Source organism: Numida meleagris, chromosome 4, assembly GCF_002078875.1.
Source record: "Numida meleagris isolate 19003 breed g44 Domestic line chromosome 4, NumMel1.0, whole genome shotgun sequence".
In the NCBI taxonomy this organism is placed as follows: domain Eukaryota; kingdom Metazoa; phylum Chordata; class Aves; order Galliformes; family Numididae; genus Numida; species Numida meleagris.
The window spans coordinates 16,822,312-16,893,966 of NC_034412.1; the positions used below are offsets into that span (position 1 = coordinate 16,822,312).

Sequence of the window (71,655 nt, forward strand, 5' to 3'; positions counted from 1 at the left end):
AAATTTGGTCTCCTGCAAATCTTAGGCCTCTTAAGGTAAATGTATAGGGAAACAAATTCTTAAAAGTATTAACTGCACATACAAGGTATTTGTTGTTTCTGATTTGTTATACATATTCTCACATACTCAGCTTTCATTTCTCAGAAATGCTCATGTCTTGGAAATATCAGAAGAGATAAGAGGTACATCGTGCAGTGTTTTGAAGAACACACGTATGATTCACTAGCTGGTAACACAAACATTTTCTAGCAATGCAGATCATGGTATGTGGATGTCCTCATTTATCTGCTGTTAAGAAAGCATGGTTGTATTCTTCCTCACACATGAATTGTCTGCCTTAATCTTAATCCTCCTAATCCTTAGACCTTTCCTGTGTCAGGAGAGGATGAGTTCTTCATGTGTTCTCAGGTATTACTGACCTATTTTCCTGAAACCCAAACCACCCTATATCTGAACTTGGAGTGCTGTATCACTTTAATCATTAAGAGATCAATCTGTCTTCCATTATTTATGCCTTCTCAGATTTACTTCAGAGTAATGCCAAGATGTAGGATTATAAAATCATATTTTCATTATTGCACCTTCCAGTGTAAATTCTTGAATAAGACTTTTATCTTAAATCCTCCTGCTACTCTCTGAATATTTTCTTTTTTTTTTTTATATATCTTTTGATTTTATATATGTACATTCTGATTTTACTTGTTACTGCGAGCACTCGGTTCTGTATTAGTAGCTTTTTAATATGCTTTTACAATATAGTTAGAATGCTGATGTGTAAGTATCAGCATTGATTTAGAGTTTATTAACAGTGATCCCCTTCCACTACTGCAGACAAATGACCTTAAATTTTATTGAAGTTTGTAATTACTTTTTATTAGGCACAGAAAATCTATCTGCTAGTGAAGTTCTATTTCATTGTCTGCTGTCTCTGATACCAGATTTTCAATCACTAAGTAATCACTATGAAGTAAAGGAGTACATATATCGGTCAAAACTTCAATAAATCTCCTGGTATCATTACTGAGGAGTAACCTGAAGAGCAAAGGTTCCCTTAAGCAGTAGATTGAATCTTTTCTCTGAGGCAGTCAGTAGGGAGCTCTGTAAATGTAGAATTGAGCAGATCTGACATTCTGCTCAGTGCTGCCCAGAAGAACCTATGGACACGTAAGTCCCTGAATAATCACTGTTTTTACACATGTGCAACTGACATAAATTAGGTTATAAGGGAAGAGCTAACTGTTTTTCTCTCATCGCTACCAGCACGTCTCAGGTCTCCTACTCTGCTGCTGTGTAGCTCCAGCTCCCCTCCAGCTTCCAGAACTGCACACCTCTGCTGTAGCCCTGACTTAGGGTAGGATTTGCTAGTCGAGCTTAGTCAAATCAGTGCGATAACTTACATTCCTTCACTCTGGAAGGGGGAGGGTGGCTGCTCCCTCCTGCACTCAGCTTGCTGAAAGCCAGTCTTTTGAAGTTTCACAGCTTTATTGAAGCAGTGCTGCCCTTCACTACAAAGGAAATCCAAGTGTGTTCAATGACCTAATTTTTTGCAGACTAAATTTCATGGGTATTAAAATGATTGATTTGTTATGCCAAAGTGAAATCAGATGCATGTGTTAGAATTCAAACAACTCCAGATTCAAAATCATTTTCATACACAAATACGTAACGCGGTTTGAATAATCAGACCCTGTATGTATTGATCAACAGCACTTCATTGTCTGTGAGTCACCAAACACTTGAGTTTTACAGACCAGACCTGGCACTCTCTGCAATAGCTTTTCCATTTAAAAGAAACTTTTGTTTCTTACACATTGCAAGTGAGAGCAACGGCCTGTTTTTATGGAAGTCCTTGTTTTTCCAGGAAGAATTCCCCTGTAATTAGATGGTCCTGATGAACTCACACTGCATGAATCCATTGCTTGAATGATTTTGCAGCTTTCTTTATACTTCAGGCAGAACTCTAAATCCTTTCAGTTCTACTTTTATAATTCTGTATTAATTTCCAGCATAACCAAGTTCACCATCAGGTAACTTACTGCTATTACACTTAGTCACAAGATTGTGTGTGAAATTTGCTGTGCTCCATCCAAAGCATCTCTGTTACTTACCTTCACCTAATGTACCAGAGAAAGAAAAGTATTCATTCATGTTTTGCTTTTCAGGTTTGAATTTTTCTTGTTGGTAAGGATTCTCTCATTTACATGCTTGAAGTAATGTTGTATAAATACAGTGGGGTAGCAGTGACTTCTGTCATGAAATTGTTACACAGACTTAGAAAAGAAGTACACTGCAAATGTGGTGGGAAGGTTACACTAGGGATTCTGTTTGCACAGAAGACATAAGAAGTAGGGGATGTTTTCCCCAATCACATCTTGGGCTACCAATTAAGTTACAGTGTTTCCCAAATCGTGAAGTTCTCCTCATTTAGTTTTCTCAAATAACACAAAATATTTGACTTGCACAGGAGTTTGAATTTAAGCTCCTGTTTTGCAAATTCTTGGGCACTTTTATTTCCTGGTTGAAATCTTGCACTGTAAAATGTTTTTGCTTTATGAAAACATTGCACAGTAGTTGACTAAAGAAAATCCACTAAACGAAGGCAAAATTTTAGAAGCCTTTGTAGCATTCATTTGCTACAGTGGGAAGGCACGCTTCAATTGTTTGGGCCACTTGCTGTCTCATTGCAAACCATTTATCATCAACTCCATCTGTAACACTGCTTCACTACTGTGCTTATTCATTCAGAACTGTGGAAGTCCTGGGAACTGCATTTTCTCCCTCTTCCTTCTTCAATCTCAGGTGGCCACGGGGTCATCTGGACAAATCTGGTGAGTGTCATTATGGCAGTTTAACAACCCAGATTTCCCAGACCTGGGCAGGCTGGTGGTCACTGCTGCACAGGGTAATGCGGGATGCTGCAGCACCCGGTGCTGCCTTACTTGTACTGCCAGCAGCACTGCAGCCTTAAACTTGTGGCATGCCTGGGAGAGCCAAGGCTGCATCAGGCTGTGGCATGCCTAGAGCACCCATGCCCATGGAATTCAGCTGGGGCGTGTGGTGGGTGCCAGCTGTCTGTGTGCGAACGGTGCATGGCTGAGCTCCAACATGGGCCATGGGCTCCAACCTGGGCTTGACTGGTCAGTTCAATGGTTGCTGTCTTTGGAGCTTGTAAGGATCACCTTTTTTCCTGCAGGCTGGAGTCACTGTTCATTGTTAGATGCTTGCGATTCCTCTTGGCTGCCTTTGGTGCCGTCAGCTCAGCCGTAAAGTTTCATTGGCCTAGAAAATGACAGGAGGCTTTTGAGCAAGAAAATTGAAGAGCAGAAATAAAATCTATTTTTAATCCTGCTTCTGATTTTCCGTGGGCGACACAATTTCTCACAGCATGGCAGTTCCAGCACGTGGCGTTACAGAGCGCTCCTTGCGGGCTGTTGTACAGATTTACATGCTTTCCCCCAGCCGGAAATTTCAGTCTGGAGGAGGTTATTGTACTGTTAATACTTACATGGCACTCTGATTTATGGCTGTAGGTTGGCAATATATATGTAGTAATAGAAAATATAAGAGAGGCATTTAAAGAAGTACTCAAGCATTAACAAAGCTGAACTGTGTCAAGTGATGATGAATTTTACACTATACCCTTGATCACCCTATTATTAATGTCATCAATCTCTCTCTGTGAAAAGTGGCAGTACTTATTAGCTCTGGCTACAACTACAATACCAAATGTTCTACTAAATAATTTATCATTTGAGGTATGATGCCACAGTTTGCCTCTTTCCAATTTAAGCGTAGCAACTTACTCATTTGTTCCTTTATTTGGAAACAAAAGGCTTCACAGATAAAAATGAGTCAAATGTACTGATATGTAAGCGCAGACTATTCAGCACAGAAATCTCATGCTGTTTCTTCTAGGAAAAAAATGACCACACATCTTTTAAAACAACAGCCCAAAATTAATAGTTCTGGGAATGATAACCTTAGGAACACGAGCTGTCCTTGGTGCCAGAACCCCATCCCAGCTGGCTTCCCCTGCCTCTGCACCATTAGTTCAATCCTCTCCCTGTTTTAAGAGGGCATCTGGAATGCCACACTACCAGGATGTCTTTAGAGACAGAACGTTGCAATGCCAATTTGATTGTTTAATTAAAAAATTCAGGGGGTAAGTGCCCCTTTGTTAAACTGGTTATTGTTTGTAGCTAAAACAAAATAGGTTCCAAGCAAACAGCTTAAAAACATTATCTTCTTTTCAGTTAGAGTCCATTTAATTTAGAGTAATGGTATATTAATTTGTAGTGCTCAATTACATAGTGAGTCATGGAGAAAGATTACTAATTATAGAGACATTTATTTTTCACAAGTTTGAAGGCATACAAAAGAAACATATTCTATCCAGACCAAGAGGTTTGTCCTACCCAAGTCCTTCTTTAATTGTCCCTGTTGTTTCACATAAGAAGTCAGTTTGGTTTTAGTTTAAACATACGTATCTTCTTGAAGTGCTTAATTTTGTTAGTGTCCCTCCAGGGAATTTTAGTTAAAAGCTCTCACATCTGTTCTATCTGTGACACTGTTTTTTTTCCCCTCTGGCTTCTTCCTGAGTATCAGTACACAGCAGTCTGCTCATCAAAGATTAATGCCAACCTTCCACATGCATTTACCCATTCACAGACTTTCCTCTTTCAGTGTAGCTCTTTGTTTTTATTAATTCCCACTGGAGACTAGTTAGAATTGGCCATATTTAATAAGATAACACTGGTTTTCTGTTCTCTTTCCCGATGAGTCAGTTGACTGCATTTCCTAATCAGTATTTTCATAACCTCAGCTGTAATCTCCCCTGCTAGTTACTACTTGCTATTCATCCTCTGTTGTTGATCAAAACATATGGCAGTGTTCCTTTCCCCTTGACTGGATGCCTGGAACTTTTAAAAGTGAGAATAGCTAATGAGTTTTGCTGACTGGAAATTAAAAATAATAAACAAGCATTTGTGAATACATCAGTGCAATTTGTAGCAGCCATTAATGATTTTGCAGGTACTCCTTAACTGCCTGAATGCTCTAGGGTGACACAAAAACTTTTAAATCACCTTTAATTGTTCTATTGTGCCTTTTATTTTTAATATAAATCAGGTAATACTTTCACTTGGCAGTTCTTATCATTGTACATAGTTTATATACGAGAGATCACAACCTCCCACAGTCACCAGTGCCTTATACATTTTGTGTCTTTTACAGTGTCTTCTATAGTTTGAATTTCCAATTAGAAACATGGGTTATCAATCATTCTGTGTAATCGTTGAGTTACTATAAATCTCCAACTTCTTGTGTTTTCCTATGGGATATTCAGCATAGAGTTGAACAAGAAAAGTGTTACAGTGTAAAATGTAGGTATCCTCCAAACTGTCCACATCTTTACTACTCTGCACCAAACTGTTTTAGGTAAAAGGTATGATAATATCAGTGAAATCAATAAAAACTTTGCCTGTGCTAGATGTTAAACATCAGGAATCTATAAAGAGGCTCAAGCGAATGCTGAAAACATGTAGGAATCTGTTTAAATCAATATGCTGTCACGTATACAAATATATATGCGTATACGTGTATTTAAACCTTAGGTGTCTCTAACTCTGAAGTTGCTTAATCAGCAGGGACTGCAGATAATCTTTCACCTCTGATGCTGAACTGTGAATGAGGAACTGCAGGGTGTGCAGGATCCAAGTTATCTACCTTGGACTTCTGCCTCCAGCAGCCATCAGCACTGAGCAGTACAGAGGGCAGTTTAAGGGATGTTGCTGTAGACTAATGGAATTTTGTTCATGAGGGTGGATAGCAATAGGACAAGGGGGAATGGTTTTAAACTGAGACAGGGGAGATGTAGGTTAGATATTAGGAGGAGGCTTTTCACACAGAGAGTGGTGACGTATTGGAACAGGTTGCCCAGGGAGGTTGTAGATGCCTCATGCCTGGAGGTGTTCAAGGCCAGGCTGGACATGGCTCTGGGCAGCCTGGTCTAGTGGTTGGCAACCCTGCACTCAGCAGGGGGGTTAAGACTAAATGATCTTTGAGGTCCTTTTCAACCCAGGCCATTCTATGATTCTATAATTCTATGAATTGGACACAGTTTAGCCTTTTTAATCAGTACTCCTTAAAAATTGGTTTGAATGCTAGTGATCGAAAGCTTCAGAACCTGTCAAGATCTCCCAGTTCTTTCTAAGCGGTTTTTTTTTGTTATTTGAATGGCTGAGTCCTATCTAAATAATCTTAAGATATGGTGTACACTGGACAGATTTTGGGGATGTAAAAATGCTCCGTGATGGATGTCTGATGTGCAGCCCTGCACATAGGACATCCAGGTGGGGTTTGACAGTTGGTATTTCCAGGGCAATGGAAGTACTTCAGTTGTTTTGGTTTCCGTAACAACTTAGTGAGAGAGTCAGTTATAGGCACAGAGTAATTGGGTAACGTAGCTGTTATCTCACTGAATACGTTAATAGTGTTCAGATCTAGCAGTTTAATAAGGGTCATGTTTAATTTCAAGTTGTACATTCCATGCATTTCTGAAAGAGTTTTTGCCTAGGCACTGTAGTGCTTGCGCACTGGTAGTTGCCCAGGAGCAAACACAAGAACAGAGGATTCGAACTTAGATTCAATGCTGAGCAGATGAGCTCTGCCCCATTATCCAGTGTTACACCTCCCATCTTCCATTATGTAAAATAGCTTTTGTAGTGTTATCCTGAAAATTCTTTGCCTTGAATGAAACGTCAAAGATTACATGGCAGGATGTAGGACTGCTTTCAATGTATTAATACTCACATCATATTCATTAAGTTTACTTTGTCTCTACCGATGTAAGTGAAACCGTTGGCAGAAATCCATGTGAATTCTCTCCTGTGGCAGAAAGGCCCACGTTCTTCATCTTTGAAAAACAGTTTCTTCTGCTTTCAAAAGTACTTAGCCTTTTTCTTTCTTTTTTTTCTTCCAGCGATTATGAAGCTTTTAAATATAACCTTTCTGTGCTCCTAACCCTATTTCAGCTATTTCAGCTAGCATCTTTTTTGGTTGCGTAGTTCATAAGCTTTGTAGCTGAGTTATTTCCTCTGGAAAATGTTTTCCACTTCTTAGGAGTCAGTGGTCTTCTCTTGTGTTTCAGTTCTAAATACTTGGAAGCATTTTTACCAGTAACCGAGGTGACTTCTGTTGGTCTATGGATTAGAAGTCTGTACTCTGTTAATTAACTTTCAGAAAGACTCAGTATGTTCCTGCCACTCAAAGAGCTCCACACACAACCAGGGATGTAAACAGTGCTTTTTCCTTTGAAATACGCAGTGTTTGTGAGGGGGAAGGAGGAAGGACTTTGTGGGACATGTTCCTTGTGTTGCTGTGAGCTGCATGGTGTGTTACAGGTACAAGGTGACTTGCTGCCAGGTAACCTGTGTCAGGTTGAGTTCAGACTCTTGCTCCTACCCATTTGAAACCACCCATCAAACCAATCCCATGAAGTTTCAACACGTAGCTTATTTTGGGCTCAGAAGCAGATATACTTCTAAAATAAGGGATCACATATTTTGAACAGTAAGTCAGTTTCCCATTGTATACTCTTGATAACATGGCAAAAACTTAAAAATATGGCTATACATGGAGAATAATAAACATGTGCTTAGGACACTTACCCCAATTCCATTAAACTGGAGTTATTCTAAACAAGCTACTCAACGAAGTTTTTTGGGAAGGATAATTTTACTATCACGATTTGTTTAAACAGTCATAAAGCAAATCATACAAAAATCCTAGCAGCCAAAAACATTAAAATTCTTGTAACAAATTTAACAACTTCTGTTTCTGAGCTGCTAAGGGAAAAGAACAAGTTGACTGGGTGTAAGATGCCCTGAGGTAGTTGTCACATTGCTTGACGCTGGTTATTGGTTGCAGTATAACTGCACCAAGCAGATCCACAGCCCGGTTGCCTCCGTAAGCCCTCTCTGTAGAAGTGACTCGGCTTTTGTTGCTAACGGCACCGGTTCCCACCGATCCTGTTCGAGGGGGGTGGTGTCTTGGCCTGTGACGCTGGCGAGTGTATTCTCTATCGCCTTTTGTTGTGCAGATTCTCTCCAAAAGCCCATCCACATCGTGTACTGGGTACTTGTCAAAGTCAATGGTGCCAAGGTCCTGCAATCACGAGGACAAAGAGTGTAACTTTTCAAAACAGAGCCTAACAGATTACTGCTACAGGTGGAGCAGAGCCCGAATCCCCCTCCCGCTCTGCCTCTTTGCGGATCACACCCGGATCGGAGGGGTACAAATCTGGTTCCTCCTTCGGACTCACTGGTCCGGGCTCTAAAGGGTCACTGTCCTTATAATAGAGTCCAACAGATTCATCGCAGCCGTTTGCAGCGGTCCCCTCCACAGGAGGAGCGCTGGGCTCTATGAGCGCGGTGGATTCCGCATGTTTTTTCAGCGACTCAAAAACCGACCTCCAGGGCCCCAAAAGGTCTTCAGCCACAGGGTCAGCGCGTAGCTGCGTCCCACAGCCTCACTCCCGCTTTGTCCCACGTCTCTGTGTCGTAGATCATAGCCTCATCTGCTCCTACGTTACGAGAGACCCACACCAAAAGTCTCCTTAAATCAAAACCTTCCACTGTAGCGCGGCGCTTCTGCAAAATCGCTTCCATTATTTTGCAAACAGCCTCCCGTTCCTTTGTTACATTTGATCCCATTTGTTCCCCGTTGCTCACCTCCGTCCTGCAGAAGTGACTGCGGCTGTGCAGCCTGGTCCCGCTTCCTTTCAGCAGGTTTTGGGTCCCGCTTCCTTCCAGCGGCCCTGATTCCCGCTTCCTTTCAGCAGTTTCTGGGTTCTGCTTCCTTCCAGCAGTCCCGATTGCCGCCGTTCAGCATGACAGCCGATTCTCTCCCGAGGCTGACCCTGACACAGGGTCCCTGTTCAGCCGCCATTTGTGGCAACTGAGGCACGGAGCCGTTCCTAGTGCAGGACGAAGACCCTTCATTGTACGTGCTTACAACCTTTTATACCCGCGTAACAGCCCCTTGGTCACGTGTCCCAAGGTGTTTTGTTAGTCGAGGTGGCGGGTCAGTCTTTGTTTTTCCACATACACCTCTCTTCTGTGCTTTGGAACCTTCTTCCTATCTGTTACTTTTCCTTTACTCCTCCCTGGCTGGCGCTGTCTGTACTGTATTAAGCTGATTGAACTAAAACCTTTTATTACGAGGGGCCATTTGCAGGATCTGGATGTGTCAGTATGGGCAGGTCTTCAGGAACGGCTGAAGAGGAACCGAGCCCTGAGCAGCGCTGACCAAAGCCTGCTCTGCTGGTCACAGCTGCGGTGACAGCCGATGCCAAACCGTCTCCTTCTGTCAGCAGCAGTCCACGTCATAACTGCCTGGTGCTAATGAGCCCTTTACGTAAAATCCCTAGCTCCACAGCTCTTGTAAAAGCCCGCAATTTAAAGAAACGGCCCAAGCAGCAGAGGAGGCCGAGATAGTCCCTCACCCCAGCCGGGCTGCCCAGGGCTCCGAGGACGGGAGCGGTGCAGTAGCGCAGCCTGGATGCAGGCCTCGAGCCAGCAACCGCAACAGCGGCTCGGAGTGACCCTTCAGAAAGCGTTTACGTAACACGAGGCGCTGACACGTCCATCCACACCGCCGCGCCTGGCAGCTAACGCCGACTACGCGCAATCCCCGCAACGCATCGGCTTCTCACAGCCGCGGGACAACGGCGCGGCGCAGGCGCGGAGCGCAGACCCCGCCCCTCCCGGTGCCCGGCCCCGCACCCAACTCCTCCCGGTGCCCGGCCCCGCACCCAACTCCTCCCGGTGCCCGGCCCCGCACCCAACTCCTCCCGGTGCCCGGCCCCGCCTCTCGGCCCCGCCCAGCGCCGCGCCGCGGCTGACCTGTAGTAACCCCGCTCCGCCTCGCCCCCCACCCCCCGCCGCCATTCCCGCAGAGCCCGGCCCCGCGCGCCACCGCCCGGCGGCCAATCGGGAGGCGCCCAGCTGCGTACGGGATGAGCGCGCCCGGCGGCGGGCGGCCGAGCCGGGGCTGAGCCGAGGGGCGCGCCGGGACCCTCCGCCTGCGGGCAGCGGACCGGTGAGTGTCCGGCGGCCGCGCGTCCTCGTAGTGCCGAGCGAAGCGGGCGGCGCCCACCGGGCCTGCCGCAGCCCCCGGCGTAGCGGCCATTCGAGCCGGAGTGGGGTTGAAGCTGCTGGGGCCGCGCGGTGGAGCGATGGGCCGGGGCGGCGTGCGGTGTGCTTTGTGCGGGGCGCCCCGAGCGGCAGCGGGGTCGGGCCGGGGCAGGTGCCGGTTCGGGGCCGGCTGTGCCAGCGTGGCGGGCGCCGGGCTGTGGCTGCGGCGGCCCCGGGCCGGAGCTGCCCGCTGGGAGCGCGTCGCGCGCGGGCTGCGTTGTGCGGTCCGGAACGCGCCGCCCGCGGGAGCCCGGCGGCTGAGGGCGGTGCTTTGCGCGCTGCCGCCCCGCGCTGCCGTGCTGCGTGTTCGTTCCGAAGAGCTACGTGCTGCCGAGGTGTGTGCCGCGGTCAGCCCGCTGGGCGCTGCCTTCGTTCGAGGTGTGCGGGCAGGAGCGCGTGGCGGGGCCGCGGCCGTCGCCGTGAGCAGCGCCGGGCTCGGGCCGTGCGACCTGGGCGCAGCGTTTGTAAAGTCAGGAAACAGAAACCGCCGGGAAAGTTAAAACCGTGGGCTGCGTGAAGACAGCTGGAAGCATTGCTGGATTGTCCTCTGAGCTTCTTAAAGCAATACCCACCACCCAAAAAAAGCCCCCCCACCATGTAACTTATGTGTAAGGGTATGGAACAGCTAGGATGTGTAAAAAAACAAAACAAAAACCAATACTGCGGTTTGTTTGAAAGTACTAGATTCTCAAATATATCTTCTGGCCTATAGATTAGATTTGCTAGCACCAAACATGAAGTTCTTGTGTATAAATTTGCATGGTCGTTAACTTTTAAAAAGCGTTATCAATCCAGAATTTGTGTAAAAAGGACAGTTTGGGGGTAAAAAGTAGCAGTCAGAAATGGTGGGTGCTTAATGAGGTCTTGATGGGTCCTGAAGTGAAGATGATAATCTGGGTGAACCCGTAAGACTTGATGTCCGTTACCAACTGCACCGCGGTGAGATGTGAGCAGCGTTGTGTTCGCATGTCCTGCGTGCCCTGAGAAGTTGAAGAAAGGCATTGTTGCTCCTGGTGATTACTTCATCACGTGCATGTGTGCCTCAGGGGTGACTGAAGCTGAACGCTGTGACCCAAAGGCTTGCTTCCCGCTGCGTGTTTGTGGTTGTGAGTCCCCAGAAAAAAGAGGTAGAGCCAGATCTGATGCTGTGTTTGATTTTGATGGCTGTCTGACAGGAGTAAATCTAGTGGCTCTGCTGTTCCCTGTGCTCAAGATAGCTGAAAGGCATTGTGCACTGTGGTACGGCTCTGCTCCTGGTGGCTGCTCAGAGCAGCTGGCTTCTTAGTAATGGAAACGATGCCACTGGAAGAGAAGCAAACCTGCTGGATTTGTTGTAAAATAGTCTGTTTGATCCACAACAAGCTGTCACTTGTTTCAGAAAGCTATGCTGTCTCCAGGCATCCCGTTTTGTTCAGAGTACTTGTGAAAAGGATGAACCCTCAGCCTCAACAAACATTGACATCAGCAGATACAGGATATTTCACAATTGTGCATCTTGCTGGTGTACTGTGATGTTTTCAGAGAGCTGGCTTTGGGCTGGGGTAGGATCTGTGCCTGGTGGCTGTGCACAGGCCTCAGGCAGTGGGGTGAGCTGCCAGGGCTGCCTGCAGGTCCTGGTTCCTCTTCTGAGAAGTGTGAGGGGGGCTTCCGTCTCCTTACTCCATCTCTCTTGTGTGGAGGATCCTAATTACATAAAACTGCTTGAGCAGAGCGTCTTGGGATGAGTGTGCTGGTACATGTAACTTCTCAATTTAGAGTGCTTTTATAAAACCATAATACTTATTTTTGTTGTTTAAGACACTTATCAAATGAAGAGATCTGGCTCAGCTGGAGTCCTTAGAAATACCAGGAGGGTTATTTCTGGAAAACTGATAGCCTTTGAAGAACTGGATATGGTGTCTTTGTGCTCTCTTATTTCAGCCACGATCTCAGCCCATGTTTAGTGCTGGTCTGGGGCTTTTACTTTTCATTTCAGCAGACCAGTGAATAGTTTGAGCTATAATCATATTGAAGACCAAATCTTTATCGAAGAATCGTCAAGACATCAGGAACAAAGCAGCGCATGTGGCTCAGGGTGAAATGTGAGAGAACTGGGTGGAGCATCCACATTCAAGGAGACCCACGTTAGGGAGTTGTGTTCCAGAGGGAGGCACGAAGAATTGGGTCCTGAATTGTTAGAAATCTGCATTTTGTTTAAAAGTATGTTTTTTCCAGTGGAAGAGTAACAAAATCAAAACTTACCTTGATGAACAGACTGCTGCTTCCTGCCACAGTGAGGAGGCCAAAGGAGTAATGCAGCCTCGTGTGGTGGTGCTGCTAGGCCTTACAGCCTGGGTTCAGGTGGCTGCAATTGCACTGAAACCACTTTTCTCAGACCACGGAGAAATCCAGTTGTTTTTGGAGAGCAATTCATAGAATTTATGTAAGATCCTGAATGGGGAGCTGAGTGAAAGCCAGCTAATAAGAAATAGGAGGCAGAAGGATTTATGTGGAATTTAGGCCATCTGAATATGGCCCTAAGATGCGACTTAGTACTACTAAGTAAGGTGTATTAACACTAAGAAGACTTGGCTTTGATTTCTATCCATTTCGCGTGCTGCTGGTTACTAAGCAAACTCACCCTTTGCAGGGCTGTTCTGGTGGGGTGCAGCCCTTCAGCCATGCCACTGGGCCTCTCCTGATGGCCATGGTGTGCCCTGTGGCAGCAAATCATCCCCTTCCTCTCGGGGCTTGCCAGGCTGCCTCTGGAGTGTTGCTGCCCAGAGAGGCTGTTCCATCTCCTTCCTTGGAGTCTTCGAGATGTAATTGGACAAAGCCCTCAGAAGGAGGTCTCATCTCCTAGGCGACCCTGCTTTGAGCTGAGGGTGGAACTGGGGAGCCCCACAGTCCTTTCCCCTCGGAGTCACCCTGTGTCTCCAGGTAGCTGCTGCCCACATGGTGGAAGTTTCTGAGCCAGCTTATTGAGAGCTGGGTGCCGTCTGGCAGCACAGGTTTATCTCTTGTACTTGGAGGAATATTGCAAGCTCTTAAAGCAATCTTACGAAGCTCTCAAATGGCAAGGTTTTTTTTGTTTAATTTTGTAGTTAGAATTGAAAGAACTCTCCATCCTGAGATCCTGATCTACGTGGTGGTTTGCAGTGTAGTGAGGCCTGAAGGGCCCTTGAAGATTTCAGTACTCTGCTTCAAGGTACAATTTTGAAGATGTGGAAGGAAAAGACCTGGACAGGCCATATCCCAGTTGCACCTCCTGAATGACCGTTATTAAATCCAGGGCTACAGGTGAAACAAAAGTTGAAATCTCTGAAGAAATCTCAAATCTCATTCTGCATTAGCTTCTAAATCAGCTAGGGAAGTACTGTTCAAAACTCGTGAGTTGTTTTTCAACAGTCTTCCTTGATTCTCGGGAAGGAATTGCCCTCACAGGTGTCTCCTTGTCCTTTAAGTGAGTCCCCATCTCATGGGAAGTCGTAGTGCTGCTTGGTGTTTGTAATCCCGCAGGAGGAGGTGGCAATTTGTCAGCACACATGCTTTGGGAAGTCGAGTTTCAGTGTTTGTGATTGTTGTCAATTACCAAGCCCTGTTAGCTTGTTACAACATCCGATGTGGGACAGACTGGCTTCTCAGTTTCATTGGTTTCCTGAAAAGCAGGGAAGGAAATGCAAAGCTTATCAAAAGCTACTGAATAGCAGATTTTCGCAGTCAAAAGCAGCAGTAACAAAGTGCAAGCCTTTCCCTGTTTCACTTAAAAATTGGAAACGTGGTACTCTGTTACTGGCTGAGTACTGTGTAAACATCATCCTTACTCTGAATGCTTGTATCTGCTAGATGGAAGCAGTGTAAGTCCTGGAAGGGGAGAAGAGATGATGAAGAGCAGAGGTGACTTTATGCTGGTTAAGCAGTGAAATAGCAGTAGTACTGCAAATCTCAGATCCAGTCCCACATATGTTTGCTGCTTTACATTTCTGTCTCTGAAAAACACTTCTCCTGCGAGAAACTCAAAGGATACTGTGAATGGAAAGCAGAAATACTATCTACCAACAGCTTGTCTGCATCTTTAGAGAGAAAAGTATTCTTCCTTTCTCCTTCTCTCCAGAGCAGGGTATAGAACTTGCTGTGTTTTGTGCAGGTTGACGATTAAGGGACGTGTGGAAACCTCAGTCTCCATGGGGAGGCTTTGCTTGGTTTCCTTACTTCTTGAGCAGACTTAGAGCAACTAGTGCAGTGACATGTGTGTGATGACATAGGTTTATCAGACCAAGCCTGTGGTGTGATTTCTGCAAACCAAAGTTTTAAGGCAGAGTATATTCTTTGAAACAGCAGAACATGCTCTGCAGTTGTTGCACCAAACTTACTGAAATAAAGATGTATGGGCTTGTTCTCTGAGAACTTAAAAAAAAGAAAAAGTCAAAGTAGAACATGTATGATGAGTTGTCAACAGTTTGATATGTGTGTAATTTGTGTTTGATAAAGAGGCTGTCTATTATCTATGTTAAATATGTTAGTGTATGTGAAAGGTAGAAGGGAGCAGGGAAGAAACCAGAGGTTGAGAAGGCTTTATGGAAGGGTTGGAGTGGTTGTACGTGAAGTTCTACAGTGCTTCTGCTTTCTTTGTCTCCAGACTGCATAAGGATTTGTGGTGAGCATTGAGGAGGAGAGGGGGAGAGTAAGGCAGCAGGCATAGGAAGAAGCCAGCAGACCCAGCAGTGCTGGGGCAGGGAGCTTGCTTGCATGTGTGGGAGGATGCAAGTTGCGTCTGTTCTGCTGTCATGAAGTTCACAAATGACTTGGGAAGTTCTGTCACCAGGGCTTGTCATGCATTTATAGCTGTGTGTTTAATGGTTCTGATGAATTATAGAATGGCTTGGGTTGGAAGAGTCCTCAAGGATCATCATGTTCCACACCCCCCCTCTGCCACAGGCAGGGTTGCCAACCTCTACATCAAGTACTAGATGAGATTGCCCAGGGCCCCATCCCACCAGACCTTTACTACATCCAAGGATGGGGCATCCACCTTCTCTGGGTAATGTGTTCCAGCACCACACCACTCTTTCAGTAGAAAACGTCCCCTGACATCTGGTCTAAATCTCTGCCTCTTTAGTTTAAAACATTCCCCCTTGTCCTATCACTATCTACCCTTGTACAAAGTTGACTTCTCTCATGTTTATAAACTCCCTTAAAATATAGGAAGGCTGCAATGAGATCTCCTTGCAGCCTTCTCTTTTCCAAGCTGAACAAGCCCAGTTTCTTCAGCCTGTCATAATAGGGGAGGCGCTCCAGCCCTCTGATTATCTTCAGGGCCCTCCTCTGGACCTTCTCCATAAGCTCCATATCTTTCCTGTGTTGGGAGCCACAGACTCAGATGCAGAACTCCAGCTTGGGCCTCATGAGAGCAGAGTAGAGGGGGACAATCCCATCCCTTGCCTTGCTGCCATCCCTCTTCTGATGTAGACCAGGATACTGTTGGTCTTCTGTGCTGCAAGCACACACAGCTGGGTCACGTTAAGCTTCTCATCAACCAGGACCCTTAAGTCCTTCTCAGCAGGGCTGCTCTCAAGGAGTTCTTCTCCCAGTCTGTGTACATATCTGGGATTACCTCAACCCAGGCACAAAACTTTGCACTTTACTTTGTTGAACCTCATTAGGTTCACAAGGGCCCACTTCTCAAGTTTATCAAGGTCCCTCTGGATGGCTTCCCTTCCTTCTGCTGTAACAACTGCATCACTCAGCTTGGTGTCATCAGCGAACTTGCTGAGAGTGCACTCAATCCCATCATCTATGTCATTGATCAAGTTGTTAAGGAGTACTGGTTCTAAGATGGACCTCTGGGGGTGATGCTGTTCATTACTGGTCTCCACCTGTACGTAGAGCCATTGGCCGCAACCCTCTGGCTGTGGTCTTCCAACTAATTCCTTATCCGCTGAATAGTCCACTCTTCATATCTCTCCAATTTAGAGATAAGGATGTGGTGGGTGATCGTATCAAAGGCCTTGCAGAAGTCCAGGTAGATGATATCAGTTGTCTTCCCTATGTCTAGCAATGAAGTCACTCTATGATAGAAGCCCACCAGATTGATCAGGCACGACCTTCCCTTGGTGAAGCCATGCTAGCTGTCTCAGATCACTTGCTCATCCCTCACGTGCTTTAACGTGTCCTTTAGGAGGATCTGTTCCGTGATTTTCTCAGGCACAGAAGTGAGGCTCCCTGGGTCAGCCTTCTTTTTCTTGTAGATGGGAGTAATGTTTCCCTCTATCCAGTCTCTGGGGACTTTACCAGACAGCCACAACTCTTCAAATACGATGGAGTGTGGCTTGGCAGCCCCATCAGCCAGCTCCCTTAGGACACTGGGATACGTGTCATCTGGCCCCACAGGCTTGTACACATTCAGTCTCATGAGTGGGTGTTGGACTTGCTCTGCCCTTATGGTGGGAGGGAGTTTGCTCCTTCTTAGTGTTTTAAGGAAACTGCAAAGGGGGAAACTATTTTTCTAATGGACAGCTCTGTAGATTTTTTTTCTTGTATAGAGATATGCTTATGGAGATTTTTGTCTGGTTTTCTTACAATCCACATAACTAGCTTAGCCTAATAATGTCCAAAACTTTCAAGAACAAGGTACAAATCCCAACCAAGTGCAGCAGGGCTACGGACTGCCATGTGAGCCTCCTAGCATGGAGGTTTGTCCCAACCAAGGCTGGTGGTGAGTGATGGAATGTGGCCTTAGGGCCTTTCATCAGCAGCTTAAGAGGACGTTCATAGGGACATGTGACAGCTTCTATTCCCAAACATCGTAATTTACCAATAAAAGTAAGCTTTAATACAAAGGAAAAAAAAAAATCCTGTCCACATGCTATGTTACGCATTTACTGTGTTGTAGCCAGGTCCAGGGTATGAAAGAATGGAGAGATCTTCCAGCCTGGTGTAGATGTTTCTGTATCTAAAGTACGAGTTTAAGAGTATAATGGTTGAAATTGTATGAATTTTATTTACATTATTAGCTTCATTGTTCATGATACTTTAGGGGATTTTTTTCTTTAGTGAAAAACGTAATTCGTTTTTTTTTAATGTTTTAGCTCATGAAATAGATAAAATACTTGATTTCTGTTCTTAGATTCGATGGATATTTAATAGCTTATTCTGGACTTCCAGTTGTCAGCATGTATTAATCTAATCTGACCATCTGTATAACACAGACAAAATAAATTTGGCTGAGAATATACACAACATTCCTTCAAGTGCAATTAGTACAGTGGCACTTTTCTTTCTTAAAAAGGTCAGTGTTCTTTTTTTAAAAACTTGCGGTGGAGACTACCCAAAACAGGTACTTGAACATTTCGATCTTGTTTATGTAATTGGGGTCTGAGGGTGAGTTTGTTTTCCTAGATTAGAAAAACAGAATTCCCTTCTGCTGGAGACTCTTCACCTATGTAATATTTGTATACTGATTCTAAGGACTTGAATTATCCTCTGTGAGTGGTTAATTACCTCCTCCTCAGCTTTATCCCTTCCAGCCCCCAGCAGTCCTTTGACTTTCAACACTTGCGTTTGTAAATATATTTTTCAAAGGTGACAAACAAGGAGCTGAAACTGAGGATCATGCTCTTAATGCTTCTTGGTGCTCTTAGGATAAAATGTCATTTAATTTAATGAATCCCTTTTTTGCCTTTGTTTTGTGTTCTGGGATTGTCAGGCATGCTTATTGCTGGTTCTGCCTGCCTTTGCTTACAAGAATGAGAGGGGATTATAAAAAGAGAGAAAGGGTATTTGCTCTGCTGCAGCTAAGGAAAAAGGTAGTCCTCACGTCCTCTTACCTCTAGGGTTAGGAAATAAGGTGATATTTTAAGTGAGAATGTTAGGCATCCTCATATCTTACTTAAATACATTTCAGGTTCTCTCCACTCCCCCTAGAGAATCAGAGCATCCAAGGGCTGCACCAAAGCAGCCTGCTTGTCTGTATTTTAAGCTTATGTGCAACAGCCCCGTGTCACCTCTGCATGCTTCCTGTGTGCATAGAGTGCTGTCTGCTGCAGAGATACTTGGAAACAGGGCGTGGGGGGATGGAGGGCAGGACAGAGCAGCTGAGGCTGCCTGCTATGGAGCCCTGCCTGGGCTTCAGGACGTGCTTAGGTCAGGAGGCTTTTTAGCCAGCTGAGATGTTGCTGAGAACAGGGTGGTGAGTCTGTGACAAAGCCAAGAGTTCCTAGCTGGCTGCCAGGTGACATTCCTGCTTGGCAGCTTGGTGTTTGTAGTGTCATGCTTCTGCACATGAGAAATGTTACTTGCACGAGTGCCGGCTGAACTGTGTGTGCAGCATTCCAGTCTTTGATAAGTTACGGTTTGGCTTAGTTTGAGCCTGCTTGAAAACTGGAGTTAAATAAGCCACGTAATATTTTAATATTAGGTTCTTAGGAGAAAAGCAGTGTCTGTACATTGTTGTACAAGTGGAGTATATGTTCAAATGTAACTTAGAGTATTTCTGAAAAATTGCAGCTTGGGAGTGAAGGGCGGTCATCTGTAAAGTTCTGTTTGGAGATGGGATTTCACAGGTATTAATGTAAGCAGTCTAATGAACAGAGAACTATGTTTTTGAAAATAGATTTATACCTTGTGGGAAAATGTACAATTTTGAGGGAACTGGGGTTGTTCAGTCTGAAGAAGAGGAGGCTCAGAGGAGACCTCATCGCTCTCTCTAACTCCCTGAAAGGAGGTGGTGGCAAAGTGGGAGTCGGCCTCTGCTCCCTTGTAACAGTGATAGGACAAGAGGGAATGGCTTCAAGTTGTGCCAGGGGAGGTTCAGGTTGGGTGTTAGGGAGAATTTCTTCTCAGAAAAAGCGGTAAGACTCTGGCACAGGCTGCCCAGGGAGGTGGTGGTGTCACCGTCCTTGGCAGTGTTCAAGGAAAGGGCAGAGGTGTACTTGGGACATGGCTCAGCAGGCATGGTGGTGGTAGGTGAATGGTTGGACTAGATGATCTTAGAGGTCCTTTCCAACCTTAATGATTCTTTGATTACAAAAAGTGTACTTGAATATTTCACATTCACAGAACTCAGGATTTACACATTGTCCTTCTCACTTGTGCTCAGGAAAATCTCCATGCGTTATGCTCTGCATTTATATGATCGCTGGAGTGGAGTACTCCTCCTCATATGTCTTGCTTAGCCCTTGTGAGAGGCTCACTTCAGGAGATACCAAATACACAGAGACTCCTGTGCAAGTGTTGTCCTGCGGCAGCGCTTCCTGCATCGGTGACTTTCCAGTTTGTGTGATAGGAGCGTTGCGGTTGCTCTCCTGCTGAGTGGCTTGGGGGTATCTCTTCCTTGCACTGAGTGACACTTACAAAATGCAGACTGAAACATGCAGGTGGGCTTTGGAGCAGAAATCCTTCACTGAAATGTGATGGTTCCCTCTGGGAACCTCACAGCAACTCCATCTGCCAGAGGAGGGGGCTTCCCCTGGTCTGGAGGTGCAGTCACTGCTGCAGAAAGTGGGGGGAGAAGAGCTGATGTTCCTGGGGAGCTTATCCCTTTAAAATGGGTTCTAAAATTCCTCTTGAAAGTGTAGTTCATCTGGCTGATACTTTTCTTGTGAGGAACTTCTTTAAAGACTTGGATTAAATCCTTTGTTTTTTCTTCAGAAGCCTGTAATATTGTTTTGGTCTCTTGGTGTTATTTTTTTGATTGACTTTAGTGTATTTGTCTGCTGCTTGCTCTTTCAATGGGTTCTGGATTAAGGTTATCCCTAGGAAAAGCCCATAAAGTCAAAAAGAAATGTTAAGGAAGACAAAGACATAAAAATACAGGGCCTTACCTGACTTTGGAGCTCGGCACCTTTTTTTTTTTTTTGAAGGGAATATAGGATAATGAATAATGTGTCCTGTCACATTATAGGAAAGCAATTCATCTGAAAGTAAATGAGAACATCTCTGTGCCTGTTAGAATTTCTGGTTTTACATTAGATTTTTGTTCTTATCTGATAAATATGACTATAATGCAACACATGGCCAGGCTGAGTGGACAGGAACAGAGCACTGATTGCTATTTTGATTGTTTTTCATTTCTTTTTTAATCAACCCCCCCAAAACAAGCCGGTTTCACACCTCAGTATTTCAGTATTCTGAGAAATAAGAGAAGTGAACTCAGGCTGTATTTTGTAGCTGAAAATGCATATCACACCATTCTGCTCGTTCCTTTCCATTCATACTGAAAGCAGAGTCTGCCTCCCAGTGGACGTACTTAGCAGGATTGTCTTCAATGATTGGAAAATGGTAGTTGAAATTTGGAGAAGGATAAACTGGCAGCGATGTCTGGGCTGTTACTCCACTTCTCCAGTAGCTAGAGTTAGGGATAATTTTGAAACTTCCATTTAGTTCTTATGCGGAGTTCTTACATGCTGTATGTGTAGCAGTGTTGGTGTCCTTGTTGAACTGCTCTTTGATGTATAATTTGTCGATGTGGTTTACAAACGTAATAGTATACTTGGGAAATTGGTGTTTATCTCTTTTTGACAGTTAATATGCAGATACCGAAGTTACTCTGAGATCTTCAGCTGTAGTAAGGTGCTTTGTCCATTTAATTTGCTACCTTGGACTTCATTTTAATTACTCTTATTAGTAGAAAATTGATTTGCCAATCCATGAGATATTTAACCAGTTTTAAATAAGTTAAAAGCTTAAGGAAAGTAAGTTTTAAAATATTCCGAGTAGTAACATTGCTAAGATCAGAATTACAGTGAGGCTGTTTTTTCAGCTGAATTTAGTGTCTTCAAAGGATGTCTATGTGCCATAGGTAGCAGTAGGTTCAGGAGTGCCTGTTTAGGTGTCTGTAGCATTGCTATTCTGTTGATTTAGGTTTCTGCAGTGATACCCTAGGCTCCAGTAAGCGCCAGAGTTGATACAAAGGGAAATCCACACTTCTGGCCTGTCAAGAAGGTTTAAAGTGGATCAGCGAGCTAATCTGACTTGTTCCTAGCCACCCAGGCACTAAAGTAGCGGGACAATGGAAGGGAAGAGCTGGATTTTGCAAACAAATGCTCTGTTTTTATTAGCAGCCCAGCATTAAATGTGCTTGAGCCGTGTGGGAGCTACTGCTGTGGCTGCCCAGCGCTCTGTCACGCACCCGTCCTGCAGCTGCCCTGCTCCTGGTCACCGCTGGTGCCTCTCCCTGGTGACTGTGTGCCCAGATGCGCCTTGTGCGCAGAAGGGCCCGAGCTGCCAACAGGTCTGGGACTCGAGGAGGTGCTCTTAGCACCGGCACTGCTCTCAGGTCACATTGTCTGCTGGGCTGTCGGGCAATGTGGGGTTCCTGTCTGCTCTGTTTCTTTATAAGCAATGTGGGAAAACACTTCTGCTGTAGCTGTGAGGAATGTCTGTTTTCAGATAAAACCATGACAAACTTATCTTGGAGAACAGCTCTTCCACTTAGAAGTCTAAATATATGACAATCTGTTCCTCAAAGTGTTCATCACCTCAGCTTGTATCTCACATCGTATTCAAGGGAATTTCCTTGTGAAATAGAAGCTGCTAGCTACTTTGGTGTGTTTGACTTTTCTTTCCCATTTTTATACAGGGAAATGCATGAGTGTTTAAAAATAAGTAACAGCAACTTCTTTTAGAACTCTTCTTTTTGTAAAAATAAGTAGCTCACTTGCTGAATATCAGCAAAGAAACATTTGAAGTCCATATGTAAACTAGCGTAGGCTAGTTATGCAAAGTTCTGTATAATGTGTTTTGCTATGTTGTCTTGAGTTAATTTTCTAAATCAATGTATCAGAATATCTGAGCTTATTGTCTGGTATTTTGTCCAATAAATCAAACCTATTTAAAAACTCTTGTCAACCTTTCTGTGAATATTAACAAATCGATTTGTTTGCAAGATGTGCTGGTGTGAGAAATTTACTCAACAATTTAAAGTTGCAGGTACACACATCTCAATGTTTTTGAGTGGATGTTCTGGACTCCTTTGGTTTCAGTTCGGTCATGTTTAGTTGTGTGTGTGACATTGTGGCAGAAGTTGGATGGGAGCACCTTAATACTTAACCTCCAGTGGGGCCAGCCACTGAAACTCTCTTCTGGAAGAGATAATCTGCCTACGAAGTGAATAGCTTTGTAAATAGTAATGTTTGTAGTTGGGGAAATAGGTGGGAAGCAGTTACACCTGCTGCATATTTTAAATGCAAGTTGCTGGTATGCGTTTTAAGTGTGACTTGTTTCCCCAAAGGGTGATAAATAAAGCCTTTGTCTATAGTAGATTAAAGTCGATGTATGTGATGATTACTATTTTATGTAGTAGTTTAAATCCAGGAATATTTATTGTGCTGGAATCTATTCCATGCATAGGTAGGTACATAAGGCCGGGTATATATATTTTTTTCCACCCCAAATGGTAGAACCAGTGGCACGAGCTGCTGAGTCTGACTGTTGCAGCACTTTGGTTGTGCTGTGCTTGGCAATGAACCAGAACCGTCCTGCTGTGTGTTGTAACAGGCTTTGTTTTAGCTTAGTATCATGGGCCTGACTCTCCAAGATGATAGATACAGTGGAGTGGTAGGTGAGCAAAAGGGTTTGTTTGTTTATTTATGTGGATATGACAAAACACAAGTGAAGGAGCAGGGAATATCTTTTGTAATTGACAGATGTGACTGGGATTTTCCGCTTTTAGATCTTGCAGTTGCCTGTGACAGCTCCTGTTGAGTAAACTGAGACAGGAACAACTCGTATCAGCTGTTGTACCTGTACCTGCCGCAATGAAAAGTTGCATAAGGTTTCTTTTTCTCATTAATTTATGCTTTTATTGTAGTGCAATTGCTATAAGCAGATCAATTAGTAAACACATTCCTGTAAGGATTTTATTTCTCATTGAACAAAAGCTTGCTGTCACACCCTTTTGGTTTAGAAGCATTAGTATAAGAAGTGTATCAGGCCCAATCACTGATTATGCATTAAGCAGGATCAGTGCTGAGCACTGCCGGTGTGCTGCCCCAAACCTGGCAGTGTGTGTGCTGGTTGCCCCATGCTCTTTCTCTTCGCTGCTTGATGGCTGTTTCGTGAAATAGCTTTACATATAAATGGAACGACTGTTGTGTGTGTGCAGAAATGTTTGCTTCCACACTTTTTCTGTAGAAATGATTTACTGTAAATTAAAAGCTCTCTCCTCCAGAACTTAGTTTAATCTGCCAAACCGTCTTGCATATTTGGTCAGGGTTTGAACACCCCAGCTGTGTGAGGTGAAACCAGAATGCGTGTGTGTTACCTGAGAGCCTGAATGCTTACAGCTCATCTGCCAAGTGGGCTGCTGACTTAAAGATGTTTCTCATACTTAATATATTTTCATTTGTCAGTGACAAAGTAGAAGTTACTTAAGAACAATATGTGGCTATTGTAAAGTCAGTGAGCACTCTCACAGTGTAGTAGTCCAACCAGTATTTACTGAACCTACTTAGGATCCCGTTCACTCCTGTCTGCTTTCCATTCCCTGCCCCAAAACGTTGAGTTTACTTAACTTCTTGTGATCCAGAGTAGCTCTATTAAGGGGATGACCATAAACCGTCATTTCAAGGACAACTTCAAACAAACCGTACAGGATTTCAAAGAGAAGAAATGAGTCTCAATTGATCGGTAGACAAGACAAAGTATTTGGAAAATGTTTGATTTTTTTAATCTATAAAAAAGTTGCATTTAAAGCAGAAAAACTACATTGTTGTAAATGTTAATTTTTAAAAGAATCTGTTTGAAATAATTCCTTATACCATTTATTGCGATGAAGCCTTAACACAATTAATGATTTGCAGTTCAAAGAAATCAATTCCACATGTAGGGTTTTATGTGAGGGTTTGGATAAGCCGCAAAAAAGAGCTTAAGATCAGACCTTGGTGCATTTATTTATTTTTTTCCCAGAGAAAGTGGAAAAGGTTCCTTTCTCATTCTGAGATGGGAATAAAGCTGTTTGAATATCAGCAAAATCAAAGGGAAAGCTGCTGTTCTGGAAGGTCTCAGTGCTTTCCTAACCAAAGAGCTATGAAACCTACAGTGAATGTTTTTGGACAGCATGCTTGTTTTTCTGACAGGGACTTTGTTTGGAGAAAAATTTTCCAAAAGGTATGGAGTCAGTTGTCTTCATTTCTTGCTTGTCACAGAGTTTGGTTAAATTCTTTTTCTACTGTGTAGACACAAATAACTTCTGCTTTATAAGGAAAAAAGTATTCTCCCCTCTGCCCTGAGCTGGGCCAGACGCAATTCCTGTAGTGTGTTACTTTCTGAAAAATGGGAGAGCTTCCGCCTGCTGAACTCTGAATTTAGCTTGAAAACATCACGTTCTGTGCTGCTATCGACAGCAACATAATTTTTCTGGACAACAGCAGCTTATTGTCTGGCACGTGATTATTTCCATGCAAGTATCCTTCAGTGACAACCTAAGAACATAAGTCTCTTCAAACGATTACTGAATTTGCCCTTTAGCCTACTTAAGATTTTTTTTTTGGTCATCACTTGTTTTGCCTTTGATCTTAAAAATAATATATATGCACTGTTCCATTTTTGGTTTTAAGCTCCTTTCCCCCTCTGCTGCTTGCTCCAGTAATTATTTACAAGGAAGGACTCCTGTGCTTTAGTGAAATACAGGTCTCAGGGTGCTTTGCAGAAATGCTTTTCCTTGGAGTTCTAAGAAAGTGAATGTTTTGGAGAAAGATGGAATTAATCTCATCCCACACACTTAGGTTAGTGGATGGATTGCAAAAGAATGTACAAATCTAAGACTCATGATGAAGCGGTTTCTTTCCATTACTAGGGAAAGTTTTATCTTTCATGATATAAGCTTTTTTTTCTGCTAACATTTCTTTCTATTAGGGTTTTTGAAGTCTGTGAATGTTGTAAGAGATCAGCAAAACTGATATGGGATTGGCATTGTAGTCTGTGAATGAAAACTTAGTTCATTTAGTAAGAATGATCAAATTTGTGCTTCTTACGCACACATCAGTATTTTCTGATTTTTGTTATTGCTCTTCATGTAGTCATATCAACACACTTGAAGAGTTAACTGAATCGAATGTAATTATAGTTAGACTGTTTTGTTTTTATGGGCAAAACTATTTTGGTAACAAGTAGTTCATTAATTGTTGCAGAAATTCATCTTCAACCACTATGACAATTGTCTTTGACTTGCCATAATCATTTTTATTAATTTTCTTGATTGCGTGGCTCTTTTGGATAGGCAGAGTAATTTATTTGCTCTGCTGTAGAGGACATTAGGACATTAGGACATTGCATCGTTCTATTCATTAGTTAACATAAACTATGCTTAAAAAACCAAAGTAAATGTAGTATACTGATCTTGTAAGAAGAAGTTGCACAATTTCTAGTACTGTTGCTTGGATTTGGGGTGATCAGTGGTTGGGTGACCCGTGATAAGGTTTCCCTCATACAGAATGGTCGCATGACTTGTTTTCTTAGGTTTTGTATGGGGGTCAATCGTTTGCAGTTGAAGGATGTGCAGATTTCTAGTTCAGATATACATGCAGGTGTTCTGATGTGATCAGAGAGAATCTTTTGAAACTGTGAATGGGTTGTGTTTGTCCCGAAATGTGGTGTGATTATATGTGTAATCTAATGAAAAACCCAGGTCCTGAATTCCTTAACAATTGTGTTTGTACTGTTTAACATCCAAAGAAATGCAAATACCGATGAGCGCTGCAGCCTGTTAAATGCAGCCAAAGAGTGTTTCCTGGTGGATCGGTGGCTTGTGCTATTTGTGTTGGGATTAAGGCTTCTGGCCTGATTTCTGTGTAGAGAGGCCTACTTCTGATATGTATTGTAAGGCGTGTTTGAAAATGTTCTCTCTCAAATATAGCTTACTGTTAACTTTTCTTTTTTTCCAGATCTTTTTGGATCCCTGTCTGATTGATCCATGGTCTCAAGCCCTGCCCTGTAACTGTCGCAAGGAGCCAAAATGAAGTTGAAGCATAACATCAACCCCGTTCTCCTGCAGTTTATAAATTTTATTATCTTGGTGTACACGGTTGTAACGTATATTCCTTGGTACATATTTTCAGGCTCAAGGCAGGCTATAGCAAAATCCAAGCAGGTTAAAGCTAGACCTGTGAATAACAGGCCTGGGAGTGCATACAGGTCTGTTAACAGTCTGCACTGCTTAGCTTCAGTTCTATATCCTGGGTGTGATACACTTGACAAAGTTTTTAAGTATGCTAAAACGAAATATAAGGACAAAAAGCTCTTGGGAACACGTGAAATCCTGAAGGAGGAAGATGAAATCCAGCCATCAGGAAAAGTTTTCAAAAAGGTAAGTGTTTTTGCAGTCTGCCTTTTTAGAGCTTTTTATTCCCTGTATTTGCTTTCTTGCAACGTTTCTAGTCCAGCAAAGCAAGTTGGGGGGAGGAAGAGAAAGCTGCTACATTTTATTTACTTACTTATTCTAAGTATTTGGCTGGTGTAGGTGGCTTAAAGTTTTTATTTTAGACGAGCAGAAGATATTTCCCTTTGTCTTATTCTAAATTATAATTAAATGTAATACAGAGAAGTAGTAGGTGCTTATACTCAGATGTGCCTTTTCAGTGAAATTAACTGTAAATTAAGGGTTTACAGTTTTGCCCTGCATATTCAGGCCCTGCATGGAATTTTTGCTTAGAAAAGGTTTGCACAGACTTTAATTGGAAGACTTCTATTCTTTCAGTCTCTTTTAAGATGATGTACTTCTCTGATAATCTATAATCGCAGCGCAGAGAGGAAGGTTTAATTTCAGTATAAAACTGCTGTTTCACGAGACTGAGTTCTTATAGTCTCTAAAGTTCAGGGCCTGTGTTAGATGCTGATTTGTGTTTGGTTAGGGGCATTTAAAAATGTAGTTTTGCCTGAAGAAGTGAGTCAAGCTATCAGAACCAGGATACACATATGTGCAAAGAGGGGTTTGAGTTCTTTGCTTGTTAGATGTTATTAATTGCATGCACTTGGGACTATTTTTGTTTAAGATTGGTTTTCCTGCAGAAGAAAAAGTTCTCTTTGTGTAATAAAGGAGTCATTAAGCAATGCTAATTTTAATTCTGATATAGGAGCAAATTGGTTAATAACACAGTACTTGGCAAAATCTAATTGTGTTGAAGTATTTACAGAAGATTTGTTAGTGAAACTTCCTCCCAGTCATTAATTTTTCGCTGTGAGTTAAATGCTGTTCAGAAATGCCTGTTTTGGAGAGAAAAGGGTATATAGAATCTTCTTTGATTCATGTTTTGTTGCTTCAGTGCCCAGTAAAGAAACAGAAAGGAGTTGGTGTTGTACACAGTAAAGGTTTCTGAGCACAGATCAGGATTTTGGCTGCGTGTGATCAGTGCTCTGTTCTTCAAATATGATTGGTAGCATAAGGCTTAAGATCTTACAAGTTTTAGCCTTTCCTATTATGCAAAGAGCATACTTTGAATATTGGAAAGTTGAAAAATGTTGATGTTGACCTACTTAAATTACTTATTTTTCAGTCTCTAGACTTAGACAGAATTACCTAGCTTAGGTAATTTCTAAGCTTGACACAGCAGCTCATTATGATGGTTGATTGCCATGTTTGCCCTGATGCTATTCTGTTCCAAGTTATGGAATTATCAAGTAGCTTTACCTTTTTTTTTTCTCCGTTAGGAATACAGTATTTCTTATTACCTCATAGCACGTTTTAGCAAGTGACTAAATGTGAAAATTGCACAAGGTGCCTTAGATTCTGAACGTCAGGGTTCTTTTCCTTTGCTTCTGGTCTTTCATAGTGTGCATCTCTTCACTGCCCAGGTCCTCTTAGTGAAGGTAAAGGCTGAAGTTTATTTGGTACAGCTCTTTGAAAAGGCACATGGCAGTTCTGAGATCTTATGTGTAGTGCATGTAATTCCCGTACCTTATGGGAGTTGCAAAACTTGTTGATGATTTTTTCCATTTCAGAAATTGAATAGAGTGGTGGGAATGATTTACGCATTTATCTGAGGTCTTCTGTATGTCAGTAGCAAATCTGAATGTACATCATGGATCTGTGTACTGAATTGCATTACCTGTTAGAAGGTGGCTTGCTGATGTGCAAATTGCAATGGGCTAGATTAGCCTAATTAATTAATTGAGTAAGTATATATCCCCCCCCAAATTATAATAGAGCTTCCGATTCTTAACAGGACTAAGTGTTCATCCACTTTTAGCTAAAATTAGTTAAAGCTAGGTATTTTACATCTGTAAGATCACATACTATCTAAATTTAGAGAGCAACGATATCTGAGATGATCTGTAATTCTTTGAAACTTTATATTTTATACTGTTGTTTGACAGATCTATTCCTGTGTAGTGGCTAAAGAAGCAGAAATTCATAGACAGGAAAAAACATGAATTTAGATATTGGGTTATTATGGTGACAGGAGTTTGATAATACAGAAGTTGTGCTCCTCAGCACTTTGTAAGAAAAAAAAAAATGAGGCAAGGGAGATGAGCAGCGAGGTACAAGAGCCTTCCCTTGCAGCAGGCGAGTGCTGCAGTGCCCAGGGTGGCTGGTGCAGAAACCCACTGGGGGCTGCAGGAGGGTTCTGGCCACGATGAGCAGTACAAGGGTAGCTTATGATGACAAAAAAAACCATAGGTGCTCCTAGGTAAATGGTGTTTTAGGGGGTGTGTGGTTCTTTATTTTTGTTGTTGTTTCCGGAAGTGTTGAGCTTCAAATTGCAGTAGAGATTCTTTGAGGCTTCTGAGCTACTTGTTGGCAGATGGCGAATGGTCAGTGAGGTTGGGCAGTTCTATGACTTTACATGTGCACATTGTTCCTTTCAGAACGTTTTTTGGCACCTTCATGCTAAAAATATATACATATTGAGTACAGCTGCCCTACAGTGCAGGTTAAAAAAATGTTCACCGGGCAGCAAATACTTATTCTTTAGTAATTTGATAGATTTCCCAATATTAATGCAGTACTGGTATTAAATATTTTCCAGGGCATTAAAGGATGAGACAAATATTTTAATAACTTAAACTGCAAGTGTGTTTAAAAACTGATGCACTAGAGGGCAGTGTCTTTCTACTCACGCGCTATTTCTGAGTAAACATAGAGAGGTGCCCTCCCTTCTGATTTAATGTTTGGTTTTATGTGTCTGTTTAATCAGTTATGAATAGTCTTGGCTCCTTGGTCCTTCTCTTGCAAACTCTCAGACAGTTTCTTTCTTGGCACGTGTCCGTAGTGAGAGCAGGGAGAGATTCTGAAGGCTGCAAAGTAAAGCGTGTGGGTGAATGTTCAAAAGATTATGGCACTTACCAGAGGCCATAACAGCTATTTACAGTAGAAACTTTATGCAAAAAGAGCCGAGAAGGGAGGTGTGTTTGAAGGTGGGTACTGAAACATCAGGAAGGGCGTGCAAAACTGTAACCTGCACTGCGTCCTGCAAAGGAAGCGTGCAGGGAAGTGCAGAAGAAAGGAACGTGTACGGAAGAGAAGTGGTGTGTTAATGATGGAGAGAGAGGATAGGAAAGGGACAGTGGGTGTGGGGAGGGAATGATCATGGGAATTTAAATACGTGGAAGGCAGTAGCAAACGTAAAACCCAACATAGCCTGGTTGAGAAAAGTCTTACTGACTCGCCCACACCGGTGTTCTCCAGAAATGCAGCTTCCAGTGTGTTACTCCCTTTCTGCGGGTTGTCTCCTGCTTCAGGAAAGCAAAGCACCAGTAAGGCCTTTTTTCCCTGCTTTGTATCAAACTTGTTTAAACAGTTAGGATAAATTATTTAAGGAAATAAAAGAGAGAGAGTCAGAATCACAAGTGTTATTCAGAAAGATCAATTTTTGACTGTTTGATGATTTATTATTTCAACTTTAGCAAGTTACACCGTGATAATGGAAAAAGACCAAAGCCTGTTGATTTACTAGTTGGCAAACCTAGCAGAGGTGTTAACAAGAACCTGCTGCTTTTTCTTGCTCTTACTTAAGAGCAGCATTCTGATACTCTTCTGTACGTGGAGAATGGTGGTGCAAGGGGTGCTGCTATAAATTGCTTTAAACTGATGTGTTTTGTTGAGAATTTCCAAGATGTCTGGGAGGGAAAGAGTTTCTCAAACTGAAATTAAAGTTTGAAATAACTGAAGTTTCAGTGGATAAAAAACCTGCACATTTTCCTTGCTTTTTGTTTGTTTTTTTTGGAAGCATTAAAATGTTCCTACACCAGAACCACCTTCATGTGTTAAACCGGCTGGCATGCCGGGTTCTTGTCATTAACGTGTTAGCAGTGGGCCTGTGCTTGGGCACTGTGCCTGTGGGGTTGCCAGTGACCAGGCAGCATCCTGCGGTGGTTCTCTGCCAGTGACAGCAGGGGAATTGCTGGTCATCCTCCTTCAGTAAGGTTTTTGGCTCTGGAGCAGCCTGCTTGTCTGTGAGGCTGTTTCTGTAAATAAGACAGGGAATCCTGAGCAGATATTCATGTGAGATCTGTTTATTTTTCGCTGGTAGAGCTGTAGTTGGCAAGTATTGGTTTTTAGATTTGATAAATGATATTTTCTATTGAAAATGCTTGTGAAATTTCCAAGTATCCTTCTGTGTGTCTGTCCTGGGTTAAGAAAGCGTTGTCTTGCGAAACCTGTGGATTGATGAGCAGTATGGATCAAGGCTGTAGTGGGTACAACTCAGTCAGCAGTAAACTTCAGCAGCTTGAAAAAAATGTGTTGATAAGAGATGTATTGGAAATTTGTTTCTATTAAAATTCAAGAGAGATTTTCAAATTCATTTTGCTAGGAGGTCTGGAAATACAGCCTTGTTAGAAATGTACTTACATGTCCAAGTTAGATTTTACAATCTATAACTTCAAAACTTAGGTAAATTTGATGAATCTGGAAAACAGTGTGGGCAGTAAGGAAAAAGTTTGCTTTTCTGACTTTATTACTAATGCTGTCTAGTCAAAAGAAAGGTCTAAAATACTTTACCAATGAAAACGATGGTGTTCAAAATTGTCAGGGTGCTTGTATAGCTAGATGAGAAAGGTATTCAGATGAGAATAATTTAGACTGAAAACTCAGTGCAAAATGTTTTTGTATTGCATCTACATATGAGAATTTCTAGGATATCATCTAAACAACCTGTCAACTTGGTGAGAAATTGGCACTGTAAGATACAAGCATACACATAGAAACCTGCTAGGTACTGAACTGTAAGTTCAAGTCCAATTTTACTGTGCACCAACTTTACATGCAGAAGGAAAGTGTGGTTGCTTAGCTTTTTCCACATGGCTTTTCAGTGCTGAGATTTGCCAGTAATTTCCCGTCTCTGTCCCACTTCTGTTTGGCAGTAAAAAATGGCAAAAAGATTGCTCCTCTTCTCCCTGACGTTTGTTTCAGAACAAACAAAGGGAATGGAATTTCATCATTTCTGCCAGAACCCATTGATACGGTGCTTTCTGGATTCCAGTTCGTTAGTTTTTCGTAAGGTCAAGCACCTATGTATCGTATTTGTGCAGGAGAATCTTAGTCCAAATACTTAAGAAAACAAATGCACAGAATGTCTTGTACTAGCTAGAGCTTGTCCCACTTTGAGAAAAAAGCTTTGTAAAACTAAAGGCATATGGGTCAGATGATCACTGCCTTTCTTAGGGTTTCTGAACTGCAAAATACAGTGGGAATTGTTTTCCTGTTGTGAAAATGGAGGTGATAAAGTGCATGGAGATGTTGCAGTATCTGTGCTGGAGCTTCCACAGCCGCTGTAATTTTTGGCAAGAATGTTTTCATTATTAATAAACTGGTGTTACAATTTAAACAACTTCAGACATCTGCTGCTTTTTCACGTGGATAAGGTTGCAGTAGGATGTATGTTAAGGCTTTTTGTTATTTAAATTGAATTTATTATTCTTGTTAGGTCATCCTTGGCAAGTACACCTGGCTTTCGTATGAAGATGTATACATCAAAGCTGTTAATTTTGGAAATGGCTTAGCAGTGTTGGGTCAGCAACCAAAGACAAACATTGCTATCTTCTGTGAGACTAGAGCTGAGTGGATGATTGCAGCACAAGCCTGCTTTATGTGCAACTACCAGCGTAAGTATGAGTCTTTCCTGAAACTTTAATTCCTTTTGATCCAACAGGACAACTTGAAAATCAACCTCTTTCTTTGCTGTACACACAAAGAGATTTTAGCTAAAGATAGCTAAAGATTTTCCCCCTTAAAAAAAAAAATAATGCTGCATTAGATAGAGACTGTACTTTGTAGTTACTTTACTGAGTTGAGAAAGCTGTATGTGTTTGCAGCTGGGCTATGGTTTCAGTAAATATATCTAGCTTGATTAATTTCTGAGAGAAGTTTATTTTCTTCTAATCTCAAATCAGTACCTATTCCCAAGTTCCTAAAAACAAACAAACAAAAATCACACGTGAATTCATTGACTCAATTTAAGGAGTTGACGTCGAACTTTAATCTGTGCAAGTTTTATTTTACTGGATATTCTGTCAATTCTTCAGTTGTGATTTTAGTTTATTGTATTGTATCTCTAAAAGTGAAAATTAATGGGTGAGTCTTTAACTTACTTTGGAGAGCTCTAGTTAACAAGCTTCTTAGTAACTCCTCTACCAAGATATAAGCTACTCCTCAGTTCAAACATTAAGCTGAACTTAATATATTTGTTATATTTTCTCATTTTGCTTTCTGTTCTGTCTCTTGACTTTCTCATAGTCTGTTTTGTCACTTAGTGCATTCTAATTTAACTGGGATGCTTTTCTGAGACTTTGTTCAAGAACAGGCTTGAGTCTTACTTGTTAGAAGCTTTGACTGCTCTCCCATGTTTAGTTTTGGTGAACTATTTAAAGTCAGTCTCTCTCTCGTCGATAGTATCTGCTTTGATAACCACTAGTTACTGATCCGTTAGTCCTCTGCTGTTTAATTGCTGAGACCACTGATGGTGGGCAAAGCAGAGTCTTTTCAGGGAGGAAGAGGCAGAATAGGACAGAGTGGTTGGAGCTGTCCTTGCACCACTTTACTTTCCAGTACCAGGTGGAGAGGGATGCAAAGCTGTTCTGCTCCCTTCTCCTCGCTTCAGTCATGTGAAAGGCCACCGCAGTGTCTGAGTTCCACCAATGGCAGAAAGCCTGCAGTGTGCTGTAACCTCGCCTGAGCCTCAGCACAGGGTGATGCGTAGGAACACTAAGTTTCTTGTTGAGAAACTGATTGAATGCTGAACTTGGCTTGGTATAGGGATTGTTTTCAGATGTCCATTTCATCACATCATTAATTTGTCCTTCACCTAACTGTAAGCCTGTGGTGGGGACATCCTCAGGGGAGCATTCCTTATTTTCACATAGGGCACTCTGAAAGCTGCTGTTCCTTGTGGGCCTTGACCTCTTCTCGCCCATGCCATGTTTACTATTCCTTTCTAAGAACCAGGTCATAAAAGCCAGATGTGCAGAAACTTCTGGTTTAGTACCTAGTTACAGTAAAGTACTGTATTGCACAGACTTCTCTCAGGTTTTGGAAGCAAACCTAACAGAATTGTATCTAAAATGATCCCTCTCTGCTATAAATATCAGTTTGTTTATTTGATTAAACCACAGAGTTATGAATACGTAGCAGTTCTCATGTGGTTCTGTGTGGTTACCTTCTATGTTGAAATACCAAAATGAGTGCAGTGGAGGGCTGTCAAGATGATGGGGTGGCTGGAAAACATGGCATGGGAGGAGAGGCTGATAGAAAGACATCTGTGTTCAGTCCTTTCTATCAGTTTTGGGATCTGGTAGATTCCTAGTGGCCATCCTGGGAATAAAATACAAAGGCTTGCATCGGTTGTCTTCACACTGGATGTGAAGTACACTTAGAAATACTAGGAAGATTTTTTTATTTGGAAAAAAGAAATCTAAAATAGTGAGTGGATGGATGTCATGTGTAGAATGTTATGCATATGTTTTTGATTTTGTTGGATTAATGTTTTAAATTCCTGTGTTGAGACGTGCTTCAGCGCACTGTCTGATGTGATATTTAGCATCTGAGCCGTGTGTCATCTTACGTGAACTTGGCTGACTTTTGTATTGGCAGATGATATTATCATGCAGTATTCACATATTCATTTTGCTGAATGAATTATAGAATTCAGTTTTTGTTGAAGTTACAGTGTGGCAAGACGCTACTAAATTACTTAAATTAACACTTCTTAGTTTTCAGATACCACATCAGCTAGCTGCAACTGCTCTGGTAGTGTTGTGGCATTCTTGGAGTGTGAAATGTGTTAAATCTGATGGTAGGTGCACAGCATTCATGCCAACAGAACAAGTTCACGTGCTTTGTATTTGGTATTAGAGAGAAGCCTTTTGTACTTCAGAATTAGAGAAATTCATTCTTAGTATTACACATGCAAGTGGCTTGATTATAAGAAATACTCTGCTTTCTTGGTTGTCATGTTTCCATCCTTTTGAAACTATGTAAGTCTTGTATTTCCAGAGTAGAGTGGGATTGGTAATTGAAAAATAGGGAGGGGGGGGAGAAAAAAGATTTTCTTTCAGTGTATCCTCTCTTCATCTGCGAAGAGTTGTTCCGTGGTGTGAGCAGATGCAACACCTGAGTGTGTGTAATCAAATAATGAAGAAAGTGGGAAAGGTCATGTTTTTGTTTTTCAGTCATACTTTCCTGAAACTTGAGCAGAAGTGTTTTTGTCAGAATTGATTTTGCTGGAGCCTGTGAAGGTATACTTTGCTTTTTCTTTCTGAGGTATGGTGAGTTCAGCAGTCTAGTTATGTTGAAATAAATGGCAAAAAAGAAATCCTATTTGTTGCTTTAGGACAAGATTTTGTATAATTAGCTGACAAACTTAGTGTTATTGTGCTTTTTTCTTTTTCAGATTAGATCAATTTCTGTAGCAGAAATTGAAAGATCCATTTTGCATTTAATACTCAGTTTTATTGTTGTATGTGTAAAGATGAGCACAAAAGGTAATCCTGTCTTAGTCTGTCTTCAAGGGAAAAGCAGGAGGGATGGGAAGGGAATACTGGAACCACTTTCAGACATGCCTGAAAATGTTTTAGGTGCCGATGTGGAGAGCTGAGTCAGTCGCCACTTAGTTTGTTTCTCCTCCTGACATCAGTACTCCATCTCCTAAGTGGCGGATCTCTTTTTTTTTTCCTTGATGCATTCATTTTGTGGATGAGTAATAATATAAATGGTTATTTTGGAGATTATACTTTTCTTTCCAAGCAGCACGGCATCTCAGTTGTGCTTGTTGGCTTGGGGAGACTGAATTTCTGCAAGATGTTTATATAACAGGGGTCACCGAAGTAAGGAGGGAGAGCTCGTGGGAACTAGTGGAGGCACTCTTCTGGACTTTGCTCCCACCAAATTAAAGAAAACACAGTGCATGTGCATTTGCCCCGCAACAGTTCTGAACTATGATAGACTGTTTGAACAAGGAAAAATAAATAGAGATCAGCTATTTACTTCTCTGTGTAAGAAATGTCTGATTTTGAGTTCTTCCTTATTGTGCTATATTGAGTGAGTAACTCCATACAGAAGAAATACAGAAGAAAGTCAGATACTTCACTGTATAAAACTCAGAGCACTGATGTCGCAGTTATTAATAACTGATATCTCATCCTATAATGTTTTTGAGATGTGAGCTATACTAAATTGTTATACCTCCGTTTGGTGTTATGCTTGGGGGGAAAAGAAATTACCTTGTTTGTTTTTTCTTGAAAGCAATTCCTCTCTTCAGAGCTGCCTTTCCTCCCCTTTTCTTCCTTCCTTGTCTCGTGTAGTTCCCATAAAAATGGCACGAAATGAGATCGGGTTCCTTAAAATTGTCAATGTGAAATAACTGTGGTTTAACACTATCACTAATGAGCTGCCCTTACATATAGGAAACAGTTTTTCCAATAGTCAATTTCTGAAGTATTTAATTTTCTTGCCATTCTGTATTCTCCTGATGTCAGTTCAGTATCTAGTGATTGTGGTGGTGAAGTCTTTATTAAATTGATGGGAGAATCCGGTAGTCTCAGGTTTAATACTGAATGTGAGAATTAATCTGCGGATAATTTCTTACTGGCAGTCAGTCGAGGCTAGTGACAACACTTCTGAAAAGAGAAGTCAAGTAAATATGTTCTGTTTCTTTCCTGCTTAAACAATGTGTTTGAGTACAGATGCATGATTAAAAACCATGAAGATACAGTAGTAGATCTTGAATAGGATAATATGGTTTTAATACATGTAACTAGAGCTTGAGAAGTAGTAAAGTCACATATACAATACTTATTCAAACTGAAAATTATACTGTATTTAAATCATGTAATGTATGTTTTTAAAGCACAAAACTATACCACCTTTCTAATAGCTGACAAATATTTTGACTGTTTTGCCTAACTTGGAACAGGTTAATGTTAGCCTTTTTTTGTAAATTATACGTGAAAGTGTAAAATAAGATTCACCAGTTTCTTTTTTTTTTGTTTCAGTTGTTACTCTGTATGCTACCCTAGGAGGTGCAGCAATAGTACATGGGCTAAATGAAACAGAGGTGACCACCATCATTACTAGTAAAGAATTGATGCAAACAAAATTGAAGGTCAGAAAGTGTTATTTGTATCTTTTTCCAGTATATCTGTTCATTATTGTTAAAAGGCTTGGTAGCTATATGAAACAATGATGTATTGCCTTTCTGTAGTGCAAACGCTTCTTATAGAAGAGGGTTTTTGTATCTATCTTCATATACAGAAAAAATGATAGCCTGGGGATTTAGGCTCCTGAATGACTTCTGCGAGCAGGATGAGCTATTTACGCTACTGAAGAGCTGCAGTCCTGCCTGCGATGGCACCTTCACAAGAACTGCTGTGGTTTCTGGGTCAATTTAGTGCCTATAATCTCAATAGTTGAAGGAAATGAGAGGAACAGAAAAATGTATAAAGTCTATATGAATAACTAAATGTGATTATATTCCTGGTTTATTCTTGGATATTTTCCCAGGAGGTTATTAATGACTTAAATCTCAAGATCGGTGCTTGAAGAGTTAGAGCTGTTTTCTAGTTCAGAGAAAGCTTATGGAACGTTAGTATAGCTTTTTTTTTTTTAAAAAAAAAGTCCTCAAAATGTATTTTGCATTTAACTTCGTAATTTCACTTAAACCAATAAATCCCTGCAATCCAGTAAGAATAGTTCTGTTTTGATGTCACGCAGGGGTTCTGGCTGACTGAGGGCCTGCAGAAATGTAGGTGCCTTGTTTCAAACTCCAACATGCTGGAAGTGATAGTTCTTTAACTGTTTTCATAAGGAGGACTTCTCGGACTTGGTTGCTCCTTTCTCTAGAAGCTTTGAATTTGAGGGTATGACTGAGTCAGTGTCAGCTACTTACTGTGGCTTGTCAGTTAGCTAACTGCTGTGGCATCTATGGGCTGATGGCACTTACAGTTTAGGTAACCTAGCCCTCTGTTGTTACTGCTGGGCCAAGAGGTATATGAAACAACTGTCACATGGTAACTCTGTGGTGGTTTATTTGGCAAAGCTCTGAGTGCAGGATACCGGCTGTTTTCTGATACTTAACTGACCCAGGTAGAACACACAGGTGGAACTAGGATTCTGTGTGACTTAAGTTACAGTGAATATGAGGAAATAGACATTTCAAGCAGGGGAGTTGTTTACTTAAAAAGTTGTTCATTATTGCTGCATTTTGAATGAGAATTTTCCAAACTATTTTTTTTCTCTTAAATTACTGGAATGATACTGTATGTAGTGCAACCTAACATAAATAATCATTGGAAGAAAATGAATTTCTTCTGCTAGGGAATTCTCTCTTCTTTCTCTAGAACTTTAGTAGCTGTTTTAGAACTCATAATTTGCTTAGAATACTTAACTAGGGCTTAAGTAATCATTTTCTGTATTTTTGCTAAGTGTTGGTTATTTTAGACAGCATAGTAATCAAGTAGTAACATAGGTATTATTGTGATTTCCATGATGCCCAGGCCCTTTTCTTCTCAGTGTTCTGTGAGAGTGAGTAGTCAGTAATCTCTGCTAATTTTTGTAGTCTTAAGTGTGTGCTTCTCTTGAAATAAGACCCTGATTAATAAATAGTTGGAGAAATGCTTGGACTTCTAAATAGAAAGTTCAATTAGTCCTACAAATCTAGATGAGGAAAGCTTCAAGCTTTGCAGCTATGTGAGCTAGACAAGTTTATGCTCTGATATTTTAAATCCTCAAATATTTTATGCCTTTTTTAATGTATGCAGTAGATAACTTTTTCTCTTGTTGGCCCAAACCTCACTATTGATGTTTGAATTTCTACAGGAAATTGTTTCTCAAATTCCACGGCTGCGACATATTATTACAGTGGATGGCAAACCAACAACGTGGTCGGAATTTCCCAAGGGGGTCATTGTTCACACTATGGCTTCCGTGCAAGCTATGGGAGCCAAGGCAGATAGTGGTAGGTTACCTTTTCTTTCTGTATGGTTCATCTGTCCTAATTTGATCCTACTTGATTTACTGTTGAGTAAACTTGGGGAAATTGCAGGTCTCAGAAAATTATGTGGTGAATAAAATGCTTTTAATAAAAATAGTCTTCTCCACAAGCAAGCACCACACATGTTGAAGAATAACTTTTAGGATAAGCGTTTAGCCCAGGACAGAAACTTAAAACGCATTCGTAAAAACAGGTTATTTAGACCACACAGAGAAAATTGTTCTGCATTTTATAGCAAAAAGCATCAGTACGTCACTACCATTAAATTTTGTTAGATTCACAGATACGAAAATGTTAAATAGTTATTTAAATCTGATAGAACTTGGTCACTTTTATTGTATTTCTGAAAGTATCAATCTACGATGTTGATTTCTTGAGATCTATTTCTAACCTTTGCAACATTTTTAAAATTAGAAGATGGAACTTTAGGTATTTTAACTAACTTGTCATAGCAAAATTTTTACTCAGCTCTGAAGAGTAGTAGTATCTTAAGGTAACTTAAGATTTCATTATACTCAGTACTTTTGTTCTTGTTTTCTGTGTTTTCAGAGTCTTTTAACCACTGAAAGCACATGAATGTTGGAATGAATTGTGTTTTAGGAGTGTTAGGGGTGTTTAGTCCATCTGCTGCTGAAGTTTAGGGGAATGTCAAGTTTGTTGCCGACATGGTGGCCTCTCAATTTTTGTAAAAAGATGTCTGTCTAATCCTTTTTTCTCCAGTCTTTCAAACACTGTGTGCTGTGAACTATAATAAGAGGACATTACCTTTGTTGAGTTAGCCACTCATAAATTATGGAATACTACAAGTAATTATTTATGCTCAAGCATGTTCTACTCACATTCTATTAAGTAAATGAGCTTATTTTTATGTTGTTTCCTCTGTGTTGGTCATTGCTCGGGATGGACAGGGTTTGGTGACTGTGAACTTTTAAATATGCTTTCACTGTTCTCATAGAGTGTACATGTTGTGCTGCATTATGCAGCTTTTCCTTTGAGTACACAGTTGTTTTCATATTTTCTTGTTTCCAGTGCAAGTATTTGAAAACACTTTAATCCTATTAAAGCTGCTGAATTTAAATGTTTATGGAAATTGGAGCTCATGTTGGCCCAGCAGAACCATGCCCTGACTGCTCCAGATGAAGCAGCATGTTGTTCCTCTACTGAGAAGTGCATGGCAAAGTAGCTTTGCAAATGGGGATTTACCTTGTTACCAGCTTGGAACCAGTGCAACATACTTTCATAAGCATGTGAGGCTGAGAGGCATTCTGGAGCCGTAAAGATCTGCCCATTTCTCTGTCCTCTGTGGGAATACCGGAAATGGAACATAAAGCATTGTTTCAGTAGGCTAGAACAATCACTGGAAGTATTGCTCAGCTCATATAAAGAAGTTCCTTATCTTTGTGAAGGCCTTTAAGCATGACCACAGTCTTTTCAAATGAAAGCAAAATGTAGTAGCAATAGTCACAAGTATCATATTAAAACAATTGCTGTAGTATGTTAGCATGTAAGAGCTCTCAATCTGGTAGGCTTTCCATGCATTGTACATTCTCTTTTTTTTTTTTTTAATGAAAATGTCAGGAAACAAACAGCAAGTCAGGCCTGTACCCTCAGATGTCGCAGTGATCATGTACACAAGTGGATCCACAGGAATTCCCAAAGGAGTTATGATCTCCCACTGCAACATAATTGCTGGTATAACTGGAATGGCTGAAAGGATTCCAAATCTGGGGTATGTGCCAACGCTTACCCAAAGATGCACTAGGGTAGCTGTGTATAATTATTGTGTAAAATAAAAAGTGTTACATTGCTCTGTCTTTGACCCATCACACTATGCACTGATGTCTGAGCATCTTCCAGAACTGGATTAAATGTCTCAAGTGCTCCACGTGCTGTCCTTCTCATCTTCTGTATGCAGGCAAGACTGGATTGCAAAGCCTGTGAGGCCGCCTTGCAGTAGAGTGGTCGAAATCTACCTTAAGCAGTACTGCTTTGGCTAGTGTTACGTTCTGTGGTTTGTTTCTGCTTGGTGCAGTGTTTAATATCATCCGCAGAGTTGCCTGTGCAGCTCTAGCACAGTTAATTGTCTTGGGATGAGTAAATGCCGCACTTCATTTGTGCTGTAAACCTACAGTACTTGTTAGGCGGTTTTTGAAACAAAGCCCATCATATCTAAGTATGTTCATAAGCTCAACGGCATTCTTCCACTTCTTATAGTCCTGAAAGCTCTGAGTAAATTTAGCTTAGTGACTCTAACGGTATGGTATAAACCTCTCTCTTAAAAATTCTTTACAGGGAGAAAGACATTTATATTGGCTATTTGCCTCTTGCCCATGTTCTGGAGCTGAGTGCTGAACTTGTGTGCCTGTCTCATGGATGCCGCATTGGTTACTCTTCACCTCAGACATTAGCTGACCAGGTACATTGTTGATGTTAGCCCATATGGTTAAAAAAATTACTCGTGTCAGTTCTTGGTTATATATCCCATAAAACAAGATATTGGCAATTATGACTGGTATACTGAGGTAATTTAATTGTTAACAGGAAAACTAAATAAAATGATCATTTGGAAGATGTGCTACATCATTTTGTTTCTTATGTTAAAAGTCTTGAAATATGTCTACTAATAAATTTGTTCTTCACTTCAGTCGTCTAAAATAAAGAAAGGAAGCAAAGGTGATGTTACTATGCTTAAACCAACCCTAATGGCAGCTGTTCCGGTAAGTTGCTGAAGGATATAACATGTTAAAAATTTAATTCATAATTCGAATTTTATCATCAAAATAAATGCAGTGATCATTAAAAAGTAAAAAGGTAGAATCTTGGATGTTAAGGTAGCATAAAATAATTATATTGGTATTTATTTATATATGATGATGTTTATTCTCAATGCAAGTGTCATAAACTTTGAAAAAAATTGAATAGCTGTGGGTATCAGACTGCCATTTCAGTTCTCTGTTCATCTTAATATGCTCTGTGAGTATATATATGCTATGTATTTACACGTCTGTGGCACATACTTTCTTTACGAAGGCTGTTTTTAAATCATGTATACATGATATATAAAAACATAAAATCACATGTATAATAATACATACATGATTTGAAAACTGCCACTGTGTGTTGAAAATAGCCCTTGACGCAGACTTTCCTTTGTGTCATTAAACCTTTTCTGGGAAGAGGTGCTATATTTCCACATTGTAGCATGTTAAGGACTGTATTTGCGTGTTTAGCCATGTGCTAGATTTCACACTAATTTGTGATGTGAGTGCAAGATGGTGGTGAAGAGAGAAACGGACTCTGACTTGTGTAATACTTCATAGGATGAGGGTAGTTGACAGCAGGCAGACTGGGATGGAACAGTAATCCTGTTCAGATTTTTGTTCTCCTCATTTAATTTGAGTGTTTTGTTATGTTTTACTAATGGAGGAGGAAACAGCTGGGAGTGGATAGTCATCTGAACTATATTACAATTTCTAGATCATTTCCTTTTTCTTGTATTGGTTGTATGATTTCTTTTACTTAGAGTTGATCTTTCTTAACTAGGAAATTATGGATCGGATCTACAAAAATGTCATGAATAAGGTAAATGAAATGACGAGTTTCCAGCGAAATCTATTCATATTGGCCTACAATTACAAAATGGAACAGATTTCCAAAGGTTATACGACCCCACTCTGCGATAGGTAATTTTAAATTTATTTTTAATGGCATCAAAAAATATGTCTCAAGTCGTAACCATATGAGCAGTACTTGATATTTGTGCTTTTCTTTGTTTTAATGTTTGTACTTTGAATAAGACATGAAACAAGTCTGTAACAAAGCATAAGTTGAAACAAATCGGTAAATCGTGCAACAATTTTAAATATTTACTGATGTAGTGTAAATGACTGATATAATTTAACTTGAAACTCGTTGAAGATTTGCATTCATTGCATTATTTTCATCTTGGCTTTAATGATGAATTTATACCGTTCTTGGGTAAGATGGGAAGTTCATACATATCTGTGGACTTTACATTTTAACAGCAGTGGAACTAAGAGATAATATAATTGTGCAATTTATACAGTTTGTTTAAAATTCTTTTGGAGAGAAAAACACAGGACTTTGCTGTCTTACTAAAACCACACTGAAAATGTACACCTTCAAATTAGAATGTAGAAGTGAACTTAGAAATAGGTGTTTTTTGAAAACCTTTAAGTGTGCTCCTTCGAGGTTTTCCTTGAATGTCATAGAAGTTGATTTGAAGATGGATGAAACAATCTCAAATACAAAATTAGATACGCTCTTGTTTTAAGTAATAAATACTCTTATCTTTGTATTTTAGCCTTATTTTCCGGAAGGTACGAATGCTGCTCGGTGGAAAAATTCGCATCCTGCTTTGTGGAGGAGCCCCACTCTCTGCAACAACTCAGCGATTTATGAACATTTGTTTCTGTTGCCCTGTAGGGCAGGGGTATGGGCTAACTGAATCAGCTGGAGCTGGAACAATCACAGAAGGTTGGTGTTGGGGCATCCTGTGGAGTGCTGTGATCCGTGCTGTATGCTCTGCATCAATAGTCTTTGACAGTGTCTTCATTTGGTTTATGCCTTTAAATATAATTGGGAAATCTTGGGGATGTCTCTTCATCAAAAAGTTAATGAAACATTAGGAATACTGATTTTGACGCATTGTGATGGCCTACATACACAATCAGCGTTCTCACTTGTGACAGAGAAACCTGTGGTAGTGTGAATGGGGTCTTGGCAGTATTGTATTTACTGGCTGAAGTGAATAAATTTGATCTTATTTTGATGAGTGTATTGAGACATTAGGAAGATAATTGTAATAAAAGAATGAAATGTAAAAACCTGTGCCGTACTTTAACTTCTTGTAACTTTATGGTTCCATTTGCCTTTCACTCATATTCTGTGATGGCAGAACCAATCAGAGCTCCTGATTTTTTGGCAGGGGTGTGATGTACCTGGGAGTCAGATAAGGATATCTAAGGTTTATTGCTAGATTATGCTGGATTGTAGGACATGTATTATGTTCCTTGATGACCCACAGATTACTGGTATGTGTTTTTTGTTCCAAGAGGTCTTTGGTGATAGTTTCTTCAGAAGTGTAGGGAAAAAAGTAGCAGAATGGTAATATGAGTGATGTCCTCTTCAGTAATTCTGTCTGTGAAGGTGCTCAGGTGCAGAAGTGTTGGGGACTGAAACCAGGAAAGTGTATCAAAAAATAGAATCTTTAAATTTTTATGAAATAGTATTGCTTGTCATTTCAAAGCCATGCAAATACTATTAGAAGTTGTGATGCTTTCTGCACTGTGATCCATGTGGACATCTTATCGTCAGAGCTTTGTGAGTGAGGTGGCTGGAGCCACCTCTAAATACACACATCTATTCTCTTGCAGGATAAGAATTTTATCCATATTACCTTGATATATCCTTTGCTTGTTTGTTTTGTTCTATTGTATACATTAAACTTCAGGAATAAATGAACAGTTAGTGAACAAAGTACATGACAACATAATTTTTTTCTTGTCTTTTTAATCTGGAAAATCCTTTTTCTTTAATATTGTAGTTTGGGACTACACTACAGGGAGAGTGGGAGCACCTTTGGTTTGCTGTGAAATCAAGTTAATGAACTGGGAAGAAGGTGAGAATTTCTATATATGATTAAATGATGGTGTATTTGCAAGAACTTCCAATAAGCTACTTTCTATTGGACTTTGCTTGGTAGTACGAGCTAGAAGACTATTTTTTTTTCTTAATCCTACTTTTACCTATATACATTTGATCTTCAGGGAGATAAAAACCAGTTTCTGTATTTAAAACCATTTAGTATATTTAAAATTATGTAGACAGAAGCTATCAACACATGAATAGTGTTTTTACTAGGTAACATTTTGGCTTTTATCCCCGTCACTATAAATGTGATTCGGAGTAGCATCCTTACAGGAGAGGGTGCAAGTCTTTGTCGTATCTTGGAGTTGTTGGATTCAGTAGGCTTTAACTAAAGCACATGCATGATACCTTCTGTTGCCATTAATACATTTTAAAATTGTCTTCCTAATATTATTAATAAAAGAAATAAAACAGTGACATATAGAAAGGAAGCTTAGTGGATGCTACATAAAAGTACATGTAATGGAATTCAAAGTGTATTTAGACCAATTCCTCTGAGGTAGGCTCTTATGTGTTGTAGAGTATAACTACATAATACATAAGGGAACTTATGGATAATGTGAAACTTCACATTTTGGTGGGTTTTGCTCTGAAAATACAAGGTGAAAATTTTATTTTTTTGGCTTGAGACTGTAGGAAGCTGATAGAGCATGTCAGTCCTGGCAAAAAGTAAAAATAAAATAAAATTGCATGGGCGTGGCATCTGTCCTCCACGTGTATTTGAGTTCCACTGCTTGTAAGCATGCCTGTTAAATAGCTGTTTATGTGCTGGAAGGAATTGGAACCACCTCTTCTCTTAGTGAACTACTTAGACTGAGTTTTCAAATGGTAACTTAGGCTAAGGACTTATTAAATTTGTTGGTATTTGAATAAAAAAGTAATAGGGATTCTTGCTTTGGAATGTATTTTTAATTCCTGTTAACTGGAACTATTTTCAGGTGGATATTACAACACTGATAAACCATATCCTAGAGGTGAGATTCTTATTGGAGGGCAAAATGTGACTGTGGGCTACTATAAAAATGAAGGACGAACCAGAAAAGATTTCACTATTGATGAGAATGGGCAGAGGTGGCTCCATACTGGAGACATTGGAGAGTTTCACCAAGACGGATGTCTAAAAATTATTGGTGAGTTCTTAAATTCAGGTGAACACATAAATGCATGTATATTTTTCAGAGCTGGTGGTTGCTGTAGTTAACAAAAAATCTGTATCTCTTGGCATGCAGTTTAAAGTCCTATGATATATCCTAAGAAAATTCTGATACCGTAACAAACTCAATTGTATGCTTTAAAAGATCATTTTTAAAAATAATTGCTTCCTGTCAAAACAGTCTTAACGTTGGCTCCACTCTGTTAGTGTGACTGAGGACTAAGTAGCTAAATATAAGCTAACTTGAGCCACATAAGCTGCCTTAGATCTTATAATTTTAAGTGTAGAGTCTGATTCAGTGAAAAGACTTCTATGATAATGTGTTCTCAGGAATTAAATGAGTTGTTTTTTTTAATCTTACCATTCTCTAGAATAAGAATATTCCTTTATTCTAAAGGAACTAGTGGAAGAATGTACTAAGATAAAGGTGATACAGATAAGCCTATGATAGGCTCCTAATTCTTTGACATCTATAAGTGCCGAGATGGGGGCCCTCTAAACTACCAGTTGTCTCTCTTGAAGTTAGAGAGTGATTCAGGCTGCTCTTTAATCCTGAAAATTTAGCTTATGTGTTTTATTATACGAGTGAAACCTTAGGTCCCATTGCAGCTGCCTTTCACTGGTCAAACAGGTAAAAGCTACTGAACTTTGCCTGGCTGAGCAAGGAAACATACAGATGTAAGAAAGAAGAGCTAATCTTGGCTGCCATCACAGCCAGGTGGGTCTGGCCCTCCACCTTTGGCCTTCTTTGGGCTGTCTACAATAAGCTCAAGTAATTTGGGCTTAATTTTCAGTTTCAATTGTTGTTGTGTTTCGTATAACAGACAGTTGATATTTAAATGCGGATTTAGTCTAGGTATAAATAGCAAAATGTTACCAAATGCTGTATCCTCCTGCCTTAGACATCTGGATGAGAGAGCACAAAATGTGTGTTGTTAGCCAAACACTGTCTTTTCTATAATTCTAGTTGTCTTCCATTCACATGCTAGTGCTATGATATAGGAGGTGCTGGTTTATGGGCAGAAAATCTGTAGAATTGAAATGTGATTCATGTTTTAGTGGGAGATAGGTTAATAAAATTGAAGTCTGTAAATCTGGTATTAAATGTTTCTGGAATATACTCCAAACATGAGTCAGCTTGATTTCTGACGTCTTTACATACATCTCAGAGAAGTATAAAATCTGTGTCAACTTCTGTGTTGCATAACTAACATTAAATTTCTTTCTTCGTCAATAGATCGTAAAAAAGACCTTGTAAAACTCCAAGCAGGAGAATATGTTTCTCTTGGCAAAGTAGAAGCAGCTCTGAAGAATATTCCACTGGTAGATAACATTTGTGCGTACGCAAGCAGGTAGGAGGCAGCTGATGCTTTGATGTTGCTGTATTCTTTTTCTGTCTTCCTGAACCTATAAGCAGAGTTTTGCTCCTCAAAGTGTGGATACTTTCAACTCGTATTTAAACTACAATGGAGTAGCTTTCTTTGTGAAAGCTAAAACATCTGAATGGTATCTTTTTATTTTTCTTTTCCCATCGTTTGTTGGAAAATGCCAAAAATGAGTCTCCTTCATTTCGCTCTTTCCCAATCTGAAAAGCAACTGAGCTGTAACTGCTTTCATAACAGACATTAATCAAGCACTTTAGAGTTATTACTTACACAAGCCCTAGAATGTCTTGCTCTTTGCTGTATTTAGCTGTGATCTGTTCTTCAGAGGAAGGGAGGAGTGAAAACAAAACCGACAGCCCAGAAGCTGACTTGGGCCCGTGCAGAACACCTGCAGAAACCCTGAAGCTTGAAAGCACTGTAAATACTATGCAGACTCACAACTAACAAACAGTGATAAACGTGCTTTCAATTTACTTTCTAACAGTACTACTAAATTAGGCATATAAGGGCTCGAACATATCTTAAGTTTCTATTTCTAGAATTTCCTATCTGTACATAGTCGACTTAAATGTATAAACATACTTCAGGTGGTCTTGGTTTCCTGTTGTCATTTTGGAGCTTCTGAATGATCCAAAATACTCTTAAGTGGGATTATAGGGGCCATACCAAATAACTTTGAAGGAAGCTGGAACAGACAACACAGAATCACTCAGTAGTAATATATAAAAAATGAACTTCTGTTTTGTTCTCCTGGTTCTGTTTTTTTTCCTAACTAACAGTCATGTGACATCAGTTTTGGCAGTTTCAGAAGAATTGGCTTAAATACATTGGAGATAACATTGCTGAGAAACTGACTTGATATTAGCTTTGATCGTGGATTTCACCCAATGGGCATGTCTCAGATCTGCCTGCCTGAAGTTATGTGCACGTTCTGAGTGCTCCCTATAACTGGTGGAGACAGTGTTTTGTACAGATGGTGATTTCTGCAATGCTAGGATTGGAATTATTGTTGGAATTGTACTGTCATATTTTTTTTGCTAATTTTCCAAGTCACCGTAACATCTACAGTATACTAGAATACTTTTTAAAGACCCGTAAACTTTAGTAATTCTCCTGCAGTTGACACATCTATTGTATAATACTTCACATGCACTCACAGATTTCGTGAAGTAATAGTAACTAAATTTTGAAATAGCCAAATAAAAAAAATTTTGAAAACAGATTGGTCAATCTGAAGCATTCCTTAAGTAGAAGACCCATCTGTTTTACCGCTCAATCTAGCAAAGCATATTCATTTTGTTAGTGATTTCTTTGCTGACCTAATTTTTATTGTGTTGTAAGATCACTATTGTCAGAGTACTGTTGTTATCTTTTTTTGTATGCATGTAAAGAAACACCAGTTGGTAGTAGTTCAGTAGGAACTGGTATTGATCACCAAATGCCATGCTGTTGCACACAGGTAAATATGTGGCATAATCAAATGTGGAACCAACCAGATGCACAGTAATCTTTTTGCTTTACTAAGTGTTAAAGGATTTCACTTCTGGACACAACACTTCAGAAAAGGTGGACCACTTAAAAAGAGTCCAGAAGAAAACTGGGAACAACATCTGATCGGAGCTCAGTGAGGCATAACCAGTGAGGAAGGGACATTGCTTAAACCCCTAGAGAAATTTAAGAGGGGAAAAGAGACAAGAAAGTTGAGAATTAAAAGAAAAAAAGAAAAAACAACAAACAAACAAAAAACTCCAGCCAACCAAAAACAGTTGCAGTTTGTGAAAGATTAAATCTCTTTTATGGAGAGGAGAGGAACAAGTTACGCATAGAGTTGCTATGTAAGGTTGTGCTGACGTTTTCCTTAAGCTTTACACCATCTCAAAAACCTCAATTACTTGTTTCAGGGAAAATTGTGTTTCATTGTTTTCCAAAGACTTTGAGATAATGGCTTCATATGTTCTAGATGTATCAGAAGTAGACAAAGATTGCCAGCAGTAGAGAGCGTGTGGAGAACCACTTGAAAGAGAAAGAGAAGTTACTTCCCCTACAGAAGCAGGCGTTCTTTGAGATGTGTTGTGCATATGCTTATTCCACAACCTGCTCTCCAACCCCTCTTCACTGCAGTCCTCTGCTCCTCTACAGTAACTGGACTCTGCAGTTGAGAGGAAACTGAGGTAGGGAAGCTGCACACCTGTCTTCGTACCAAGATGCAAAACATGAGGAGAGGCAGGGCGCATTGACATCGTATGGGTACTGCTTCCCCAAAGCTTTGAGCATGAGGCACAGTGGAATATGCATATGGACAGCACACCTTGAAGCAATCCAGTTGCTGTAAGGTAAGTAGCTTCTCTTTCTACTTATTTTTAAGCAGGTAAATTAAAGGTAATTTGCACACTATTTCCGAAAGATAATCAGGTGAACAAAAGTCAATTGTTAAGAGCCATATTCCTGTACGAACTGCAATTTCCTCAACTTGTGATGTTATTTTTGAAGAGCTGTTAACTTTACAAAATTCATACTAAAATACATTATACTTCTCAGTTTCCATTCTTACGTCATTGGATTTGTTGTGCCAAATCAAAAGGAGCTCGCAGAACTAGCTCGAAAGAAAGGATTTAAAGGAACCTGGGAAGAGATCTGTAACAGTCCTGAGATGGAAAAAGAGGTACTGAAGGTGCTAGCTGAGGCTGCCATGGCAGGTGAGTAGCTGGATAGTTGTTAGTAGCCTTGTGGACAGTGTCTGTGAAAAGGATAAGCATATGCCCTAAAAATATTTCCTTGTGCATATGGGTTTCATTATGTATTCATAGAACATACATAGAGTAAGAGTTCCATACAAAAGTAAACAACAAACATGAGTGGGTCAGAGAACCAGGTTAGTTCTGGTTCATGTGGTCTTGTAACTACCTTTTTCTTTCTAATGTGGCCAGTACCCGAGTAAAGACTATAACAACAGAGCAAATGCATCAAACGCAGTTTGGTTCCTTGTGTATTTATTTCTAATGCTATTTAGGATTTCTTATAGTATCATCTTGGCCTTCTGCTGCTAGTCCAGAAGAAAGAGGGTCTTCTATAGATCCGTAATACATCTGTGTTGAGTACTAAACAATCTCAGGTGCTACATACCTACATGTAGGTGACTGAAAAAAGCCCACAGTGATGTGGGCTCTCCTAGCCTCCAGTGTCTTATATTTGGGGGATTTCCTAAACTTAAAGCAGTGTCTTGTGGCTTTCAGAAGACTTCTTTTGATTAACATTTCAGTCATATTTTAAAGTTATATAAATATTAGTATCCAGTCTTGTGGCAGAGTTGCTCAGTTCAGCAATGCTAAAGGTGAAGAAATGCCTCTTGCATATGCTAGCCCTGCCATCTGCTAGTGTCATTTGGTTCTGCTGAGCTCTTGTCTTGGAAGAGGCAGTGAACGGTCACAGTGGCAGTCGGATTTTTTTCAATACAAATCTTTTCAATGTCTATTTTATATTTTTTCAATGTCTATTATACTTCCCTCTCAGCTGTATCTTTATTATGCTAATTGCTTGTAATCTGCTTAGCTGTTCTGGTGTGGAATTATTCAGTGGCACAGTGCTATTTTGTTTCTTCTTATGTAACAATTTCTGCCCCCTTTTTTTTGCCTTTGACCATTACTAAGAACTGAACTTTTTTCATATAACTGTGTTAATACCACAGAATATTTCTTAAATGGTCACTGCGGAGGTTAAATTTGTTTTTCTTACGCATTCTCTTCTACGTCTTTCTGCAGTGAGTATTTTCTACTGTTGTGTTTTCCAATCATTCAGTATCGTGATGTCTTTCTGTAGCTCTTTACAACTTGCCTTCATCTTTTCTACCCTGGATAATTTTATACTTCCAACAGTCTGTCCTGCTCACCTCTTCTCCATATTACTTATGAATATCTTAAGCTATGTGAGTAATGTGTTTGCACATTCCTCTTTCTGGAACATAATCTTATGATGAACACAGACTCAGTAGTGCAACAGACTTTTATTTTCTTGTCCACATCTCAAGTAGATCTTCCTTCAAGGCATAGAGCATACAAGAAAGTTCTTCTAAGGAGCTGCTGTGATGTACAACGTTGGCTTTTTTTTTTTTGAGCAGCACTAACTAGTTTAAAGAGGATTCTATTGTTGCAACTATTTTATTAAAATGGATGAAACAGAATATTTGACTTAATCCTGAGGCACTTTTTACATACACTTGTGTGTTATTTTATATGGTTTTGTTTTTCCCTTTGGTATCATAGGCTTCAAAGTAAGCACTGAGGCTTTTCTGAAGCTAGGGAACAGCACAGACAGCCAAACATCTGAGGCTTATTCCAGTGTCTCTGTGGGAACTGGAGAATAAGCGCTGGTAGATCCTGCAGCTCCGCATGTGACCACTCTGGGGTTTTTAGAGCCTGACCATAGGGAATTTGTGGAGCATTTCTTCAGTAATATCATATACTTCTCTGTATGAGAATATGGATCCTTATTTTTTTAATTAATTGTATAAAAATGCTTATGTTACACTTTGTATTTAAAAATGGTTATGTGACTTTTAATTTTTTTTTGTAGCTAATCTGGAGAAGTTTGAAATACCAGTAAAAATCCGTTTGAGCCCTGATCCTTGGACCCCTGAGACTGGCCTAGTGACAGATGCGTTCAAACTGAAACGCAAAGAGCTTACAGCGTACTATCAGGTGGACATTGATCGAATGTATGGAACAAATGTCAAATAATTATTTTTCTGCACCATTTGGCTACAGTGAGCTTGGATCAAATAGGAAATACTTGAATTGCCTGTCTCAGCACTTGAGATCAAACACCAAACCACCATTCCTCGTTTGAAGCCTAAACTGTTGTTTCTGATAACATCACCCTGATGACCGGCGAGTTTAGTAAAATGTTACGGCAACAAACTTGTGTCTGTCTCCTTTTTTTTCCAGTTTTCTCTGCTACCTTGTCAGTGCTTGGATTTTCCTGACTGTTTTTGGGAAACCATGATTCTGAAGCCTCAAGTTTTTAAACATTTATAAATCCTGTATAATGTTTTATTTGTATCTTTAACATTTGGATGTATATAGGGAGAACTTGGCTATATAAGAAATGGTAATACTGGGGGGCCTTTTTTTACCTAACTATTTAAAGATAAGAAGGTACTCATGTTGTGACATTATGTAAATTAAAAATGCTTATGATGAGATCACCGTTGAACAGAGGACTGGGTTATTTGCTGCTGGGCTATTTCTATGTGTAAGTCTGAGGGAGAAAGCATTTGACATTATAGCTTGTGTAAAACACCTTTAATATGTGCCTGATGGCTACTTCTGTTTCTTTTTGAAAATGAAAAGATAGTCATGGCACAGCTCTGCATAAAGGTGGGTTACTGTGCAGGTGTTAGTGAGCATCTTTTGTATTAAATAAGACTTGTTCACACAGCAGAAATGAAATGGAAGAATAATCTCTTGAATACAGAAGCTCCTTCTTGAAGTAGCTCGTGACTGTTCCATATAGTAGTTGAATTGCATAGAGTTAATAAGAACTCTCAGAATTAATTTCCATTAACACTTTGTAAGTTTGACAGTGTCTGTTCAGCAGAGGGACTGCAACAAATCCCGTTCTGTTTTCTTGTTAGATTTGGACAACACTGGGTTTGCTATTTGGTTTGTACAAGGATGATAAAAGCCCTGTTCTGTGCTAGCTGCAGCCCAAATCTTACAGGGGGGAGGGGGACTGAAGTCCTAATAGCAGTTATGTTCTCAGTTCACACAGTGCCTAGCTGCCCTTTGTGCCATTAAAAATCTCCCTTTTAATTTTGTGTTCTTCTATTCAGAGGTTTGGGCTTTTTTCCTTTTTAAAACAGATATGAGGTATTTGTTGACCAGAGTCATATTTATGTTACTCGTCTAATCGTTACACCCAAATTCTTACTCTAGGAAGGAGTCTCAGTTTCTGTTTTACTGTAGATATGTGAATATTGCTTGAAGAGTTATTGGAGATCTTTTCATCTTCAGTGAGAACTTTCAGATTTGTTTCAGATTTGAATTTTATTCTCAAAATATTTCTAGAAAGAATAATTCAATCCGGGTTGTGAATGTGAAAAAACGCACATCCATCAACTTTGTGATGGAGCAAATATTAAAATGGCATTAATTTGGAGACAATTGTCGTGTGTATCATACTTACAGTGCTAAAAATCAAGGTCTTCTGCCCACTTAATACTGTATTATGGTAACGTACGGCAGTTCTGAACAGCAGAAGGTTTGTTTGGGGAAGGGAATTCCTGCTGCTAGCACTCATGAAGCATTGATGCGGCAGTTGTGGAAGATGCTTGATGTATAAATTCTCTTTAAAAAGTGTTCTGAAATATTATTTCAATTAACACTTTTCATTGGTTATAGAAAGCGGTTTCATAGCAGTTGAATGTGTTATCAAGTAGATTCCTTGTACTTCAGTGTTGGCAAAATGATGAGAAGGCTTGTGCTGTTCTTTGTTACGTTATCCTGGATTTCCTCTCCTGCAGTCTGTGAAAAGCTGTTACGTTTGTGGTGTAACAGGTGAAATCGAAATACAGAAAACAAAAACCAGGACTGTGTTTATAAGAGTAATGCCTTCGGATACCTAGATAATAACTAATTTTTTTCTGACAAATAGGTAAAGACTCATGTTGGAAATGAACTGTGAGGATATGGAAGTTGCCCAGACTGCAGGGAAGTGTTGCGCTGTGTCTGTCCTCCATCAACAGGTTCTTGAGATGTTTGCGCTCAGCGCAGGTCATACGTTGCTCAAGTGGTTTTTGTGATTTTGGTGAAAATTAATAGATTGCTGAAGTACTATTACTATGTATTTCACTTGGTGCATTGTGCAGCAGATTTGATTTATTTGGCAAATCAGGAGCAATTAGAAATTGTTATTTCAGGGTTTACTTGCAGTTTTGGGTAAACTGTGTAAATGAAACTGAAGTCATTTGGAAATAGTAGTTTTCTTCTTTTTTTTCTCTGATCCAAGATTGGGTTGCAGTCTGTGAATCTGATTTTTTTTTTTCAGTTCAGGTTTTTCGTATGTTTAACATTGATATCAGTATACATAGCTCCTCCTTCTTTAGGAATCAGATTCATGGTGGAACTTTTCCTATACGGAATGTGAAGTTGAAGTGGTTCATCAGTTTGAGCTTCAGTGTTGAAGTTTTGGAAGACTTTTAAAATACTTGAATGGGCTTAAAAAAAAAACTTGTATGGTAATGTAATACTGCTCAGTTCTGCATTCTTCCAGCTCCCATTGAGGCCAGTGTGTGCTGGGACTGCACGCCACAGCCGCTGTGCAGATGCAGGGCTTCCTTGCTCTGCAGTGTGAGTCCTGCAGCTGGTAGGGATTTGGGGCTGCCACCACATTTGCACCCTGTGCACTTGCATTGCTGAGCAGAAAGACAGCTGAAGGGAGTGAAATGCTAGTGGTACCACCACAGATGCACGGTGCATTCTCACCAGCCAGGAATCTGCGTGGTATCTTTTTTCCCTGAGTCTTCCTGTGCCCAGTGTGAAACAAAAAAGAAACAGAACCACCTGAGGGAATGTATTGCACGTGTCCCAAATGCTGTAGGCAGCTGTAGAGTAAGTTGTGAGAAATGCTTGGTTAGCAGTAGCAGTCTTCATCCTGTGGGGAATTCTGTAACAAGAAGAGCTGAAAATCTTGAACAATCTGTCTGAGTTCAAATTAAGAACAGAGGGTATATACCTCACCTGAGGGCCCCAAAATGGGGGGGGGGGGAGGGGGGATTTTTAGCAAAACTTTTGTAAATACAAGTCTTGCAGAACTTTGGATCATTGGGAATGGTAACCACTTTCTCTGTTGTGAGAATTTATGTAGCATAAAAATGTATTTCATTTATAAAAATGACTGTCCAAAAAATTCCAAGGATGCTGTGAATCTCCTTTAAATTCTTACAACTCCTTACAAAATATATCAGGTCTTTAGACTAAATTCAATCTAGACGTCATAAATGTTCTTTGCAGAGAATATTGATTCGTAGAGCAGTTCAGGAAATAAAAAAAATAGCGTCAGCAAAGACCCTTTGAGTTTACTGATGCTGCTGTTACTGCAGTTTGCACATGCAAGAACCTTACCTCAATGGGAAGCTGTAGCTTAGCAGTAAAATATTTGGCCGAAATGAAAGCAAAAAACAACGTGCGACTGAAGGTAAGAACATAATGCATATCCTCATGCTGCTGGTTTGATGGCTATGGAAGGACATGGAAGAAGTTGTGTGGTTAAAACCATGCACAGAAACATCCTGTAAAGCTTGTAAATCTGTATGCAGAAATTGCTGTGGGATGTAAGAGTCCTTTGCAAGAAGCTGTGTCCTGCTAGAATTCACAAGCTTTCATCCTGTACTAGAACTGCGTGTAGGCCATGCAATGCAGCGTCTTTATTCGTGTGGTGTAGTAACTACTTTGGACTTGGTATTAATTTGTGTACATCTGTTTTTGGTAAGAGGAACTATTTTCAACTTGTGTACACCTTGGACTGGGCTGAGAAATCAATTGAATGACCAGTTGTATATTACTGTAATCGGTTAAGTAATTTAAACTCCTTTTCAATGTGATCTTGGTTGTTACTAGGACCTGCCTGAACATTGTATATCCTAATTGAGTTATATTGTATGAATTATTTATTTGTAATTGGATATCATGTTTCAAAAATAAAATTAATTTCACAAATCAGGCCCCATATGTCCAGTTTTTAAAGCAGCATTTCATTTTTATCAGTCTGATCCTAGATAAGGCATAGTTGTAAATCAGTGAATTGACTAACAGATGAGAATGTGTCTGTTGAAGGATGGGAATGAATTAGTTCAAGGCACATTCAAAATGTTGCCTTATGGGGAAAGCCTTGGCTGGGAAGTGTGCTTGTCCCTGCGTTGCTCCTGTGTGATATCTGGATGATTTTCTGTGTTAATAGCCATGCCCTTGTGCTTGGCAGATGGGGAAGATTCTGGTTGACTGCTTAGCTGTTAGCGATATGCATGTGTTGTTGATTAATTTTTCTGCATGTTAGTATTGCTGCTGGCTTCTGTATCTGCACAAGGTAACAATTGCCCTGATGTGCAAGGCTTGCCAGCTCAGTTGTAAAGCGATGACCTGCCACTTCACTTCCCACTTTTGAAGAGCGCCAGCTATGTTAAAACCTTACTTAAAGCTGTAAGATGCCCACAGTTTTTACTCTCCGAGGGTGTATTAGTGCTTCCATTTGGTGTTAAAGTTTCGAGTTTGTGGGTTGAAGGGCCAGATCACAAAGTGATGCTGGATGCTTACAAATGGACTTCTGAAGATCTTGAGCAGCTAGATGGAAGGTTGTGATTGGATTTCCCACACTCTTGCAGGTAAATTCAACCCGGAGGCAACTCAACTCAACTTAATGTCTCTTCTTGTTTTTCTCTTTCCTTACAAGTTCCTCAGATGCGCAGGGTCATAGTGCTTGGCTGAATGTTGAGCCTTCTCTGCTGGGTAACTGATCTTTGTCCCCTTAATCAGCCATGGGAAGGCTCCAGCTTTCTCCTGGATTTCAGTCCTCGTCAAAGTAATCGTTTTCTTTCCTTCAAACGACTCTTTTAAAATTTCAAATTCATTTAGGATAATAGGACGCATCTGATTTTTTTTTTTTTTCTTTTCTTTCCCTTAAGCACCCACAGCTACTAAAATGCCTTTAGGAGGATCTTCATAAATAACATAAACCATCCTAAACTGTTATAGTGGGTAATTTATGATAGCAAGTTATTTCAGAAAGGATAAATATGTAACCATATAAGGAGTTCTACTTGTCAGGGGGAAAAAAATATCTGTTAAGGAAATATTGGAAAAATAAGAGATTCAAAGTAGTCGATACAGTAACATTATGACTGAAAACACCCTAAGGTTCTGAACTGCTTTTGTTTTCTACGCGATAAAAATCTTGGGGAGGTCGTGGGAATGGGAATACCCAAATGGCTGAAATACAGTGAGACAGCTGTCCTGATTTGTGAAAGACAGAATTCTCTTTCAAGACTTAAGAATAGTATATGTTTTTTTGGTATCTGTGTATCACAGAATCTTAGGGGTTGGAAGGGACCTCTGCGGATCAAGTCCAACCCTTGCAAAGCAGGTTACCTGTGTATATACACTTTCTCTTTTGGCCATAGAAGTTAAATGAAGACCAACAGCTGTGCTTCATGCATACAGCTGTACCTGTGCTCATGTATCACTTTGTTTGAGCAGCTGAGATGTTGCCTTCTGTTAACGTGCACTGGGCTGCAGCTGGGCGGATGGCCACATGTGGACAGAGGGAGGGAGTCTTCCTGCTGTCCAATCTAAAAGCTCTCTGGCAGGTAGGAGCTGGTGAAAGGCAAATGATGTGGAGAATTGCCACAGTTTTCCCCAGAAATTGTGCATGAGAAATGGCTGCTAGGAAAGAGAACATCATTTCCCGTTGTGTGTATAGGCCACGTTTTCTGCGATTGTACATCTCTTCAAGAGTAAGACAGCCACTTGTACTGTACCACACAAGTAACAGGAAAAGCTTTGTTTAGGCTCTTGCTGGGCACAAGAGGAGGAAAATAGCCACATGCCTTGTTCTCATCTCTAGCCCACTAACAGAATCTGCAAATACAAAACCTTTCAATTGAATGGATTAAGATAGCTCACACCTATTTAAAAAAAACCACAAAAAAAAAACTGGAAAAACAAAATAGCCCAAGGTATGGATAACCACCTGTGCTGCAAGAAGGCACCATGGGCAGAAAGGAAGAGTGATCAGAAAAGCTTTCTTTTTGCTTTTAAAATGTTTCTGATGCACCTTTTCTCGCTTTATTAGAACAAACTTTAGTTTTTCTCTAAATCTGTAATGCTTTTGATTAGTGGTGGTAGGAGTTGGTAATTAGTTCCAGGTAACTGAGAAACAACTTCATGAATGTAAATGGTTTTAATGAGAAATTTGAACGGCTTTCCATGCATGGCCCCAGTGAGTGCTTCGGACAGGCCTGGTTGATGTTGTCTTTAATCCCTCTGGAATGGAAAGTTCTTGGTACAGATTGGGTACTTGCTCCTTAAGGCATGTAGGGAGGGTGAGAAAGAAAATAGCAACATTTTGAAGTATGAAAATATTAATAGCTAAAAAGAGTGGCCATTATTTCAAACAGCCATGAGATTCACTGTATCTCCATCTAGAAAAAAAGGCCTGGCTGGGTCACTAGTTAATGTGGGCTTTGTTTTAAAGGTTTACCTTAGTGTCACTGATCAGATATGCTTCAGTCTTTTCTAAATAAGATTTACATCGGAATTTTTTGCTGTGAAGACACTATTTTGATACCGTTCCTGGTATGCTGTGTCTCTGTTGGCTTAAAAGCTTAAATGTGTAACGCATTTGACTCAAGAATTACTTAAAGAGCATCATCCAGTGTATTTTCCATTACTTGATGCTGTTGGAAGTTATGTTGTAGATGCTTAGCAAGCTGTAAGGAAGCTAGTTGTTAAAAGGCACTAAGAATTTTATGTCTAAACAGTTCACTTCTCTGGAATCTCACCCATGTTTACTGAGCAGTACTGCCAGCGTTCTTGGAAATGAAATGCTTTTACTTGATTCTGTTGCGAGTCATGGCTTAGCCTGTTCCCTCTCGGGCTGCATAACAAAGGAGGGCTGAGAGCGCCAGTGAGAATGCCAGTGAGCAATCTGACCTATTCAGCAGTCGCACCCTCTTTCTTTCCCAAACGGTCAAGGTTGCATAAGAGGTGTACATCAATAAAGGAAAAAGGTCAATTCTTCCTCAGTACTTTCTGCATCAAAAGGAACTGACAAACTTGTGATTTATTGCGACTCCACGAAGATACATGCATATGCATGCACACACTAGGAGATATCCCAGCTAATGCCATGTAGGTGGCCTTTGGTTTGTCTCTATCTGATGCAGACCAGTGTGGAGCTTCTGGGGGCTAGGAGCTGGAGAGATGACAGGGGTCTGCCTGCCTGTTCTGCTTCTGCTCTCTGTCTTGCCGGGGATGTCATCAACAAAGCATACTATGCCTCTTCTAGAGGTGTTTTATTTGTCTGATGTCCTAACAAACAGGTTCCTGCAAAAACCTCTCCTGCTGGGAAGGTACGACCCCTCTCTGTTCCCTGCTGGCTGCCAGAGCTGCCGGCCTGCCTTTCCCTGAGGCTCACTTTGCCATTGCTCTTGCTCACTGCCCACCACTACACCCAGAGCTGCCCTGCTCATCGCCCCAAGCTGCAGGTGGGCTTCCTGCCTTCCTAGCACCCTCCTTGCTCCTGCTGCTGCCCAGCATCTGTTGCAGCCTGCCCCAGCACACGCTGCCTTTCTTAGCTAGTCCCCTAAACTGAGCTTCCCCCGAGAGCTGCTTGCTTTTGCTGTATTCAGGTGTTTGCTGTGTTCAGTTGCACCAGAAAATGTGGTGCTGCAGGGAGCGATCCCCAGCGAAACCTCCCCCCTGCATGTCGCAGTGAAATATGCAAGTAGGGGTACAGCAAGTAGAGGGCAGTCTAACTGTATCGCTTTGCACACAGCGGGCAATGAGCGGAGCTATGGAACAGCAGGCTGCGAGAGAGAGCACTGCCTCCAGTCCCGCGGCTCCTGGACGTTGCCTGGCACGCTGAGTGGCTGGATTTAAGTCTTAAATTCTCTTCCTTCCCTTCCTCCCCGTGTTCACCTATACTGATACAACAGCCACAGCAGCCCGAAGCCCTCTGCAGTGCGGTGCGGGGAAATCCTGCGTGCTGCCCGCTGCAGGTCCCCTCCCTTCTGGCCTTGAGCGCTCAGTGCTGCGCTGGCCGGCGCAGAGCACAGCGAGTCAGAGCCACGCTGCCTCCTCCCTCAGCGCACAAAGGGGAGGGAGGAGCTGCTGCTATCCACCAGATGACTTTACAGATGTGCTGGCTACCACGCAACCGAAAAGCCACCCCAACCCCATTCTGGTGCCCATGCAGTGACAGCAGTCACAGCCAGCCGCCCCTGGCTGCCGGGCCGGCATCCCACTGCTGTGCCCAGGGGTCATTTGTCACCTGGCGGCAGCTGCAGCTTTGGGAGATGCCACACGAAGTTGTTGGTGTCTCTGGTGGCTTTTGGAACCGCTGTTATCAGTAACAGCTGTATCAGTGATGGGGGCCACGGAAGATGTGGTAGGAAATCTCCACCTGGAGAGAGCGGAGATTGCTGCTTAGCAACAAGGAGGAGTGTCAATGAAAAAGGCACGCACTTCTATTATTACTATTATTAGCCCATTTTTAAAAAATGACTAGCACTTTCACCATTTGGTACAGGTGGACGTGGGATAACTGCGTGTCCCCCACAGGGCCAGGCCCGAGGGAGCAGCCTTTGGGTGCTCCTGCAGCAGCTGGCACAGCACCTGGCCCTGCCCCATGCCTGCCTGGCCCCGGGGTGCGTGCTGGAGGCAGGCCGGTGTGCAGGGTGGGCTCTGCTCTGTGCTGCAGAGCAGGGCGCTCTGCCTTTGGCTCTGGGGACTCACACCTGCTTGGACCAGTAGTGATTTTCCTCTCCTTTTGTGGTCTTAGATGCGTGAATCATTTTTTAGGGCCCAAACCGATCGGGGATAATTGAAATCCACTCCTAGGACTGCAGGCATTCATATTCTAATGACTTCCATCTGCCTTCTTTGTTTATTTACTTTTTCTGAAAAGCTGCAGTAGTGCTTAGGGCAGCTCTGTCGTGTTGTGCTGGAAGCTTCCAGCCCTGAAGACCCAGCTCCATGAACGTGCAGCCAGCCCCACAGCACAGCCACGCCGCCCGGCACTCCCATTCCCAGCTCGGCTGGTGCTGCAGTGTGCTCCTGGGCTTTTGGGGATCTTTGTGTAGTTAAGGCTTATCTTCAAGCATTCGATTGCTTTTCCTCCTTGCTCTAATTTTTGTACCTGCCTCTCCAGGTTTTGCGTGGTGTTCCCCATGCGCTTTGGGTCTGACCTGAGCTGCTGCTGACCGCCACTGGGACTCTGGCACTGAGCGATCTCCCCAGAGCCTGTCTCCTTCGGAAGTCAGGCCACGTATCCCAGCTTCTCTGTCACTATGAGAGCGGCTGCAGGCAGTGTTGCTGATCTCCGGGCTGGGAGCATAGGGCTGCCGCGTGCTTTCCCATAGCAGTGCCACAATGTTCGTCACCACGTGCAGCCAGCTGCTGAGCAAGAGCTTGAGCCAGAGCCCATTAAGGCAAAGGGGAATTTTCCTCCTGACATCAGGAGACTGCGGACAGAGCTCTGTAAGGGCTCATTATCCGTAAACAGTGACTTCATACAGCCGAGGACGCTGACGGTTAAGCTTTAGAGGAGGCTTCAGAACAGCTTCTGCCATTAAGCATTCCAGATCTGATTTTCATCCCAGTCCCACTTGGGAAACTCATTAATATCTTGTTTGCCCTACTTTTTTTTTATTATGCTTTTTTTTTTTGCTTTTGTTGCCAAGCCCCCAAACTCTAAAGATTGCTAGTCTGCTCAGGTGCTTGTATCCTGTCTGCATCTGATGAATTACTCAGAATTAGGAAGGACCTGTGGACTCCAGTGAAGCTGACCCACACTGACGGAGCACGCAGGACTCTTCTCAATGTTGTTCATGTGTGCAGCAAGTGCCAGGCTGCAGTACTGCTGCCCAGCAGTAGCGTGATGTCACAGGTTCTTCCCCTATCCCAGGCCTACCTGAGGTAACTCGGACTTCTGCTCTCAGCTCTGCATATGCCCCCACCTGCGCTGCCCCATGCAGTGCTGTGGTACTGCTGTCCCCTCAGCCTCCTCCCTGTCTGATCTCCCTCGGCTGGTGCAGTGCTGCTCAGCCACGCAGCCTGGGATTCCCATCTGGCTTCCTCTTCCAAGCACGCGTGTTGATCCACCAGGTATAGTTAAACAACGCTGGGCTTTTTGTTATTTATTAAATACAAATATTTTTTTCCCGTTCTTATGAAAGAAGCCTAATTATGCCACGTTCCTCAAGTGGCTGAGGGCACGGGCACCTCTGTAGGTGAGGTGCCTACTATGTGTGTGCTGCTGTGCGGGTGAGCAGACATCTCATGGGGCCATGCAGCTCCTTGGGGAGGGCAGTGCTGCAGCAACGGGAATCAGTAACACAGCCCCTGTGAGGCTGGGGTAATTAACTCGATTTCCCATGCCAGTAAACAGAAGCATTGGTATTTTCAAAGCACGCTATCTCTACTGATTTCCTCTATTCATCCGTGTGACAGTCTCAAGTGGGAGCTGTGTGCATATCCTCGGGCACATCTGAGCATGTTTATTCCCTGAAACTGAAGATTAAGAAAATACATATGATAAGTATGAAGGATGGCAACAAATGCTCATGCTACTGAAACGTCCTCTAAGCGCTGTTTGCCCTCAGCATTGCCGTTGTGCTGCTCTCCTCAGGCCGTGCCCCACCAGTCTCAGCAGTGCGAGCAGAGCTGTGTGTGGTTGCTGTGGCCCCGTGGTGTCCCTGTGCTGGGACTCACTCTTCTGGTTGCCTCACTCTGGATTTTCACACGTAGGGACAGGGCCTGGCGTGCATTGGCCCTGCAGACAGCCATCACAGAGCAGCAGTGCTCCTTCTGGTTAAATGGCCTATTGTAACAGCGTCTGGAGTCCCCACTGCTGTGTGCTGCAGTCTGACATGTCTGTCCTTAGCTTCTCTCAGCTGCCAGTGAGGCTGGGCTGCTGTCAGGTGCAGGGAGCCGGGTGCGGGATGTGCTTTCGAGCCCTGCTGTGAGCACAGAGCTTTCTGCTCTCCTTGCTGACCCACGCAAAGAGCGTTTGCTTTTCTTCTGAGCAGAGCCTGCTTGCTGATGTCGTCTAGGGGGAGGATTTTTGCAAATTGTCTGTTCATTTATTAATAAGTATACACACCCTACCTAAATACGCATGCACATCCTAAACAACTCACTCTGTGTCTCAAGGCTGAGGAGGGCTTATGCATACGTACATGAGTGATCCCTGTGTTCAGCTTCGGTGTAACATTTCTGCAGCTGCAAGTTGCCCATACGGTGGAGCCTTCAGGCCTTAGCCAGCAACTGCACACAGGCTGTGGGCAGCTCTGCTGCGGGGCTGGCAGGGCTGTGTGAGGAGGTGTGGGGCTGGGGGTTTCCCACCTGCTTTCCCCAGTGAGAGCTGCAGGGAACAGCTTGCAGCAGCCAGGCAGCACAAGAGGCCCTCCGGGTGCCAAGTGCCATCAGGATGGCTGCTGCTGCGTGCAGCGTGCTCCGGGGTCCGTGTCTGAGTGCTGCATGCCCCTGCTGCGGGCAGGTCCCCAGGGATGCGGGCGGCTGCTTACTTGCTGCTCAGCACCACCTGCGCTGTAACTGCCTCCTGGGAAGCCCCTGCTCTTCTCCTTCGGGAAGGCAGTGATACGTCCTTAATAGGGATGCAAGAGATTCTCATTTGCTTTTCACCTATAATTAGTGCACACAATTTGTTTCCAATTTATTATTATAAAAATGCAAATCAACTGTAGTTTGTGCTCTCTATTGTTAGCAAGGTCCTTCATTTTGCTGTTTCTTTTCAAAGCTAGATTAAAACCCACCTGTTTAACCAAAATGCTCCAAAGGTGGCACGTTGCCCACACGTGAGGGACTATGACACATTCCTTCATTAATTAAGACACTGCCCAGTAGTCGGAGCACGCTCCCTGCCCTGTGCAGCACCTCGCTCGCAGTGGTGCCATGGCAATCTAATCTCTCGAGCAGTGCTGGCTGCCCAGCCTCCCTCGTAGCCACAGCAACGTGTGGGACGGTGGCACCAGGCCGGGACACGGCAGCTCTGCCACAGCGGTGGCTGCTTGGCACGGCGCGTGCTGCACGTGGGTTCCTCCATGTGCTGATGGCCTGACCTGCTGGAAAGCTGACCTGCTCTGAAGTGAAGGGCTGAATAAGATAACAGAAATGAAATGAAAGCCCGAATAAATTAGGGGGTGAAGCCTTGGTTTGTTTTACACACAAGACTGCTAAAATCTTTAATTTAGTAAATTGACCGCTTCCCTCACCTAAATTACGGAGAGGAGCTGGGCAGTTTATTTGAAGTATATGAGAACTGGGCACCTGAGTCAATGCCTGCATCTTTTTTTTTCTTTTTCTTTTTTTTTCTTTTTAAGATTCATCAGACCCTGAAAACGTTCAACAGAAAATACCCTAAACCTGCAAGGATGACTTGTCACATTGGCAGCGTCCCAGGCTTCCCCTTGTTATCTGCATGGGTAGAGCAGAGGGTCTGTGGGCTGTGCTGGAGGGGCAGGGCAGGGCTGTCAGCAACCAGCAAGTGTTGCACCTGAGACCTGGAGGTGCTGCAGCGATTCTGCAATGGGGGCAGATCTGCAGCGTTGCATAGGAGCACTACATTGTATCATTAATGGAATGTGATGTTATGAGACTAGCAACTTGCAGAATTGAATTACTGGGAATTTCATCCACCATGGGGTTTAGGTATTAAGCCCAAAGGGCACAATATGATTCACCTTATAGAAAAACAAACAAACCTCGCATTCAGTGGAAACAGCCCCAGGGAGGGTTTGCTGTGTGCAACGGAAATGAGAAGACTTCAGGCTGAGCCTGCGCTTCCTGGCTGGCTGTATCGTTGCAGATTTCCTCTGTCCTCAGCAGCAGAGTGCAGTGGCAGTGGGTGAGAGGCCTCCCAGGGCTGTGGGCCCAGCAGCCTCCAAGGCACACCAGCCCCGTCTGCCCAGCACCATGGGGATAGGGCTCCTGGCTCGGAATGGTTCTGCAGCTGCCTTTTATCCTTTTCATAGCCAAAAAGTCTGGCTTTTTTTTTGTTCCGGTCTGGTTCTCTGCCGTGTTCTGCAGAAGGTATGAGTGAGATCCCTCTGTTCCTGCAGCCCGCATCCCAGCACAGCCCGTTGTCCCATGCCGCTGCCCTGCATGGTGCTGCCCCATGGTGCTCCTCTGTGCAGCCCTCATAGAGCCAGCTGGATGGGCTTTGTGACAGACCAAAACACTGACGGGAATTTGCATAGCTGTGTCTTGTGTGTTCCTGGCCTTAGAACTAGTAGAGGGCCAGTTTTATTTACATGTGTTGGTTGGTTCAGCAGCAATGCATCGAGTGTAGTTAGTCATCAACTGTCCTTAACCCAGAAAGATGATTTTTTTGTTTTGTTTTCATCACTTATGCTGGTAGCTAATCCTAATGCCAAGATATACCCACAGCAACTACATCTGCACCCACTTTTTTTGTTTGAAGCAGTTGTTTACAAACAGATGGCTTTGGATGAACCTTCTCTATGTCTGGACTCCATTGCCGATGAGAAGTACCAGGCAGTGAGGGCTGAGAACCTTCCAGGACAGATGACCCTGTCTTTGCTCCAGAATGAACAACCACGTAGGGAAACCATTCGGAGAAAAACTGCCTCTGTGATCTGAGGTGGCACGGTAAGTACGTTTAAAAGCGGGAATGCCAGAGAAAAGCTATAGGGCGCATGGACAAGTAATATGAATGAGTGGTGCTGAGCAGCATGTGCCTGTAGCTGGGTACTTCTTGTTGTCTCATAGTGTTATCCAGACTGTCTTCAAATCCTTCCCGACTCCCTTGCCCCTTACAACTGAAGGCAAGCTGCTGGTTTTCAGAGGGCTTTGAAGAAGCAACTTTGGCAACCTGGTTTGTGAAGGACATAGATACTGAAAATGGGAAAACATGGGAGAAACCAACAGAGAGGAACCAGTGGCATGGATGGAGAAGGTGGTGAGAAGTGGGAGGGCCTTTAATCTCAGCAAAGATGAGCCTTGCTGGGTATATATGGGCTGTCTGAGGCCATTCATTTGAAAATAGGTAGCAGCATGTCAAGAGTCCTCGTTATTTGGGATCCTTGCTGCAGGAAGCAGCAAACAGACTCCTTGTCTGCAGTGCAAAGGGAACAAAGCCCCGCTGTGCTGAGCCCTTTCATCTGTGGGCTCTGTATTTCCTCCCTAAGTGGGAGATTTCTGGGAGCAACCACCGCACACCATGAGCTGTGTTTACAAATAATGAGCAGTTATGTCACCTTCAGCAACTCTTTAATGTTTCATTTGAAAAAATTGATTATTACTCCCCTGGTGCTTGAACATTCATATGTTTGTGAAAGTCAGGAAATGTTGTGAAAACAGCTGTGTCAAAATTCTTTAGTTTTGTAGCTCGAAGGAGCATTAATTAGTTCTGTGTGTCTAGAGATGTTTCAGTGCATTTTCCATCAGGAATAGCAGTGTTATTTTCTCAAACACACAGTTTTTCTAGAGCTTGCAAGGAAAATGCAGGATCTCCGGTATCTGTGCTGAATTCTCCGCTTCCTGTCGCTTCTCAGATTCAAGTGAAATACCAGCTTAATACGGAGAACAAAAAGACCACACAAGACCACATTTTGTTTACTTTGGGCTGATTATTCACATGTTAGGAGCAGCCAAGAGAGGAGACTGTTTTCCCTTCGTTCTAAAAGCATAATTCCATCCAACTAATAGCAGGCTTCGCTTTAACAAACACAGTCAGGAAGGGATGAGATCTCCCCACTGAGATCCCTTTCTTTCCCTCCCCTGCCATGCAGAAGTCTTCCCATCTGAGAAGACGCATGTGTTATTGTTGCCTACTTTGTAGGCTTTTGTACACCTGAATTTCATCCAGCTGATGCCACTTACACCTGGCCTGCTGTTTGGAGCCTTTGGTCATGCTTTCCAAAGCAGATTTTTGGAATAAGAATACAAATAGCTGTTTTGAGTATGCTATGCTCTAAATGTAAAAGTGTAGTCAAGAGATGCCGGGCTGCAATAAATCAGACTGAAGACCCACTGCTTCAGCCTGAAAGAGGCTGCTGCAGAAAAAGGCAGTGCTGAAACCTGAGTGCATTTGCTGTCCCATGAAGATTCATGTCAGCAGGGCAGAGAGCGAAAATTAATGGGGTGTGGCATTTGCTGCAATAGCTACAGCACATGTGGTGGTTTCACAACAAATACTCGAAGGCAGCATTACAAATGCAGATGATAGTCAGCGCCTGATGGCGTATGAAGCCTGAGGGCCCTGAGCATGAGAAGCAGAGTGCTTGACATCTGGTATCCATGTGAAAGTGGAAGATCGGGTGCGTGCTGAAGGTCGTGGTGACCTGGGACGCTGCACTGACATGGCTGTGAAGCAGCATGGGCTGCCTTGTGCTTTGTGAACAGATTTTCCAGGGCTACAAAAAATAGCACTGGAGAACAATATGGCTTGCTCCTCTCAGGCCTTGCAAGCCTTCAGCTGGGTCACGTGAGTGCTCCTGAGAAGGCTCTGTGTTCCCCCTTCATTTCTGCTGTGCACATAGTGCTGTGGAAGCAGTGACCTCACCTCTGTGTGACCGATTCTCCTCAAGAGAGATGGATGATTACTGAGACACCTGTGCTGCATTCTTTATTGTGTGCGGCTCTGAGCTCCTAAAGGAGCAGAATTGCTTTTGAGGTGAATGTGTGCTCTCCCTCCCTTTTTGAACATGCTGCATTCAAACCTGCCCTCAAGAGCAGTTCTAATAGAGATTGATATGAAATCTCTCCTATATACTGGCAGGAACTTAAATCTCCGGGTAGAAAATGAGACAGAGCCCATGCAGGAGGCTGGCCTGCTGCCTTGCTCCGTGTTAACAGTCAGTCACACTCAGCAAGTCCAGCTGCTCTCAGTGGGAGTTCAGGGCATGTATCCGAGGCAGGGCTCATTTGTCTCAACATTGGGCTCCTTACCACTCTTGATATCTGAAAATTGAAATGAAATGTTGTGTTTTAGTAAGAGCACCTCACTCTCTTGTCTTCTCAGTTTCTGTGCGTGACTCTCAGAAAAGCCCAACTCAAAGCTCTGGACAAAGAAAGCTTTTGTTATTCATGGTGTTTAAAAAAATATATTTTGAAGTCATACATACCTACTTCCTCTATGCTGCATCAAAGGAAAAACGTAAGGAAGCAGGCAGTGTGTATTTCTTTTATTGTATAGAAATATATACAGACAAAATAACTTTGCAAAAATGTGTCAGCTACAGAAAAGAAAATTGAGAATGTGATGACTTTGGACTCAGATTCTTGTATCAGCCACTAAAAATTCTCTACTTCTTCCTATGTAATTTCTTGTTATTGCTATCATGAGAGTTACCCATTTTCACTCTGTCTGTTTCTGGTCACTCATAGCTAAATTAAGCCTATGGATTGAAAAATGTCTATCTTCAAACTGTGCAGCTCCTACAACTGATGCCTTATAGGAAATGCTACACTTAGTGTAAACTGTTATTCCAGACAGCATTGAGATTTTTCTGCTTCTTGTTATCTCTCATGATCAGAAACCAATTTGCCTCAGAGTTCTCTGTTCTGTGCTTGGAGGGCAATTGCAGAACTCCAGATGTGACTTTTGGGTAATCTCTTGCCATGCAAGGGTTGCAAGCGCTAGGGCAAGCGGCCAACTTAGCTAAAAGGTTCTTCTTAGAAGTTGTATTTGCTGCTATTGATAAAAAATGAGAGTTGCTGCTGCTCTGGGTGCAGGGAATGCCTGCAAAACTTGAGGTTTCATGATATGGGAGTTTGCTATGAATTTTATGTAAAACCTGAATTAAGCAAACTAAACACTGAAGTTGGTGAGAAGGCTGATTTGTGCATCTAGACTTATACTCACATGTTGCCACCAGTGAAGGTACCAAGGCAGAACTGCAGCAGCATTTAACTGAATTTTCCACAGTTAATATCTATGCAGAGTTGTTTCACAGTATCACAGAATCGCAGGGGTTGGAAGGGACCTCAAGAGATCATCGAGTCCAGCCCACCTGCTACAGCAGGTACCCTACAGCAGGTCACACAGGTAGGCGTCCAGAGATGTCTTGAGTATCTCCATAGTAGAATGTCGGTGCTTGTCCCGTTAGAGAATTCTCAGTCAGTGTGGCATCAGAATAGCAAGTTCTTCTTTATTGTGTTTTACACACATCTTATATATCCTTCACTTGTAAGCAGTAAATCCACTCACGGTTAATTATCCTTAAGTTCTTCACAACAACATAGATAACAAACAAAGGGTTCCTTAACTGTCCCAGATGTGACCACATTAGCTGTGCATACTAAAGGAGTATTCTGTTTACACCTTAGCCCTGTCTCCGGACTCCGGAGGCCTCATAGCAATAAGATCTACCAGAGTCTGTTGGGCTCTTTGTTGTTAAATCTCCCCCCACAGTAGAAGACTCCACCACCCCTCTGGGCAGCCTGTTCTAGTCTCTGACACTTTTATTGTAAAGAAGGTCTTCCGCATGTTAGTGTGGAACTTTCTATGTACAAGTTTTAGGCCTTTACTCCTTGTCCTATGGCTGCACATCACTGAGAAGAGCCTGGCCTCATCCATTTGTCTCCCATCTCCCTTCAGATATTTATAAACATTTGTCAGATCTCCTCTCGATCTTCTTTTCCCCAGGCTGAACAGACCCAGGTTACTCAGCCTTAAGTTTCCGTTTGGTATCCTGCTGGTAACTCAGTGAATTGCAGATTGCAGTAAGAAAATTGCCACCTTCATCTATAAACTACTTGTGTGAAGTATATCAAAGTGTCATCTGTAACATGAGAAACAAGGAAGAGTGATGGAGAATGACACCGAACCTAGTGCCGTGTGAGAATTGCTGAGATGCCAGGCCAACCATGCAGTAATACTGTTGTGATTAAGCACACGACAGTTATTACCTTCTCAGGTAGTGATCGGCAAATGCATTACAATGCTGTACCCTCGCAGCACATGTAATTTGTAGGTATTATTAAATCCATTTTGCAAGTGGATGAAATGAGGCGTGGAGGCTTGTTGCTGAGGACACATGTGCCTTGTGTCAGGCTGCTCTGTCCTTCTCAGAGAGAGAACATGACTAGCTGTTTTTGAACTAGTTCTTTTATTCCAAAACACTCTTAAGCTTCACAGAAAATTGAGTCTAAGTTGCATGGAACTTGAAAGAAGCAGGTGCCATGCCATTACTTCCAATAAAGCTCCACGTGCAGGAGGAAAAGAATAGTCCATCTGTCCTTCCCATTTCTATTTTCTTTCCACGCTGTTGAACTTCAGATGATTATTTCCAGGAATGCATGTGCTCAAAAACTCTTTAGAGTCATACTGTTGACTTACCACATGGGCTCAGCTTCCCGTAGGAACTAGCTCTTTAATGGTTGTATCTTGTATCTTTAGTCTTATTAACTCAGTAAGTGGAAAAAGCAAGATAAATGCAGCATCAGACCATGGATTATGACCGTAATGAAGGGTTGGGCCTCTATTTTCCATGGTAGCTTGCAGAGAGTCATCTGAGTCTCTAAGGACATTTCAAGTTGTCTTGAAAATGGGTTCTGTCTTTGTTCCATTTTTCTGTCCATCCTCAAATTTTTATTTGGAGAAAAGACTCGCATTAGGCTGTCCCTTAAGCCATGTTGTGAAGAATTCCTCCCCCATGGGATGCCTTGAGCTTCAACTTTTGCGTCCTTTGGTGACGGAGTTTGCTACCACAGAAGACTGTCTAGGAGACCTTGAGAAAAATAATCTGGCATTGGCAACAATGTGTGACCTTTTCATTACTGGAGTGCCCAACTGTTCCTCTGCTTTACTAGTCCAAATTGTTTCCAAAGGGCGAATCTGGAAGGTGGGAGCAAAGGCCAGGAGGATTACTCTTAAATGTTATAGCTTGGGTGGGGAGTGATGCAAAAACTGTGAAGAGGAATGCATGAGAAACAACTGCTGAAAGTGTAGGAGATCTGAAAGTGAAATTCTGGGGGAAATTCTGTGAGCTTTGGAAAAAGTAAATTTGATCTGACAGGAAGAAGGAAAGCCTCCAACAAGAAATAGATAGTAAACTCCAAAAAATAAATTACTTCAAATTAAGCAAGTTTATTTTGTCATGATCGACAGTTTTACATTGTGCAATGTGTAACATAATTTGCAACAAAGGTCATTTAGAAATGCAGAGTTAAAAGGCACCCATTTTCGACTTTAGGTCTCTCTCTCTTTTTTTTTTTAACATAAAGAAATGTATTTTCTGAAGAATAGAGATTGAGAAAGCTGTCATGGCACCAGTGCACAAGTAACATGTTTTTCAGATGATTATTCCCCAGTGTCTTCCTATCCCTCCTCTCTGTCTATATAAGAAGGCTCACAGATTCCTTCCCAGTCTTTTTAGAATTAAAATGTTTTTCAGTATCTTGGGCTAACAGATGGAGAACAGTTGTTGTCCTCAGCTAGCCAAAGTAAATATAGTTGCGAAGAGTTCTCAGCAATAACTATTCATAATTATGCAATTAAATCTTCTTTCTGTTGGACTTCAGGGGGCCGTATAGTTGTACCTGACAAGTACTGCTGTTGAGTGCTACATTTTGTCTTGTTATCTTTGTGCAGAGCTTCACCTGCATGAAGAATCTGAGGCCTCGGAGCAAACACGGGACCTGCGGAAGAGCAGGCTGGCCCACTGCTCTGCTCTGGGAGCTCTGGGGTGTTGGTGCCTTGGTATGTCACATTGCTGCTCACATTCAGGTGGGTGATGGCCTGTATGTAACACTGGCATCAGAACAGACTCTAGGTCTTCTGGTTCTCAGGATCAAGCAGATTCAGAGATGGCCTACAGGGGTGTTATAGGCATGGAAAAGGTGTTTCTCCTAGTACTGAGAGAAATTTCATTGACCCACCCGTCCTGGGTGTTTTCTCACTATCTTGTGAATATCTTGTGTAAAAGGTTGTTGGTAAAATCTGATGTGTTGTCTTTAATTTTTCAAATTCCAAATTTCTGGAGCTGAACAAGGGAGTAAATGGCCAACATGTTGTTTGCGAAAGTATCTGTTTCATGGACCTGGGAAAGATGTGAAATAAAAATTCCCAAAGTTAGCCAGAAAATCCAGAGACTTGCTTTGGGT

The 71,655-nt window shown here is 41.9% G+C and overlaps 1 protein-coding gene across 2 annotated transcripts; it reads left to right on the forward strand.

The window, feature by feature from the left end:
• ACSL3 (acyl-CoA synthetase long-chain family member 3) lies at positions 9,943 to 55,512 on the forward strand. Of its 2 annotated transcripts, none has more exons than XR_002438265.1 (15): positions 9,943 to 10,098; positions 26,054 to 26,475; positions 32,033 to 32,210; positions 36,594 to 36,703; positions 38,416 to 38,554; positions 40,169 to 40,319; positions 40,883 to 41,006; positions 41,236 to 41,307; positions 42,134 to 42,273; positions 42,915 to 43,087; positions 44,157 to 44,231; positions 45,199 to 45,390; positions 46,651 to 46,765; positions 48,938 to 49,131; positions 49,337 to 49,477. XR_002438265.1 is itself a non-coding variant. In XM_021395675.1 (15 exons), exons 2-15 carry the CDS (start codon positions 26,125 to 26,127, stop codon positions 51,529 to 51,531), a joined length of 2,142 nt encoding a protein of 713 aa, XP_021251350.1. In that variant the 5' UTR covers positions 9,944 to 10,098; positions 26,054 to 26,124; the 3' UTR covers positions 51,532 to 55,512. The 2 variants fall into 2 exon arrangements, 1 of the variants encoding a protein (XP_021251350.1); XM_021395675.1 differs by lacking the exon at positions 48,938 to 49,131 and adding an exon at positions 51,368 to 55,512 and having other exon boundaries at positions 9,944 to 10,098; positions 49,337 to 49,494.

Coding starts and splice junctions, on each gene's coding strand:
- ACSL3 (XM_021395675.1), top strand. CDS start 26,125: ATGAAGTTGAAGCATAACATCAACCCCGTTCTCCTGCAGTTTATAAAT. Junction 26,476..32,032: donor CAGGAAAAGTTTTCAAAAAG/GTAAGTGTTTTT, acceptor TATTCTTGTTAG/GTCATCCTTGGCAAGTACAC. Junction 42,274..42,914: donor ACGACCCCACTCTGCGATAG/GTAATTTTAAAT, acceptor TTTGTATTTTAG/CCTTATTTTCCGGAAGGTAC.